Source organism: Salvia miltiorrhiza, chromosome 5 (assembly GCF_028751815.1).
Source record: "Salvia miltiorrhiza cultivar Shanhuang (shh) chromosome 5, IMPLAD_Smil_shh, whole genome shotgun sequence".
NCBI lineage: Eukaryota > Viridiplantae > Streptophyta > Magnoliopsida > Lamiales > Lamiaceae > Salvia > Salvia miltiorrhiza.
Window position 1 is genome coordinate 38,517,611 of NC_080391.1, and position 72,089 is coordinate 38,589,699.

The following is a 72,089-nucleotide window of genomic DNA, read 5'->3' on the forward strand; positions in this document are numbered from 1 at the left end:
ATCTAACTGATGCAGTTCTAATCCTAATTGATTAACTAAAGACAACAAAATCCTAATGGAACTATGTCTTACAACAGGAGAGTAAATCTCAGTAAAGTCTATACCTTCTTGTTGTGTAAATCCCCTAGCTACTAGTCTAGCTTTATACCTTACAGTTTCAGTGCTTCCAACTACCTCCACATTCCTTTTGTAAATCCATTTACAGCTAACACACTTCTGTGTTTTCACTCTTGGTACTAATTTCCAGGTCTTATTCTTCATTAAAGACTCAATCTTTTCCTCCATTGCCTTAATCCATTGTTTACTATCCTTACAACTGACTGCTTCCTTGTAATTCTTTGGTTCCTGGTAAGTAATCTTTTCAGCAATGTTGAGAGCATAAGAAACTTGTTCAGCATGAGCAAATCTAGCTGGTGGCCTGATCTCTCTTCTGACCCTATCTCTTGCTAAGTGATAGTCACTTAAACTATCCACAGAAGTGTCTTGATGTTCAGATTCTTCCTCTTTTATACCAACATCACCAGTAATCCCTTTTTGAGTATCAGAATCAGTCTGTCTGGTAGTGGACTCCACCTCAAGTTCAGCATTTGAAAACTCTTTCTTATATGGCATAACATCTTCCTTAAAGATGACATCTCTACTCACAAGAGCCTTTCCTTTTCCTGACTCTATACACCATAATTTGTAACCCTTCACACCAGTGGGGTATCCTATCATAATACACTTAAGAGCTCTAGGTTCTAGCTTGTTTTGTCTTATGTGAGCATAAGCAAGACAACCGAATGCTCTCAAATGTGAATACCCTCCTGACCTACCATTCCACATTTCTTATGGAGTTTTCAAATTAATAGCAGTAGATGGACACCTATTAACCAAATAGGCTGCTATAGTAACTGCTTCTCCCCAAAACCTTGCAGGCAATCCAGAGCTACTGAGCATACACCTTACTCTCTCAAGTAAGGTCCTATTCATCCTTTCTACTACCCCATTTTGTTGTAGATTCCCTGGTACAGTAAGATGCCTTTTGATCCCTTTAGTTTTGCAAAATTCACTAAACTTTTTAGATATGAACTCAAGACCATTGTCAGTTCTTAAGTGTTTAATCCTGCAATCTTTTTCATTCTCTACTTCACTGCACCATTGAACAAACTTGTCATATGCATCAGATTTATGTTTAAGAATGTACACCCATACCTTTCTGGAATAATCATCTATGAGAGAGATGAAATAACTTCCTCCACCTATAATGGTAGTCTTTGAAGGACCCCACAAATCACAGTGAATGTATTGTAATGGAGCAGTGGAAAGATGTTTACCAATAGGATACACTAACTTTTTACTTTTGCTTAAAATGCATGATTCACAGTTATTAATACTAACTTCATGTTTAGCATCAATAAACCCCTGTTTTTTAAGCTCTAATAAGCCTTTTTCACTGACATGACCTAACCTTGAGTGCCATAACAAAGATTCAGAAGTTGTAACATGCTCAGTTTCTCCTATTACAGTGGATCACAACAGATGATATAGGCTATTCTTCCTTACACCTTTCATAATGATTTTATCATTTTTAACTACATGCAAACTGAGGTTTTCAGATTTAAATTCATAACCTTTAGATTGTAGAGAGCCTAAAGAGATTAAGTTTCTCTTTAAACTAGGAATATACCTGACCTCAGTTAGTAGCCTTAGTGAACCATCATGGAGTTTCAGCTTGACTGATCCTATCCCTTTCACAGGGCAGACTTCATCATTTCCAAGAATTACTGAGCCAAACCCTTTTTCCTGCAAATCAACAAACCAAGATTTAGTTGGACAAATATGAAAAGAACAACCAGAATCTAGTATCCACTCAGTTTCATTTGAATTTGAAATTATATTCAAGGCTTCTGCTTCTTGATATTGCTCAGCAACATCAGCTGTATCTGGAGTGGATGATTTCTGGGCTTGCTTCTTCTTCCAACTGAAGCAATCTTTTCTGATGTGACCTGATTTTTGACAGTAGTGACACTTTCTGGTCTCTTTTGCATCTTCATCTTTGGACTTTGATTGAGGGCCTGACTTTGCTTTTTCTTTCCATGGTTTCTTGGCTTTTCCTTTCTGAGATTTGCCTTTGACATTCAGGCTTTCATTTGGTGCTTCTGACTTTGAATCTGCAGCTCTCTGAAGTTCTTTAGACTTCAAAGCATTGATCACTTCATCCAGAGTGATTGAAGCTTCTCTACCATACAACATGACATCTTTCAAATTGTCAAAGGACTTAGGCAAGGCATTCAGCAGTAAGATTGCCTTGTCTTCATCTTCCAACTTCACATCTATATCAGCTAAATCATCAAGAGTTTTATTAAACTCATCTAGCTGGTCAAAAATCCCTTTATCCTCTGTGATCTTGTATGAGTAGAGTCTCCTTTTCATGTACAGCCGATTTGCTAGAGATTTTGTCATGTACAAACTCTCCAATCTTTCCCAAACTCACCTCTCTCAATACCTTGTCTCCAAGACAAAGTATAATTGCACTGTGGGCTTTCTGCAACATTTCTTGGTGTTGTTCACTTTCTTCACCTTCCTTCTTGGGAGTTTTACTTGGCTTTAAAGCCCCAAGCAACCCCTGCTGAGTCAGAATGGCCTTCATCTTGAGTCGCCACAAAGCAAAATCATTTTTCCCAGTAAACTTTTCAGTTTCAAATTTTGCCATCGCCATTGATGGTAAATTTCACAAACTAATTTCAAGACTGCTTCGAGCTTCTTGATCTGAATTCTGAGATTGATTTTAGCCGATCCTCTTCGTCGTGAAGAACGGTTCCCAAAGACGGCGCCACTTGTTGCGGAAGAGCTTCCAAATCACACGAAACAAATTCGCAGCAATGGAACAGTTGAATCACCTCTCAAAACTCTCAAGCACAAAACTCACTCGATTTGTAAAACTATGGAAAAACAGAAATGTAAAGGAGACTCAGGAATTACGTGGTTCGATCTGTATAGATCTACGTCCACGGACACACAACCAAGAATTTCCACTATGAACAAGAAGAAGAAGAAATTACAAACTCCAAACTCAGCAACAAGATTAAGAAAAAATGCAGCCTAACAAACTAACTTCAAAGCTACTGCACATACACTTCCTAACTCTCTATTCAGCTGAGAAATCACTAAACTTATTCTCTTATCTTCAGAGAATATATATACAAGATTTGAGAGAAAACCAATAAGAAACTAGATCAGGAAGAGAATCTGAAGTTGGCTTGATTGAAAACCGAATTATGTTGTAACAGAATTTCTTTATTTCTTGCTTTCTTTTCAGTTAACTCTTTGCACTTATTATATTTACTCCCAAGTCCTCCATCTATGTAGTCATCAAATAACATTTTCTGGCCCCAATCTGCTGCTCAAGACAGCTTCTCACCGCATCCCGGGCCAACTGTTCAAAATCATTTCTGCACTCGAACAACTCGCCCTCGAAATCCTGCACGTCAGGAAATTCAGCGGAAATTGGAGGGCGGCGCCGCTGCCCACCTTCGATTCTCGGCGGCATCGCTACCCTCGGCCACCACTTTGCGGAGCTAAGGTTTTGAAGAGACAAAAGATAAATTGTGGCAGGTGTGAGAGATGAGTGAGAATTAGTTGGTGAAATAATTTGTTGAGCATTTATGAGTTTGTGTGTTTCATGGTTGTCCGGTGAAGGTGGCGATGGGGATGAGCCTGGACTGAGGGAAAGAGGGAGCAGCCCGGCGGCGGCTTCAGTTGTAGGTCGCCGGTCGAGGGAAGTAACGGGGGACAAGGGGCGACGCCGGCTGCTTAATTGGGCTGCCGCTACTCGTCGGTCAAGCAAAAGGGCTGGCGGCGACGGCGGTGGTACTGTAGAGTGCTGTCGCTCGACCAGGAGAGAGAGAGAGAGGGGAAGGCAGCGATGCTGCTGTGGTCATGGCGGCCCTTTGCCGTTGATTATTCAGCCGAGAGAAGGGGAAGGGGGCAGAGTTTTAGGGATTCAAAATTTTTTTTTTAATCTAAGCGGGTTCAGGATATAAGCACCTGGATAGGTATAATTTGGGTGTACCGTACGCCCGAATGCAGAAGAGATTTTGTGCATGAAAAAGGAGATTTTGTATACTCCCTCGGTTCATTGTATTCGAGATTCTTTTTATTTTGGGCGTTCCACTGTAAGTGAGACTCTTTCCTTTTTGGATAATTTTTTTTCCCTTTAAACACCTTTTTACTTTTTCACCAACACATAAAATACATATTTTTTAATTTCCGTGTTCAGAAAAAAAGGTCTCACTTATGGGACGGAGGGAGTATGAAAAATGAGATATTTAAGTGGCGTGAAAAGCAACAAAAGCCAAAAGGCGGTGAAACCATTGTAGCTTGAAGTGTGGAGTGAAATATGGAGTGATTTTGTATTGGGTTTGAGAAGCGGTTAATAGATGGGATCATGGGATGATTGGAGGAGTCGAACAAGGAGACGTTAACACGTCATGGATGCGGGAAATGCGTGTCCACCGTATCATCATCTCTCTTACAACATTTATCACTACCAGATATACATCACTTTACAATAAAATCCATCACATCTTCATATAAACTATGACAGGGAATGATATCATCCAAAAAGTTAAGGTACTTGTTATCTTTGCCCACCTTAATTATCGTATAATTTTTTTTTCGTTTATGTTGTTCTATTCATTCTTCTGATTTCCTCTGGGATTTGCATTACGTATTGTGTTATGGGCACTTTACAATTAGTATCTTCAGCAGATATGGCAAAACGGGGAGGCTCAACAAGAATACTATTTCCCATTCTAATTAAATCTAATTTGGATTCATCGATTTCGAATTAGAGTTTTTAATTAGGGCGAATGTGTATGATTTGAGCGTGCAAGTGTGTGTGGGGTAGTATTACTATTGTAATCATGTTTGCTCTATGCTCTATTAATTGTGATGCTTAGATATTTTGGGCTCATCTCTCTTCACTTGACAACAGAAAACACTATCTCATCGTAACAAAGGGATTGAGTTTAGTTTTGATTTGGAAACCATAATTGTGAACAATGTTGCTTGATTCATCAATGCAACTGAATGGCTTCCACAAACAGAGTTCATGTTTTAGTTAGATGGATGATATGTTACAATTAAATGGTAATTGTGCGTCGTAACGACAGTTGTTATCTTCAAGAAAATAAGGGATCAAAACTAGAAAGTGGAAATGTAATAGTAAAAAGTACTAGTTGATTCATATCCTTCACTTTTACAACTGTTTTTTGTCATTGTTTTCAGCCGACGTATGGGTTTGTTTTGGTGTGCAGGAAAAGGTAGGTATAAGTCCAGCAATAACATCTGATAGAGGAAAAGGGAAAAGTAAGATGTCAAAGCAAATTACACATGGATATCATTTGGTGGAGGGAAAATCAGGGCACGCCATGGAAGATTATGTTTTTGCTGAATTTAGACAAGTGGATGAAAATGAGCTTGGTCTGTTTGCTATATTTGATGGGCATTTGAGTCGAGAGATCCCTAACTATCTCAAATCTCATCTTTTTAACAACATTCTGAAAGAGGTGAAGACAAATTAAGCTGTATGAGAAATGATAAGTTGTGATTTCTAACTCGTGTTGCCTTGCCTTGCAGCCGGACTTTTGGAGTGCAAGTGATGCTGCTATCAGGAGAGCATATCGCATAACTGATAGCACGATACTGGAGAAAGCCAAGGATCTGGGAAAAGGGGGTTCCACAGCTGTGACAGCTATATTGATCAATTGTCAGAAGCTCGTGGTTGCCAATGTTGGAGACTCTCGTGCAGTGATTTGCAAGAATGGTGTGGCGAAGCAGTTATCAATTGATCATGAGCCTGAAAAGGAAAGGGACACTATTGAGAACAAGGGTGGCTTCGTATCAAAGTTTCCAGGTATCTTTCATTTGGTAGCAACTCAAATCCGTTAAGATTCTAGTGGAACCTCATCACTCGTGTGTACAAATCTGGATAGCTAAAAGAGTGATAAAATAAAACCAAATGCTTTCATATATGATTTGTTTTATCAGGTGATGTGCCGCGTGTTGATGGACAACTAGCAGTAGCAAGGGCATTTGGCGATAAAACTCTCAAGGATCATCTTAGTTCAGAACCAGATGTGATAGTAGAGATTATAGATGATGAAACTGAATTTATGATCTTGGCCAGTGATGGTGTTTGGAAGGTCAGTGCTTATTTTGTGTTCTCTGTCACTTTAAGAGCTCTGTTTACAATATGTTTTCTATCTCATTTATCCATTCAATACCATCTGATTGATATTTTTGGATATGAAATACCAGGTTATGTCGAATCAAGATGCAGTGAACTGCATCAGGCAAATCAAAGATGCCCGATCCGCAGCTAAACGACTAAATGAAGAAGCACTTGCTAGAAAAAGCACAGACGACATCTCCTCTATTGTTGTAAGGTTCGGCTAGGTTTTTTCTTTTATGTTTCTTGGACAAGGTATGATTTGGATAGTTGGCATAGCTTGTAGATCACAACCTTATTAGACCACTTTATATTTTGGTGTATCGTTTATAGATAACATGATTATCTCTGTCACTCTTCCCATTGTTTGTGTCGTTTAACTGCGAGAAAACCAGAAAGGTAGTCACCCAAACGCTGAACTGCTAATTAACAAAACAAGCAACACAACCCTTGTGTTTGTGTTTCCATCTGTTCCTTGAACACATTATGACCCTTTGAAGGTGAATATGCGCAGTGGCGGAGCCAGGATTTTTTTTGGGGGGGGCTGAACTGTAATGGGGGTTCGGGGGCGGTAGCCCCCAGAATTTTTTTTTTGGGGCCATTCAATACATTTTAGACATTTTTTACTAAAATACAAATATAATAATAATAATAACAACATTTTCATAGATAATATAGTTCAAAACATTTACTAAAATTTTTTTTGGGGGCATTCAATACATTTTAGACATTTTTTACTAAAATACAAATATAATAATAATAATAACAACATTTTCATAGATAATATAGTTCAAAACATTTACTAAAATTTTTTTTGGAGGCATTCAATACATTTTAGACATTTTTTACTAAAATACAAATATAATAATAATAATAATAATAACAACATTTTCATAGATAATATAGTTCAAAACATTTACTAAAAAATTTTTGGGGGGCATTCAATACATTTTAGACATTTTTTACTAAAATACAAATATAATAATAATAATAATAATAATAATAATAATAATAATAATAATAATAACAACATTTTCATAGATAATATAGTTCAAAACATTTGCTAAAAATTTTTTTGGGGGCATTCAATACATTTTAGACATTTTTTTATTAAAATACAAATATAATAATAATAATAACAACATTTTTAGACATATTATTAAAAAAAAAAAAAAAAATTTTTTTTTCAAAATTTGGGGGGGGGGGCTCTAGCCCCCCCGGGCACCCCCCTGGCTCCGCCCCTGAATATGCCGCGGCAGGTCCCAAAAGCAATAGCTCCTAAGGAAATTATCTCAGAGCATCCTTATCGGAGAGCCTCGTTCCCTTCACAATGGGGTTCTATAGATTTCGTTTTTATTTTATAAATAAATAAGTGTTAATAGGCAAAAATGTCCACTTCCTTAAGTTCTTTTTGTAAAAATACCCTAAGTTATCATACAAAGCATTTTATGCCCTAATTATGTGAAGTACCTATTTTACCCTTTGATGTTGATGAGTTTGCTTGGTTTTTTGTGAAAGTTTTAAACATTTGACCGATTTAACAGCTACCAGTCATAAAAGTCAACGATTTGACAGCTATCAGTTTAGAGTACATATGACCGGTGGGTGGCTAGATCATGTGTCCGCCCAGACGAACACATGATTTTACCGGGCGGACACATGATTTTATCGATCGGACACATGATCTAGCCACCCGTCGTTTATATGTATTCTTGACTGATAGCTGTCAAATCGTTGACTTTTATGACTGATAGCTGTTAAATCAGTCAAATGTGTAAGACTTTCAAAGAAAACTAAGCAAACCCATCAAATCAAATGGTATTTAAAGAATAGGGCATAGAATGTATATGTTTATAAAAGGGGACATTTTTTACTATAGAACTTAAGGAATATGGCATTTTAAATTTTTATTCAATAAATAATGTATTTTAAAGTTAAAATAAATATTAAATTTTAAAATTTTATTAAATTTAAGATCGAAGATTATAATAATTAATAGTATGTCGTTTTATGTGATGCACGAGCTGTAATATGTTTTACTTGAAATTTGTATGATGAAGTGGAATGCACAGGTAATGAGGGTATCAAAATTGAGTGGGAAAAAATTCACTGAAATTAATGTTTATTAAATGTGAATATAGTTAAATTATACAAGGTAGTTTCTAAAAAAGAAAAACATATAATTGTTGTGGACATATGAAAATAATACTTTCTACGTGTGTGGTATTTTTTAGGTAGTCAAAAGGAGGTTTTATTATTGTTTAAAATGATCAATGAAATTGAATTAAGTGTGACTTTCTTGTAAATAAGAAATATTTATAAGGATAAAATATAAGGAAAAAGATGTATAACCATGTTTTAAAAAGTAAAGTGTCATATTTTTGGTGAATGTTAACAATGACAAAAATGTCATAGTTTTCATGGACAGAAAAAATAATAAATATGTACTCTCTCCGTCCACGAAATAAGTACCTACTTGGTGTTCGGCACGGAGACTAAAAAAGCTGAAGAAGGTGTTATGAAAGACTAAAATGGTAGTATTAATGACTTTTACTAATTTTTCATTAGCACAAAGGCATTTAACATTAGTTCTATTCATTTACTTTTTAAAATTACAACTACCAATACAAGAGTCAATAAATACAAGTGGAAGTTGGGTGAACACATTAATTTCACCCAACTCCTTAAAATGGCAGAAAATAGACAATTTTCAAAGCTCACTAATGATGAAAGAAATCAAGTAGCACAGTGATTGTTGCAATGGAATTCCAATGGCAAACTTCAATACGGTGCAAAGAAGGAGGCTGCCACACTCTTCAAAGTCAGTTTGAAGACTATTTGGTGCATCTGGAAATCGGCAGCTGCCCAACAGACCCTCGAACTATCTATTCAATTGAAATCCATGAAAAAAGGATCAACGACACACAAGGATAAATGGCAAATTGATGCAGAAAAGGTAATGAATTTAAGTGTGTTACAAAGATCTTCCCTTAAAGTCATGGCATGTAATCTTGGGGTTAGTAAGTCACTTGTAGGTGTATGGGTGAAAGACAAGAAACTTAAAACACATACCAATGCTATCAAGCTATTTTTAACCCCTCCAAACAAGATATCAAGGCTGCGATGGAGCTTTAGGCGGCTTAGTGGTATAAATGAGGAGGGATTCATCAAGTTTCAAACCATGTTCAACACCATACGCATAGAAGAGAAGTGGTTTTACTTAACCAAAAGCAAGGATAGATATTATCTTATGCCGGGTGAGTCGGACCCGTTTAGGGCTTGCAAATCTAAGAGGTTCATACCTAAGATTATGTTTATGTATGCCATTGCATGACCTATCATAGATGCTCAAGGAAATGTGATTTTATATTATGTAAAAATATTATTTTTGAGATAGATTAATTGATAACTATGAAAATTATGTTAATATAAATATTAAAATTTGATTTATAATAATAATAATAAGAGTTAAGGTACAAATACCCCCCTAAACATGACCCCCTAGAACGTATACCCCCATTCTTCAACTTGGTACAAATTGCCCCCCAAACTCGACGAAAAGTATACAACTAACCCCAGCCCACAGACGAACGTTAGACGCCGTCCATAAAATAATTTTTTTTTTATTATTAAATGCGAGATCACGTCGACACCGTCAGCCACGGCGGCGTCGAACGCGGCGAGGATGTCGGAATCGTAGCAGTCGGCGTTCCAGCAGACTTTATACGCAGCGAGGTGCGCCTTCGGCGCCATCCCGGCAGCCACGCCACGGGCGTAGCCAAGAGTCGATGCCGGAAAAACGTACCTCTCGGCGGCGATTGAAGCCGTGTGTGTGTCGTGCCCGTCGGAATCTCTCGTAGATCGAAACTCCGTCGTTTCGTTCATTTTCCCGTTGCTCGCCTCATATCCGCTGCAAAAATATCTAGCTCCGATCAATTTCCGATTGCACAAACTCGCCAGAAATTTCTCGCCGGCAACGCACTGTCCCCTCCATTTCGCCGAAGCAGGACCTAAATCCCGATCGTTAAAGCTCTCTCTTTTCGGCCAGATCCCCGTATCGATAACTCCGATACGAGATCCGACCCGAAATCCGACTCCTCCAGCAATTTGGCGCTGTCTCCCGTCTTCAAACCTAAAAACTCCGGCGATCGAGTGGTGTGCATGAAGGATTATAGCCCCAACGAGATCGTTTCTTGGGTATCTTAATTCACCATACACCGATTAATTCCTAACATGCTCCTATGAATTTAAGTGCTGCATATAGGAGTTAGAATTGCTTACTTGAGAATTGTATGCAGGGGCTGTCGATGATTGAGTTGAAAGACTCCAGTTCTGACCTTCTGAACTGTATCCCGCTCAGCTTTTACCGTTGGATGGACAACGAGCTGTGAAAGTTCCTAAGAGAGAATCGGCCTTCTCAAGTTGGCGCCTCCCGTGCTGCTCTCTCAAAACCCTAAAAGCGTGTGTATTTTCCTGAGAGCAGACAGCTGTAATTAAAGATAAAATACAGTCCTTGGGGCGCTAGAATTGTGATGGGCGAATTCTCCAGCTAGGGCATAGGAGACTTTGGGCCAGTCCAGGGACCAGATACAAGGAATAAAGATGGGCCTCAAATGAATTAATTTCTATGATCAGCCCAGCTCATAATTAATTCATTCCACTAGAGAATCAATACTGACTTACCCCTTTATTGCCGGTGATGAGTCGGGGCTTGTATTTAGACTTATTAAATTCCCGTGTTTAAAATATTCAACATCCATTAATTAATTAGAGCTCTGACAGCTTAAATTAATTAATCTCTTTGTAATCCTTAAGCAGTACCACTCAAACTTTATTATTGCGTCTGAACTTAATCAACCTGCAGGGTTTAACGCAATAAACCTTATTGAGCTCCTTAAGGGGATGTCATTATCCTATACCGGATACGGGTACTAATACAGATAATCAAATATCATATATTGACCGCTATCACCCAAGATACAGAGTACTCAAGTTACTATATAACTCTCACCCATAGTAAGTCAAAGTGATATACGAATCAACATATATATTTGAAATCTTATTAGTATTAAGATTCTATTAAGTCACCGAGATCTTGATTCTTCACTTATGTCAGAGAGAAGAATACATCTCACTGTGATCCTATCAATACGTTATGACGTACCAGTATAGACAAGTAGTCAAGACAAACTCCTTCCATCTATACTGCATCCTAAACCAATGACTCGTCCTAGAGTCATCTCGGCTGTGATCATTTTATATCTCTTAAGGTTATTCCAATTATATGGTCTTCTGTGATCTACAACACACCATATAATCTACTTATATAGAGATAAAGAACATACATGTGCAATCATGAACACAATCAGATAGGAGATTAAATAGTGAACACATGAATCATTGTATACAAGCATAAAACGTTCTTGCTTTACAGTATACAAATCCAACAATCTCCCACTTATACTAAAGAAAACTTTTATTATACAATGTGTCTATTTACCAATCACCTAACACTTCTCCCACTTATACTTAAAGTTTCCTAAGTGGGTGGCATCAACCGCATTCCCATCTTTCAATGACCATTTGCGATAAGCCTTTTGTGTAAAGATTAGTAGGTTTCTTCAATCTGTGAGAATTTATTCTATGAGCACATAACCTCGATTTACGAATAATCGTATAATTTGGTACTTACTCTCCATGTGTTTGACCCCTTGTGGTTCATGGATTTCTTAGAGTTTGCAACTGCACTTGAGTTATCACGAAGGTGATCCTCTCACGCAAACTAGAAATCACTCTTAGATCCTGGAGGTAGTGGTCAAACCAAAAGGTTTTTCCTCCCAAGGAAAACACATAGTTCGAGGTAATTATTCTTAGTTTCGGTCAGCCTGGAAATCCGAAACCGTATAATCCAAAAAAGAACTAAGCTGTCTAACTGGTAAAGTATCCTTATTCTCTAGTCAGGGACTTGAGAATATAATTTACCACAGTTCAGTGTCCTTAACTAGGACTATACCGATATCTTACAACCATGCTAACTGCATAGCAAATATAAGATCTCGTACATAGCAATCCATACATGAAGCTATCTACTGCGGAAACGTAGAATACTGCCTTCATTTCCTCAACCTCAATAGGCATCTTAAGACATATGTCTTTAGATAAAGGAACGCCATAGCTCAACGGTTGCAATCCTTTCTTGGCGGTATGCATACTAAAACGAGTATTCTCAGTATCAATGTAAGACACTCGAGATAAGCCTAACATCTTATTCTAGTGATCCCTTATAACCTTGATCACAAAGATGTATACTATACCTCCTTAGTCTTTCATCTGAAACTGTTCGAATAACCACTACTTTATGTTTGATAAAGTGCAAGGAAAACCACATTACCATTGGCATCTAAACGGTACACGCAACTTTCGTTCTCCCAATGAATAAATCCATAGGATTTAATAACCTCGTTAAAATATTTGTTCCATGACCTCAAAGCTTGCTTAAGTCCATAAATGGACTTCTTTAGCTTCCACATAAGATGCTCTTCACCCTTCTTCACAAACTCTTCGGGTTGCTGCATACAGATATCCCTTCCTTCTTCAAGGAAACCGTTTAAGAAAGCGGTCTTGACATCCATTTGCCAAACCTCAAGGTTCATGTGGGCTGCTATGGCAAGGAGTATTCGGATGGACTTAAGCATGGCAACCAGCGGAAAAGTCTCATCATAATCTATACCCTGTTCTTGGGTATAACCTTTCGCCACCAGTCTAGCTTTAAAAGCTACGACTTCGCCATCCGAATCTCTCTCTCTTATATACCCACTTACTACCTATGGCCAAAAAGCCATCTAGTAATTCAGTTTTCTCGTATAACTCCATAGCAGTCATGGATTCTTTTTTAGAAATCATGGCATCATACCAAGAATTTGCATCTAAATCTTCCATCGCTTGTCTAAAGTTGTCAGGGTCGATATCCTTTTGTTCATTAACAGGGACAAGATCCGAAGATTCTCCCAAGAACATAAATCGATCGGGTTGGATGATAACCCTCCCACTACGATGAAGCGGTGGTAGTACGGCTGTGACAATGGTTTGTGCAGTGTCCTTTGGTGCATTCACTTGCACACTTGGCTTGGGTTATGGAATCGCCAATCTATTGCCTTCAATTTCTTGAAGCACAATATCTTACTTGGATGAATTATTATTCACATAGTCCACTTCTAAGAATCGCTTGTCATTGCTAATAACCACCTTCTGATTCTTTAGGACTAATTGCAAAGATGCATAACTCATCATCGAACATATTTTTCCAAGAGTGAACTATTTCTTCCCTCCACCACACCATCTTATATAGGGATTACATGGTGTAGTAAACTGGGTTGGAATCCCAAACACTGACAATGAATCAGAAAAGATAATTCCTAACACATTATTGGCCCTTTATCCCCTTTGCCATGAATGACCCGATCTCCATCTTTTCCTCTATACAGGATTCGCAGGTTCCAAATGGTACAACCTGGATTGAATCCAATGTACTATTTAGACACGAGCCTGTGGATCCTGTTAAGATAGATGTGACCTAATTTAGGGTATCAATATATGTGTAAGATCCTCAGGAGAGATTAGCCTTAACTTTTCTCTTTCTTTTGTTCGATGATGTAAATGCAATATAAAGGTATTTTGTGGACAAGTTATAGTATGAAGAGAGATGTTCAAAATACCAGAATAGACAACTTTGTCATTTCTTATGATAGAAACACCACTATCAAAAATGACATAAAATCGATCTATTCAAAATTTTGGAACATGATAAGGAACTCTCAAAAAATTAAACTATGTCTTTAGGACTTAAAGACAAGTCTCCAATTGCAACAACTGCGACTCTAGTCACGTTGCCTATGAAGACAATCATCTCATCACTTCTCAGCTTCTTTGTCAGCTTAAAAAGCCATGCAAGGTGTAGCAATTATTATCAGTTTCTCTCGTTATCTACTACTCACAATTGAGTAGAAAACGAGCTGACATGTCTCAGTAACTATAGCAAGTGAAGTACTTTAACGCCTTGCCTTGAGTATTAAAAGAAAAAAAATCTTCAATACTCAATCTTATCACACCACTACTCCCACTATTTCCCTTGTCTTTCTTGCCCCTTGGACCCTTCTTCTTCCCGTCTTTCGACGAAGAAGATGGCTCTTCTTTGGCAATAACAAGTGCTTGCACATCTCTTTCCCACAACTTTCTTAGCCGTAACTAGAGCATTCAACAACTCAAAAAGAGTATTATCCTTCTTGCTCATAACAACGTTGAGGCGAAAGTTCTTAATTAAAAGACTTGGGAAGATAGTTCAGGATAACATCGACTTTTGCCTCACCGTCGATACTCCCACTGATCAAGTCAAGTCCATCAAACAAGTTTGCCATGTGCATGACATGCTCGTGCACTGAGCTATGCTCGTTCATAACAAGATCAAATTTAAACGAGTAGCCCAGTCCGACTCTCCGAACGTTTTCTTGAGATTCAGCATGATGCTAAGAGCATCGTCCATGCCCTGATGTTAGAGTTGCAAGATTTGTGACATTATTCTCATAATGTAGCGTTTAGCCACATTATTCGTCACATGCCACCTTTTATGCAGTTCATTTTTCCCATCAGTTGTCTCATCGTTCGAATAAATAGAATGTGGAGTAGTAAGCAACAAAAAAAAATGTGCTAGTTTGTGATGAAGATAAAGTCCAAAATGCGTTTCCATATATATATATATATGGACCGGTTTAAAAACTTTGTGCAAGAATAAATAAACAATAGGAGACATAGACATATCTGAATGTAAAACAAAATAAACATGTAAGAACATGAAGCATATTATTCGTAACAATAATATTCTAACCTTTTGATAAAACAATATTAATAAAACCTCCAACTGCCCAAGGAATCTCACGAGTAAGCCACGATCGTGTGGACGTTTACACATGAACCCCGCAACCAGACTATTTACCTAGTCGTTTAATTTCCATCCATGTCAACTTAACCTTATGATAAAGGAAATTAATAGTTGGACCTTAACTAGACCATATCATATTCAAGAAGGGACTCCGATGGGGAGTTGTACATTGTACTTGAAATGATATCTAAGCAGCGACCACAATTTAACCTTGACAATCAAATTCTTGAAATTGGCATACTCACTAGGACCATACCGCTTTCAATTTAACCTCTTGGTTATCTTATTTGAAATCCATCCTCTAAAGTACTTATGAAAATCATACGAGTAAGCCACGATCGTGTGGACGTTTACCGCATAACTCCCACTACTTAAATGGATTTAAATATTTTTAATAGAAATCTCAACTTAACAAACTTGTGAAATCAAACATGAAGTAAGCCACGATCGTGTGGACGTTTACTCATATTCTCAATCACTTTTTCTTGAGACTGCATGTGGAGGTCTAAAATAATTTTTAAACATCATAAAAATTATTAAAACAACTTAGTCTTTTTCTTTTAAAAGGTTTGATCATGCTCAACACATAATCCTAAACATGATCTTCTAGAACGCAACACATAAAACATGCTCGCAGAATTCTAAAACATGCTTAAGAAAACGATAAACCTAGCATACTTGTCTAAGCGCAGTTAATAAACACACATTTTAACAAGCAAAGACAAAACAGCAGGCAAAGAACATAAAGGATTAACACCACGACATACAAAGAACAGAATAAAAGAAAAAAGTTCTTCGTGACCTATTCGTGGAATCCCAAATCTAATCTATTACATTTAAAACAGAAAAGAAAAACTAAAAAATATAAACATTGCCCGAAACAGCTCCATCAGGCCCGTCTTTGAAAGCTAGGGTTAGGGAACCCCTAGAGTTAGCTTCGAGATACGTGCACTACTTCCTCCGCAGCCTTGGCAAAAACAGAGCAACACCAGCTTCTGGCCAGAGCAGAGACCGCTCAAAGCCATAGCATAGCTCACTGGCAGAGCAGAGCTCGCAGCCAGAGCAGAGCTCACAGTCAGAGCAAAGCTCAAAGACAGAGCAGAGCTCAAAGGTAGAGCAGAGCTCACTGCCAGAGCAGAGCTCAAAGGCAGAGCAGAGCTCACTGCCAGAGTAGAATCCGATCAAAACAGAATGCATTGCAAACGGAAATCTGTTCATCAACTTCAAAACTTGTTCTTCGTTCAAGGTTTGATCGTTGTCATTTGCATCTCGTTCGACCCAGAATTACAGATTACATCCGAAAAATAATTACAACAATTGAAATTCTAATCTAACCACGGATTTGCTCGTGGTGGAAAAACGATTACAACGTCAAAACGACGTTCCCCACGAATCAACAGACCACAAAAAACATCCGCAGCAAAAACAAAAAAACAGCACATATTATTAATCGTACGCGAATTAACTGACAGAGCCAAGAACAACAATCCAGGCTCTGATACCAATTGAAGAATTATAGCCCCAACGAGATCGTTTCTTGGATATCTTAATTCACCATACAACGATTAATTCCTAACATGCTCCTATGAATTTAAGTGCTGCACATAGGAGTTAGAATTACTTACTTGAGAATTGTATGCAGAGGCTGTCGATGATTGAGTTGAAAGACTCCAGCTCTGACCTTCTGAACTGTATCCCGCTCAGCTTTCACCGTTGGATGGACAACGAGCTGTGAAAGTTCCAAAGAGAGAATCGGCCTTCTCAAGTTGACGCCTCCCGTGCCGCTCTCTCAAAACCCTAAAAGCGTGTGTATTTTCCTGAGAGCAGACAGCTGTATTTAAAGACAAAATACAGTCCTTGGGGCGCCAGAACTGTGATGGGCGAATTCTCCAGCTAGGGCATATGAGAGTTTGGGCCAGTCCAGGGACCAGATACAAGGAATAAAGATGAGCCTCAAATGAATTAATTTCTATGATCAGCCCAGCTCATAATTAATTCATAAGTATTAATTCATTCCACTAGAGAATCAATACTGACTTACCCCTTTATTGCCGGTGATGAGTCGGGGCTTGTATTTAGACTTATTAAATCCCCGTGTTTAAAATATCCAACATCCATTAATTAATTAGAGCTCTGACAGCTTAAATTAATTAATCTCTTTGTAATCCTTAAGCAGTACCACTCAAACTTTATTATTGCGTCTGAACTTAATCAACCTGCAGGGTTTAACGCAATAAACCTTATTGAGCTCCTTAAGGGGATGTCATTATCCTATACCGGATACGGGTACTAATACAGATAATCAAATATCATATATTGACCGTTATCACCCAAGATACAGAGTACTCAAGTTACTATATAACTCTCACCCATAGTAAGTCAAAGTGATATACGAATCAACATATATATTTGAAATTTTATTAGTATTAAGATTCTATTAAGTCACCGAGATCTTGATTCTTCACTTATGTCAGAGAGAAGAATACATCTCATTGTGATCCTATCATACGTTATGACGTACCAGTATAGACAAGTAGTCAAGACAAACTCCTTCCATCTATACTGCAGCCTAAACCAATGACTTGTCCTAGAGTCATTTCGGCTGTGATCATTTTATATCTCTTAAGGTTATTCCAATTACATGGTCTTCTGTGATCTACAACACACCATATAATCTACTTATATAGAGATAAAGAACATACATATGGAACCATGAACACAATCAGACAGGAGATTAAATAGTGAACACAGGAATCATTGTATACAAGCATAAAACGTTCTTGCTTTCAGTATACAAATACAACAATCTCACACTTATACTAAAGCAAACTTTTAGTATACAATGCGTCTATTTACCAATCACCTAACACTTCTCCCACTTATACTTAAAGTTTCCTAAGTGGGTGGCATCAATCGCATTCCCATCTTTCAATGACCATTTGCGATAAGCCTTTTGTGAAAAGATTAGTAGGTTTCTCTAATCTGTGAGAATTTATTCTATGAGCACATAACCTCGATTTACGAATAATCGAGGCGATGGATCTCAACGTAGCCGAACTGTGGGCCCCGTATTTAATAATAAAAAAAAATATTTTTTGGACGGCGTCTAACGTCCGTCTGTGGGCTGGGGTTAGTTGTATACTTTCCGTTGAGTTTGGGGGGCAATTGTACCAAGTTGGAGAATGGGGGGTATACGTTCTAGGGGGTCATGTTTATGGGGGTATCTGTACCTTAACCTAATAATAATAATAATAATAATAATAATAATAATAATAATAATAATAATAATAATAATAATAATAATAATAATAATAATAATAATAATAATAACAATTTAATGGGTATAAATATTAAATTTAATGAGTATTGATTAATAATAATTAGATACATACAATAATAATAAATAAATACTCCCTCCGTCCCATTATAAGTGAGACTCTTTCTATTTTGGGTGTTCCACCATAAGTGAGACTTTTTCCTTTTTGAGTAAAAGTTTTATCCTTTAAATAGCTTTTCACTTTTTCACCTACACACAAAATACACATTTCTTAATTCTCGTGCCCAAAAAAAGGGGTCTCACTAATAGTGGGACGGAGGGAGTATATAGATTGAAAAACAAAGATTTTAAGCCAATCTCATTTTGAGCAAATAATACTACACCATCAATATAATAAAATTAATGGCCATTATTTAATATAATAATTTTAGGTTTTTAAAATTTCAAGTTACATTATTATTAAAAATATATATTTAAAATTTTCAAAATTAATTAAAAATTCTAAAACATATACAAATAATATAAAAAATATAATTATTAATATATTTTGATAAATAAATAAATAGTATATGTTAGAGTCAATGTTGACTCCGACAATGTTGGGACCAATGTTGATAACATTCGTGTTTTCAATGTTCGGTGGAATGTTGATAACATTAATGGTGTCAACATTTCTGGGCTTCAACCAACATACCAGAGTCTGCCTTGACTCCATACTTTAACTTTCAATTGGTAATTGTATATATTTAATCTTTACCTTTCTTTTATGTGTTAATATTCTTTGGTTGTGAAATAAAGGTTTTATGCTTGTTGACCACGTTTTCAATAAGTGAAAAGACGGTTATTCATTGTCCAAAGTAGTGGGGTGTTAGTTCCTAGTTTTAAGGACCCAAGATCTTTCAACCAACATTCCAGACTGGTCGACTAGCAGTGTTTGAAGATGGATTGCAGCGGTTATAGGAACATTCTGGAAGTGGGAAAGTGGAGGAAACTAACCATGACATGAAGGCCTATAAAAGCAGCAAGAAGCTTCATTCATTCTTACGTTTTGGAAGTGCAAAATTAGCGACCTAACATTCACTCACAATCAACTCGTCATTTTCCTGCTGTAAATGTGACACCGGTTCTTCAAGGATTGCTTTCACGAATGAGACTTAGGCAACCATTCTGTAAACTCTATCTTTGTATCGACGGCAAGTCGAGAGCAATAATTGAAGTGCAAGGCCATTGGAGCGTAGCAGGTTGTTTGTTTTGTCTGATTAACTTTTGTTATTCGTCTGATTTGGTTCCTGTGTTGTATCAGCATTGTAGTTCAGAAAGTACATAGGTTGATTAATCTTAGGCAGAAAATCTATAAAGTTAGATCTCCAAGAGATCCAAATCTGTACTTTATTTTGTTGATTCAACATAGTGTTTTTAGCCTTGAGGCACTCACGGGTTATTTATATAATCCGTGAAAAAGTATTCCTGTATTTTATTTTTTTCCGCTGCGTGTTTGTTTCAATGTTATTAACATTATATTGATAACATTCTTCCCAAGATTACTCTTTTGTTTGCACAGTTATACTTTGTTGGTAATTTGGGGCACTAAACTCTTTCAATTGGCATCAAGAGCAGGTTCTTAATGTACTAAGAATCGATTCCTGTGTGCAAAATTACCACCAATGGATTTTTCTAGTGTGTCAGCTCGGCCTCCTAAACTAGGATGAAAATTTATATCAAATCCATTGATGAACGTGCCTAGGTTGCTGTGTTGGATGGATGGACTCCACCACGTACCACTGATGAGAATGGTGTAACATATCTCACACCCGAAAGTAGATGGTCTGCTGATGAAAGACTTATCCCTCATGATAATTCCAGAGCCTTGAATGCTATTTTTATCTCTGTTGATGTTTCTGCTTTTAGTATGATCTCTAATTGCACAGAAGCTCTAGATGCTTGGCTCATTTTGCAGGAACAATGTGAAGGTTCAGCAAGTGTTAGAGCAACAAAAATGCGAATGTTGACCACCAAGTTTGAGGTATTGAGAATGCGCGAAGATGAGTCTATCTCTGCATACTATGAGAAGCTGTGTGAAATCTCAAATGAAGCCGTTGGTCTTGGGGAACCTATTAGCAACGAAAGGCTGGTCAGTAAAATGCTGAGATCTCTCCCTGAAAGGTATAACATGAAAATTTCTTCCATTGAAGAAACTACAGATGTTGCTACCATGAGAGTTGGTGATCTGGTTAGCAAGTTGGTAACTTTTGAGATGAATCTTGAACAACAAAAAACTGATCATTTGTCTAAAAGTGTTGCTTTCCGTGTTGAAAAACCCTCTGTCAATCCTGATTTTACTAACATGTCTGAGTTTACAGATGTTGATCATGAGGAGAAAGATGATGCTAACATTGCCATGTTGGTTAAAATTTTTAACAACATGTTGAAATCTTTAAAGAAAGAAAAATTCAAAAGTGATAATAGAAAACCTTCTGGGATGTCTGTTGGATCTTCGTCCAACATCACCAGTGTTAAGAAGAATGTTGGATCAACGTCAGAGGTAAGAAGTGTTGATCACATTCAATGCATGGGCTGTCAAGGAATGGGTCACTATGCAAATAAGTGTCCCACAGTTGCAAGAAAAAGACATCCTAGTCTTACTGCAACTCTGAGTGATGACTCAGATTCTGAGGAAGAAATGGTTCTTCTTTTTGCTACGGTTGATGAAGATGAAATTCCTGAAGAAGGCATGATTGGAGCCCTTGAAGATCTTGATGATGAAATTAGTCTTTCGGATGAGTATGTTGAATCTGAAACTCTGAATGTTGATAACAATGGTTCCAGCATTGATAGTGATATCGATCTGTTTGTTGAGTCTGAAATCATGAATGATGTTGATGTTACTAACACTGATGTGAATATCTCTTCTGAAAATGCTCAGTCTGGTTTGCTTGTTGATAAAAATGTTGTTGACATGGATACTGACTTTCAGAAGATTGATGGGATGAAAATACCTATTAACACAACTAATTGGTATGAAATGACTATTCTCGATGATTACAATTCTATTGTACCAGATGTTTGTTGTGTTGCAGCTTTGGAAGAATAGGAGAGTGATCCACTAAAAGAGATGGAGAATTTTAAGGATCTCTATGAGATTGTTGATTCTCAATGTTAAGAGTTGAGAAATGACATCTGCATGTTGATTGACGAAAATCAGAATCTCAAAGGCTAGATTACAAGGCTTGAAAGGCTACTATCTCAACGTGATGTTGAACTTGGTACGCTTAGAGGTAAAGTTGTTGATTCTGAAAGGGTGTTTGAGCGTTTTAATAAAGGCACATCTTGCTTGAATGAAGTCCTTTCTCAAGGTCAACGTAGTAATTTTGGTTAGGGTTATATCCTGAGGAGCAAAGTAAGGAACATCGTAATACCACACTGTGTTTGTTAATGAGAGAAATGTTAGTGTGAATGTTGACAACATTAAGGATTCCCAAAAGAAAGCCAAAAAGAAAAGATCCTATGTGTGTCATTACTGTTTTGCTCCTGGTCATTTCAAACCTCATTGTGTTAAATACATTAGTGATTGTGCTATAAAATCTGCAACACATATATTTGATAGTTACCAGAAGAATGTTGGCAACACTGGCAGATTTGATTTTAGTAGATTGTTTGATGAAAGGAAAAAGAACGAAATCTGCAATGTTGTTGTCTACACCTCGTTAAATGCTAACATTACTGAAAATTGTTACTTTGACAGTGGTTGTTCTAGGCATATGACAGGAACAAAGTCTCTCTTTCTAACTTCGTTGCAATATGATCAGGAGGAAAAGTCACTTTCGGAGGAGGTGCAAAAGGAACAATCTTGGGGAAAGGAGTTCTCAATGTCACTGATTTTTCTAAATTGAAAGATATGTACCTTGTTGAAGGGCTTAAAGCTAACCTCATTAGTATTAGTCAGTTGTGTGATGCAGGAATGACTGTGGAGTTTGATAAACATCTCTATGAAGTGTTTGATGATACCAACAGTCGTGTGATGATGGGAAAGAGGTCGTTTGACAACTGCTACAAATCTCAAGAAGAAACCATCTGCAATGCTGCCAAACTTGATGATGTTGAGTTATGGCATCAACGGCTTGGACATATTAACTTCAAGAACCTTCAGAAGCTGCTCACACATGATGTTATTCTTGGTCTTCCTAAACTGGATATCAAGAAAGATGTTGTCTGTCAACCATGCCAGAAGGGGAAACAACACAAGACAGCTATGTGTGCTGATGATTTTTCTAGATATACTTGGGTTTAAGAAACCTTTTCTCTCTTCAAGAAACTTTATAAAGGTTCAGAGTTCAATATTGGTCAGAATGTTGGCAGAATTAGGACTGATCATGGCAAGGAGTTTGAGAACTCTTTAATTGATGATTTTTGCACTAACAATGGGATTTTCCACGAGTTTTCAGCACCCAAAAGCCCTCAACAAAATGGTGTTGCAGAAAGGAATAATAGAACCATACAAGAAATGGTGAGAGCAATGTTGCAAGAAAAGAGTTTTTCCAAACGATTGCGGGCTGAGGCAGTAAGTACAACATGTCATATCATCAATAGGGTGTACATGAGACAAGGTACAATGTTGACACCTTATGAGATTCTCAAAGGTAAGAGGCCTAACTCAAGTACTTTCACATTTTTTGATGTGATTGCTACATTTTGAATGATCGTGATCAACTTAGCAAGTTTGATTCCAAAAGTGATAAGGGACTTTTTCTTGGGTATTCTGTGAATAGTCATGCTTATCGTGTTTATAACTTAAGAACAAAGACCATTCAAGAAACTGTTAATGTTGTGTTTGATAATGCTCTAAATCTTGTTGATAGAGCAGAGGATGAAGATATTGCTGAGTTACTTGAGGAGTCAAATGTTACAAGTCAAGCATCTGACCAACAGAAAAGTGCCAGTGTTGATACAACATCTGTGCCCACGTCTGATGTTACTTTTGCTAAGTCAACATCAGAAGGAGAAACTAGTGAATATGTGTCAGACTCCAAAGAAGAACAGGGAGCCCGATTTCTTCATGATCTCATCAGACGTGATCCTCCAGGTCATGTTAGGAGAAATCATCCAAACTCTCTAATCATTGGAGATGCTGCTAAGAATGTTGTCACTCGACAGAAGAAGGATGTTAATTACAAAGAAATGGTAAGGATTGTTTGCATGACTTCTGATACGATCCTTGCCGGACCGTTTAAACGAACACGCAAGCAGAAGACTTGATAACGAACTAACAAACGATAGATGATGGAAGATCCCAAAACCTCTTAATTTAACCCACGGAATTATATAGGCAATTGAATCCCTATACCCCAACGTGACGTTGACGTAGCGACTCGAGGACGATGAATGACACCTGACGAGGGTTGGTTGACTCGTCGTTACACCGATAGATGAATTCTCTTGGAATATTCAAGATGAATTTGAAACTCTCAAGAGAGAAATGAAACTCACAGTTTTTGATAAAAATAATGTTCAATTTTCGACCAACACCTATAAGCCATATATATTGGCAAAAACTAAACCTAGTCTATGTAGGAATATTAAACTTAATTAATACTCAATTTGCCCGAGAATCGTTTCTTGGATTATCTTAATTCACCATACATTGATTAAACCTAGCATGCTCCTATTAATTTAAATAATGCACCAAGGAGTTCAGAAATACCTAAAGAATTCATAACAAATCATTAATTCGTCATAAGAAATCAATATTGACTTACGCCTTTATTGTCAATGATGAGTCGGGGCTCGTATTTAGACTTATCGAACCCCTGTATTTAAGATATCCAACATCCATTGATTAATTAAAGCTTCTGACAGCTTATATTAATTAATTTCTTATTAATACAACTCAACCTTATTATTGCACCTGAACTTAATCAACCTGCAGGGTTTAGTGCAATAAATATTTTGAGCTCCTTACGGGGATGTTATCATCCTATACTGGATATGGTCACCTAATACAGATTACCAAATATCATATATAAATTGCTATCACCCAAGATACATAGTACTCAAGTTAATATGTAACTCTCACCTATAGTAAGTCAAAGTGATACACAAATTCATATATACACCTGAAATCTTATTAGGATTTAGGTCTCATTAAGTCACCGAGATCTTGATACTTCACTTAGGTCGGACAGAAGAATACATCTCACTGTGATCCTATCAATACGTTTACACGCACCAGTATAGACAAGTAGCCAAGACAAACTACTTCCATCTATACTGCAGCCTAAACCAACAACTCGTTCTAGAGTCGTCTCGGCTGTGATCAATTTTATGATCAATTTTATATATCATAAGATTATTCCAATTATATGGTCTTCTGTGATCTACAACACACCATATAATCTACTTATATAGAGACAATTGGACATACATATGCAATTATGAACAATTCAGATAGGAGATTAGATAGTGAACTCAGGAATCATTGTATACAAGCATAAAAGTTCTTGCTTTCAATATACAAATCCAACAATCTCCCACTTATACTAAAGAAGACTTTTAGTATACAATGTGTCTATTTACCAATTTCCTAACACTTCTCTCACTTATACTTAAAGTTTCCTAAGTGGGTGGCATCAATCGCATTCCCATCATTAAATGACCATTTGCGATAAGCCTTTTGTGAAAAGATTAGTAAATTTCTCCAATATATGTTATTTCATTCTATGAGCACATAACCTCAATTTACGAATAATCGTATAACTTGGTACTTACTCTCAAAGTGTTTGACCCCTTGTGGTTCATGGATTCCTTAGAGTTTGCAACTGCACTTGAGTTATCATGAATGTAATCCTCTCACGCAAACTAGAAATCACTCTTAGATCCTGGAGGTAGTGGTCAAACCAAATGATTTTTACCTTAGCTCCCAAGGAAAACACATAGCTCGAGGTAATTATTCTTTGTTTCGGTCAGCCTGGAAATTCGAAACCATATAATCCAAAAGGAACTAAACTGTCTAACTGGTAAAATATCCTTATTCTCTAGTCAGGGACCTGAGAATATAATTTACCATAGTTCAATGTCTTTAACTAGGACTATACTGATATCTTACAACCATGTTAACTATATAGCAAATATCAGATCTCGTACATAGCAATCCATACATGAGGCTTTCTACTGCGGAAACTGATAAACATGCATTTTTACCTCTTGGTGTGTCATTTTTGATGCTTAATTGTGAGGATTTTGTGTGTTTGATGGTCTATTTGAGCTTATATTCGTTTATGGTCAAGAACTTGTTACTTGCTTGTGTTTGAACGAATTTTTAGAAATAATGAAGCAGAATTTGGAAGAATTGGCTGAAATACAAGTTGTAGTTTGTCTCGAGAGGAGTTCGTGAGCGCAAACGGATCATATATCGGAGTTTGGACGAGAGAGAACGAGCCAAAACAAAATCATTGCGCAAAGTTGTCAGGAGTTCTGTTTCGTCACGCGGTCCAGCCATGCGGCCGCGCGACGTGGCCGCGCGAGTCGCCGTATTTCTGCCCAAAATTCGTTTTTTTTAGCGATTTTGGGTATTTTTGAGAGCTACAAGACCTAGGGCATATAAATACTCCCCAAGAACTTATTCTCTGGACCTTTTATCATGTTTTATCATATTTTACTTTTCCTGAGAGCTGTGAGAGACGGAGAACGGAGCGAGAGCAAGAACTGAAGATTCTCAATTCTACTACGGTTTTTCTTGTGGATGTTTATTTGTTTTATTGAGAATTTTATTCTAGTTCATATGTCTATGTGTGGCTAGAATCCCTTTTTTCCCAGGGTTTAGGGAGTAAACATGGTTTGAATTTCTGACTGTTTGATTCAATTAATTGGATTGTTATTCCTTTCTATGTTCTTGTTTTAATTGTTTGCTTTATTGATTGGCCACCAATTTAGCATAATCATAGGTTTTAATTTGATATCGGGAGATGATAATTATTACCTGAACTAAGAACATAGAACACATATATTTAATTCTAAAGGGAATTGATATTTGTGAGGGCGTTAATCCTATGAGCTTTTAGGAGTTGCATGTTAGAAGTGCGATCCGGGGACGGTAGCCTTGCATGTAATCAACGGTTTGTATGCCACGGGAGTGGGTATAGACTAGTTTTGAGATTGCCTTAGGAATCGTCTTATTAATTGAATTGAACATGTTAGTTAGGAGAATCTGTTGAAACCTTTGCCTTGAAAAATCTTCTCTTATCTGTTTCTCTGTTTCACAGCTTGATTTGTTTTCTTTCCTGCTGTTTTATTTATTTAGTTTTAAAAACAAAACTCTTAATTTTGTTTGTCCAGATAGAGTAGAATAATTTAGGATAGGAACTGGTTAATTCAGTCTCTGTGGAATACGACCTTGCTTGCTACTGTACACAATTGCACCCGTACACTTGCGGCGTGTTAAATAAAATAGCGAACAGAAACGTAGAATACTGCCTTCATTTCCTTAACCTCAATAGGAATCTTAAGACATATGTCTTTATGTTAGGTCCAGAGGGTCTCGAATAGGTGTATGGGGGGGGGGGAAAATACACCTATGGGCTATTTTTCAAATCCTCAATCAGAGGGATCTCAGTCAGAGATCAAAACAAAACTTTGCATGCAAACACAGACTCCTGTTTTACTGAAAATAGTTTTGACCAAACAGGGTTGACGACTGATACTGAAAGCTCTTCAGTGAAGAGTTATCAGTTAAGTTGTTGGAACTTAACTGATGCACGTAAGGGCTTCAGTCGTGTTTGCTAAGACAGAGATGATAACACTCTTCCTGACTATCAAAAGATAGATCAGTCAGACTGATATCATACGCAGCGGAAATTAAACTTAGTTTCGCAATAGCCTTGGTGGAGCACGTTGTTGGTTGTTAGGTTACTCTTTGCAGTTAATCAGTGTTCAGTTTATCAAATGAAATAACACAAGTAAGAATGTAAAACTGAAAGCTGTAAACAATACAGAGACTTTTACGTGGTTCAGAAAAACCCTTTCCTACATCCACGGTCGGTTGATCAGACCAACAATCCACTCCGCAAGTGCTTAACAGGTGCACTGTAAACCAAACCGTGTGTTTGCCGGGTGCACACAACCGTAGCACTGAAGGAAACCCTTCTTCAGGACCCACGCTTCACTCGCGTCGGATTTCTCTGCTCAGCACAACCCGTGCTAAGACTTTTCACTCAGAGTCAGAGTACCTTCCTGAACTCCGAATCACTCAAACACTCTTTTGGGAGGGAGGTTTGAACGAGTGCCAACTTCACTACAAAGAACAAGTTCTTTGAAGCAAGTTTGACCTTTGGCTTCTGGGTAAACAGAGGTTTGCCTAAGGTCTAAGATAATATGTGTAATCAGCAGTGACTGATTTTGGCTCTGAAATTCTCTTCTTCGATTCAAGCTTTGGGAAGATTAAGCTTTAGGCTGAGTAGCAATTTCGGCAGAGCTTCAGCTTATGTCGTTGAATCGGTGAAGGTTGAAGTGATCCTCGAGCGCTATTTGTAGGAGAACTCTTGAATAGATCCGTTGGCGTAGAACGTCATCAAGATTTCTTCCGTTGGAGAGCAATTCGAATTTGGGCTGAGGCTTCAATCTTCGAGGTTCCTTGTCTGGGTGGAAACGGCTCTCTTGATGGACAGGAGATGTGACGTCTCTGAAAAGTAACCACCAGATAGGAATGACCTCTGCAGAGATAAGAATATCCTGAGATCTCTGCATTTAATGCGGCTGTACTTGGTAAGTGCGTGGCTTCCTCTGAACGTTGAAAGATCAGTCCTAGGAGGAATGTTCAACTTATACTTGACTTTAGTATCAGTCCATTGCGCGCATTAAGTAATCAGTCTTCAACTGATTCTTCAACTGATACTTCAGTTGGTATCTGCAGTCTTCAGTCTTTAGTTTTCGACACCGCAAGCTAAACTAGAACCGAACTCTAACATTTGAGTTCAAAGCAATTCCAGTCTATTACAATTAAGTCCTATGAATTTTGGTATCATCAAAACAAGGGTTAGGATATTCCGCAAGGTTCCCAACAATTTTCCCCTTTTTGATGATGCCAAAACCACACAGCAGTTCTAGACAACAAAAAGACTGAACTCACAGTACAAGTTCTAAACCTGGGGTGAAAACAGTTCCCCCTTAACAATAGAACCTAAAAATTTGTACTTAGAGTTAAGAACGAAACAGTTCTAAAAACAGAACAAGGAGAAGACAAAAAAACATAATCAGAGCCTGGACAAAGAGTCATTGTCTTCAGGTTGAGTTCAAAAAGAAGTTCTTTTCATTAATAAAAGACTGATAACCCATCAGTTTAGGTACAGAGCAAGACTTACATTGGAGTAAAAAGAAAAACAAAAACAATATGGGAAACCCATGGACTCCAGCAGTCTGCTTGGCTGCGCCTTGAACTTCTTGATCTTCATCTTCTGTCTTCGTGTCTTCATGTTCCTAAGCTTGTTCCACTCTCACTTGTTTTCCGTTGATTTGAGGTCTTTACTGGAACGTCGTCCTTACAACTTCTGGTGATCCTTGCTATCTCATTCACAGTCAAGAAAGAAAGGACAGGAGCAACCTTAGGGAAGGTTTCTCTCTGACTTCTGACTTTCCCCCTTTTTGGCAACATAAAAAAGAGAGCTGATGATGGAAGCTATGATCGGATGGGACTTCAACTTCGATTCTCAAGCATTCGTGGGAGAGCTTGGAAATGGAGAAGAGATCCCGAGATGCAGAAGGAAGAGGACGCCAGTGGAGAGGTGGAGAGATGAGAAGAGAGACGGAGAAGCGATGGAGACGGAGAGATGGAGAAGAGCAGGGTGAAGGAAAGGAAAGTATGCATAGCATGTTAGAGATAAACATGAGATGCAGCTATACATACAGTCCGGAGGGCGAATAGATAAACGGGAAGAGAAGAATTATAGGAGTGCGAGAAGTGGGGAGAAGAAGCGAAAGAAATGCATGGCGAGGCTTTGATGAAAGAAGTATACCAAAACGCGCCTCGTCATACATGGAGTAAGGAAGAGGTGAAGATGAAAAATCGAATCAGTGGTAGTCGTGAGGACTAGCACTGTCGATATTGCGCTGGATGGAAGTGAGCTTCTGCTCATTGCTGTTGCACCACATCGAAGCTTCACCAAAAGGCGAGAGGCTTTCCTGAGAACCAGGTGAAGTCTGTCTTCTTCAGACAGGTACTTCAAGGCGATGTGCCGGGCATGAGGATGGAAGACACTCGCTTCGCTGGATACAAGTGAGTGTAGAGCAAACTTTGACGTCGGAGAGACGTTGAGATCCAGTGGAAGGGTCCGGTGAAGACCAGGTATGTGAGTGTCATTCTTCTACTCCATGACTTTTCAATCATAGATTTTTCTCTGCAACTTTTGGAAAGATTGAAAGTTTTTCTCACAGTGAAGGCTGAGGAGAGTTGTTAGTTGATGCAGAAAAATAGTGAAGACAACATGGTATAAATAGACAAGATGTGTACCACGTAAGAAGATGAAAAGTTTTTCAAAAACTATGTCTAAAATGTATTTGAAGAATAAATTCACGTCCGCCGTCACTATAGGGGACTGAGACTTCAAAAAGTTGAGAGTTATCATTGCATTCTGTCATGTCAATGAGCTTCTCAAGAAATTTTATCACAGAGGCAAAGGGTTGGAAAGATTTTTGGCAAAAGATCAGGACAAGTTCAATCAAAACAGATTTTCCCTTTTAAAATACTTGTCCTTCTCGGATATTCCATTTTCCAACAATCAGTTAAAGTTTTTGAAAGAAACTGATCAGTTAGAGAAAGATTTTGAACTGAAACTCAAAACTCTGAACTGAAATAACTGATTTTAAAAGTAAGCTTTTTAAATACTTACTGATCGACTGAACATTGTAGTCAGTCGATACCACTTGATCCTGGTTGAATCATCAGGATAACATCTTCTTCAGATGAGCGTTCTGACTTCATTGCTTTCCACGTCGGCGATCGTAGAATCAACAGTTGGTTGACCACCAGTCAGCATGACTGTTTGAGAAAGTCTTCAAACACAGCATCACTCTTCAGGGTTGATGAGACCGATCTTTCCATACAGATCGTTGAATCTCTCTTCTGGAAGAGCCTTGGTCAGCAGGTCCGCTCTCTGAACAGCAGTGGGAATCCATTCCACAGAGATATTATTCTTTTCGACATGATCACGGATGAAGTGATGTCGAATAGCAATATGCTTAACTCTGGTGTGATGAACTGGATTCTGAGAGATTGCAATAGCACTGGAGCTGTCGCAATAGATTGGGACTTCCTTTTCGTCGATCCCATAGTCCTTCAACTGATGGACTAACCACAGGATTTGTGAGCAGCAGCTTCCGGCAGCAATATATTCAGGTTCAGTTGTGGAGGTGGCGACTAAAGTCTGCTTCTTTGAAAACCATGAGATGAGCTTGTTGCCTAGGAATTGACATGTTCCGGAGGTTGATTTACGATCAAGCTTGCATCCACCGAAGTCTGAGTCTGAATATCCGGTGAGCTTGATATCGTCATTTGCTGGATACCACAATCCTAAATTGGGTGTGCCTTTGAGATATCTTAGTATACGCTTTGCTGCATCCAAATGAGCTTCCTTTGGATCTGATTGATATCTTGCACATACCCCGACTGCAAATGCGATGTCTGGTCTGCTCGCAGTCAAATACAGCAAAGATCCAATGATTTCTCTGTACTTCGTCGAAGAGACAGATTTTCCTTCTGAACCTGGATCTACTTTCCAGTTTGTGTTCATTGGGATCTTGACTGATTTCATGTGCTGAATACCGAACTTGGCTATCAGTTCCTTGGCATACTTGGACTGACTGATCAGTATTCCTTCTTCAGTCTGCTTGACTTGCAATTTGAGAAAGAAATTCATTTCTCTCATCATGGACATTTGGAACTTATTGGTCATGATGTCAGCAAACTTCTTGCACATGCGTTCGGATTTGGATCCGAAAATTATGTCATCGACATAAATCTGAACAAGCAAGAGATCTTCTCCTTCTTTGAGAGTGAACAGAGTTCTGTCCACAGATCCTTTCTTGAAACCTTGTTCAACAAGATACTCCGAGAGAGTATCATACCACGCTCTTGGTGCTTGCTTCAATCCATAGAGCGCTTTCTTCAGCTTGTACACCTTTTCTGGTCCAGCAACCTCAAACCCTGGAGGTTGTTCCACATAGACTTCATCTGTGAGCACTCCATTGAGAAATGCACACTTGACATCCATTTGGTGTACCTTGAAACCTTTGTGAGCTGCGAAGGCTAAGAAGAGTCTGACTGCTTACAATCTGGCAACTGGAGCGAACGTCTCGTCGTAGTCGATTCCTTCTTCTTGACTGTATCCTTTTGCTACAAGCCTTGCTTTGTTTCTCACAACGTTTCCTTCTTCGTCTTTCTTGTTCTTGAAAATCCATTTCAAGCTAATCACTTTTGCATCGTCTGGTCGATCCACAAGCTCCCAAACTGAATTCCGGTTGAATTCATTGAGTTCTTCTAGCATTGCGATGACCCACTGACTAGACTTCAGAGCTTCTTCAACGTCCTTGGGCTCTGTAGATGATAAAAAACAACTGAAAATCTTATCTTCGTTGATACAGTTCTGATTGATGTCGAAGACGAGGTTGCACATTGATCTCCGAGTCTTGACGCCATCTAATGGTTCTCCAATGATGTTCTCCTTTGAGTGGAGTTCAAACCATCTTCGATACTTCTTGATCTCTTCTGGAGATGGTGGGGCTTCTTCGGTCAGAATGGTTCTAAAGTGTTGAGCACTTTCTGGAGTAGGGGAGAGTTGAGTTGGAGCTGCTTCTGCACGTTCAACTCGATCTTCAGCAACTGGAGTTCCCCCTTGACTGATGCCATCTACATTGGCTCCAGTCTGAACTTCTGACCTTTGACTGATCTTTTGATACTGAAGGATCTCAGTATCTTCATCTTTGCCTGGTCCCCACACCAAGACAGTAGAGGGCTCGATGTTGTGGATTTCAGCTTTGGAACCTTTAGTGTTCTGGACATACTTTTCAGCTTCTTGTTCCCTGAAATCATCGGTAGACTCATCAAAGATCACATGAGGTGTTTCTTCAACACAAAGAGTTTGAGAATTAAACACTCGATAGGCTTTGCTTGAACGTTCTGTTCTAGAGTATCCAAGGAAGACACCTGGATCAGCTTTGCTATCGAAAGTGCTTAACCTCTTCTTTTCATTGTTGTGGATGAAACACTTAGAACTGAAAGCATGAAAGTAGGCAATCGAAGGCTTTCTGTTCTTCCATAGCTCGTATGGAGTTTTTCCATGTGTTTGAGTGAGGAAAGAGCGATTCTGCATGTAGCATGCGTTGTTGACTGCTTCGGCCCAAAACTTCAAGGGGAGTTTTGATTCGGCTAGCATCGTCCTTGCTGCTTCCTTCAAAGACCGGTTTCTTCTTTCTGCAACTCCGTTCTGCTGTGGAGTTCTTACTGCAGAAGTTTGATGACTGATTCCTTGTTCATCACAATACTCACGAATGACAGTATTGAGGAACCCAGTCCCACGATCTGATCTGATGCTGATGATGTTGACTTCCTTTTAAACGCTCAGTCTTCTCAGCAGCTTTGGCAGTTCCTCCAGCGTCTCTTTCTTCTTGAAGAGAAAGATGACCCAAGTATATCGTGAATAGTCATCCACAACTACTAAGGTGTACTTCCTACCGTTGTAGCTTCTTGGAGTGATAGGGCCAAACAGATCCATGTGAAGTAGATGCAGAATTCTTTCAGAGGAGTGTCCTGACTTTGACTTGAATGACATTCGCGTTTGCTTTCCTCTTTGGCATGCTTCACATTCTTGCTTCTTCTGAAACACAATAGAAGGGAGACCTTCTACCAGTTGATGTTTAGCAAGTTTGTTGATCGTCTTGAAGTTTAGATGGTTGAGTCTCTTGTGCCACAGCCAGTTGAGCTCCGAGCTGCTTTTACCGATGTGGCATGTTTCTGGTGGGCTGTCATCCCATGAAACGACGTAGAGACTCCCTTGTCTGAATCCTTTCAGAACCACCATCTTTTGATTGTTTCTAACAGTGAATTCATCCTTCTTGATCTTCACTGTGAAACCGCTGTCACAAAATTGACTCACAGACAACAGATTATGTTTAAGACCAGAAACAAAGCTAACATTACTGATACTGGCGTTACCCATGTTGAGCACACCGTAGCCTTTTGTTTCTCCGATTGAGTTGTCTCCGAATGCAACTTGGATCCAGCTTTCTCAACATACTGAGATAGATATTCTTTGTAGCCCGTCATGTGCTTCGAGCAGCCACTATCCAGATACCATGTTCTGATTGAAGCTTTAACCTCTTCCTTCCTTCTGTGTTTCCTGACATTGACCTGCAAGGAAGAGTCGCTCTGAGACATTCATTCCATTGTCGTAGCTGTTGTCAGCCACACTTTCTGATTCATTGGCCATCAGGGCTCGGCTCTCATCGTCTGAGCTGGAACTGTCGAAGTCGGATGATTCTGATGTGTCTTTGGAAGAATCAGCATCGTCAGCAACCATCGCTTTCTTCTTCGAAAAGCTGCGATCTTTCTTAGCTTTCAGCTCTCTGCGCTCAGCTTGAGTCAGATCAGGGCATTCATTTCGAAAGTGCCCTTTCTTTCTACATCCAAAGCATTCCATGTCTTTGATGTCGTAAGCGCCTGACTTCCTTTCTCCGCTTCGATCTGTGGAATGTCTGGAGTTGCTTTCTCTTTCCTTTCCTTTGTAGTGCTACTTGTGGAACCTTCTGTACTTTCGGAACTTGGACTCCATCTTGTTGAATCTTTCAGTCAACAAAGCATATTGACTGAAGAAGTCTTCAGGGTTGAGTTCCGTTGGTTCCTTGATCTGCTTCTTGCCTTCTCTTGTTGAGGCTTTTAGTGCTACTCCTCTAGAGGTTGATGGACCATCTTCGTCTGATCCTCCAGCCTTCTTGTTTCCAAGATTTCTCAGAAAGTCGAACTCATTTGCCATGAGATCGGAGAAAAGCTTGTTTGTCGGGAGCTGACTAAATCCGGGCTTATGCTGATGAGCGACTAAGTAGATCTGCCATTCTCCTCGTGGCAGTGGTCGAAGAATCTTCAGGTTGATTTCTCGTTGAGTGTATTTGTCTTTGGAAATGGATTGAACTTCATTCAAGATTTGGTTGAATCTAAGTTCCATTTCCTCGACAGATTCATTCTTGAGCATGAGGAATGAGTCGAACTTCTGGCAAGCTATGGATAGCTTATTCTCCTTGATTTCCTCGGAACCTACGCATATTCTTTCCAGAATGTCCCATATCTCCTTTGCTGTTCTGCACTTGATGATCTTCATGACATGCTTGTCGGGAACGGTGCCGGAGATGATGCTTTTGGCGAGGTTGTCTAGCTCATCTTACTTTCTTTCTTCTGTGGTGAAGCCTGCCTTTGGCTTGGGCTGGACCTCATCATAACGATCTTGTTGTGGATCAACAGGAACCTTCTTGACGGTTTCGGTGATGGTGATTGGTCCGCTGGTGATGACTTCCCACATTCGGCAATGTTGGGCGGTGAGGAAGCTTTCAAGCCGAAACTTCCATATGTCGTATTTTTCAATACTAAACATAGGTAGAGAAGATAATCTGCTGTGGTTAGTCTCCATCAAAAAAGAGAGAACAGATAACAATAAATATAACAGATAGCAGGCACAAAAAGAAAGAGAACTTTTTCGAGACCTTTAAGAAAAAAGATCTAGTTCAATTAGAACCTAATCAGATACAGATAGTTCTTGCGAACAACCTGCTCTGATACCAATTGTTAGGTCCAGAGGGTCTCGAATAGGTGTATGGGGGGGGGAGAATACATATATGGGCTATTTTTCAAATCCTCAATCAGAGGGATCTCAGTCAGAGATCAAAACGAAACTTTGCATGCAAACACAGACTCCTGTTTTACTGAAAACAGTTTTGACCAAATAGGGTTGACGACTGATACTGAAAGCTCTTCAGTAAAGAGTTATCAGTTAAGTTGTTGGAACTTAACTGATGCACGTAAGGGCTTCAGTCGTGTTTGCTAAGACAGAGATGATAACACTCTTCCTGACTATCAAAAGATAGATCAGTCAGACTGATATCATACGCAGCGGAAATTAAACTTAGTTTCGCAATAGCCTTGGTGGAGCACGTTGTTGGTTGTTAGGTTTCTCTTTGCAGTTAATCAGTGTTCAGTTTATCAAATGAAATAACACAAGTAAGAATGTAAAACTGAAAGCTGTAAACAACACAGAGACTTTTACGTGGTTTGGAAAAACCCTTTCCTACATCCACGGTCGGTTGATCAGACCAACAATCCACTCCGAAAGTGCTTAACAGGTGCACTGCAAACCAAACCGTGTGCTTGCCGGGTGCACACAACCGTACCACTGAAGGAAACCCTTCTTCAGGACCCACGCTTCACTCGCGTCGGATTTCTCTGCTCAGCACAACCCGTGCTAAGACTTCTCACTCAGAGTCAGAGTACCTTCCTGAACTCCGAATCACTCAAACACTCTTTTGGGAGGGAGGTTTGAACGAGTGCCAACTTCACTACAAAGAACAAGTTCTTTGAAGCAAGTTTGACCTTTGGCTTCTGGGTAAACAGTGGTTTGCCTAAGGTCTAAGAGAATATGTGTAATCAGCAGTGACTGATTTTGGCTCTGGAATTCTCTTCTTCGATTCAAGCTTTGGGGAGATTAAGCTTTAGGCTGAGTAGTAATTTCGGTAGAGCTTCAGCTTATGTCGTTGAATCGGTGAAGGTTGAAGTGATCCTCGAGCGCTATTTGTAGGAGAACTCTTGAATAGATCCGTTGGCGTAGAACGTCATCAAGATTTCTTCCGTTGGAGAGCAATTCGAATTTGGGCTGAGGCTTCAATCTTCGAGGATCCTTGTCTGGGTGGAAACGGCTCTCTTGATGGACAAGAGATGTGACGTCTCTGAAAAGTAACCACCAGATAGGAATGACCTCTGCAGAGATAAGGATATCCTGAGATCTCTGCATTTAATGCGGCTGTACTTGGTGAGTACGTGGCTTTCTTTGAACGTTGGAAGATCAGTCCTAGGAGGAATGTTCAACTGATACTTGACTTTAGTATCAGTCCATTGCGCGCATTAAGTAATCAGTCTTCAACTGATTCTTCAACTGATACTTCAGTTGGTATCTGCAGTCTTCAGTCTTCAGTCCTTCGTTCTTCAGTCTTCAGTTTTCGACACCGCAAGCTAAACTAGAACCGAACTCTAACATTTGAGTTCAAAGCAATTCTAGTCTATTACAATTAAGTCCTATGAATTTTGGTATCATCAAAACAAGGGTTAGGATATTCCACAAGGTTCCCAACACTTTAGATAAAGGAACGCCATAGCTCAAAGGTTGCAATCCTTTCTTGGCGGTACGCATACTAAAACGAGCATTCACAGTATCAATGTAAGACACTCGAGATAAGCCTAACATCTTTTCTAGTGATCTCTTATAACCTTGATCACAAAGATGTATACTATACCTCCTTAGTCTTTCATCTGAAACTGTTCGGATAATCACTACTTTATGTCTGATAATAACTCCATATTGTCGTCAATTAGGAGGGTACTATCTACATAAAATGCAAGGTAAACCACATCACCGATGACACGAGATGCTTCTCTTCCTCCCCCACGTAACCTTAAGGCTGCTGCACATAGATATCCTTACCTTCTCCGAAGTAACAGTTTTAGAAAAAAAATTGACATCCATTTGTCAGACCTTGATGGTTTAAGTGAGCTGCTATGGGTAAAATGGTCCGAATTCCTGAGCATAGAAACTGGCAAAAGAACATCATCATAATCTATACCCTCATACTGGGTATAACCTTTCGCCACCAGTCTAGTTTTAAAAGCTATGACCTTGCTTATTCGAACTTATCATTCTCTTGTATACTCACTTGCAACCTATGGCTTTACGGCATTCTGGTAGCAAGATTTTTCTAGTATACAACCCATAGTATTAATGGATTGCTACATTGAGGTGTGCCAATAATCTACATTCTCGTCTCCCACTAATTCCAAGTAGATATCTGGATCGATTTTCTTACATTCACTATCAGGGACCAAATCTAAAGATTCTCCCAAGAACATAAATCGATCGGGTTGTCCCACAACCCTCCCACAACAATGGAGTTGTGGTGGCACGTATATATCAATAGTGTGTGCAGTGTCTTGTGGTACAAACTCTTGCACACTTGGCTTGGGTTATGGAAATGCCTGTCTATTGCCTTCAATTTCTTGAAGCATAATATCGGACTTGGATGAATGATAATTCACATAGCCCACTTCTAAGAATAGTATGTCATTGCTAATAACCATCTTCTGATTCTTTAGGACTAATTGCAAAGATGCATAACTCATCATCGAACATATTTTTCCAAGAGTGACCTATTTCTTCTCTCCACCACACCATCGTATATAGGGATTACACGGAGTAGTAAACTGGGTTGGAATCCCAAACACTGACAATGAATCAGAAAAGATCATTCCTAACACATTATTGGCCCTTTATCCCCTTTGCCATGAACGACCCGGTCTCCATCTTTTTCTCTATACAGGATTCACAGGTTCCCAATGGTACAACCTGGATTGAATCCAATGTACTATTTAGACACGAGTCTTTGGATCATGTTAAGATAGATGTGACCTAATCTAGGGTATCAATATATGTGTAAGATCCTCATGAGAGATTAGCCTTAACTTTTCTCTTTCTTTTGTTCGATGATGTACATGCAATATAAATGTGTTATGTAGACAAGTTATAATATAAAGAGAGATGTTCAAAATACCATAATAGACAACTTTGTCATTTCCTATGATAGAGACACCACTATCAAAAATGACATAATATCCATCTATTCAAACTTTTGGAATATGATAAGGAACTCTCAAAAACTAAACTATGTCTTTAGAACATAAAGACAAGTCTCCAATTGCAACAACTGCGACTCTTGTCGCGTTGCCTATGAAGACAATCATCTCACCACTTTTCAGCTTCCTTGTCAACTTAAAAACCCATGCAAGGTGCAACAATCATGATCAGTTTATCTCGTTATCCACTACTCACAACTGAGTAGAAAACGAGTTGACTTAGTTACTACAGCAAGTGCAGTACCTTAACCCTTTGCCTTGAGTATTAAAAGAAAATTCTTCAATACTCAATCTTTATCACACCACTACTTCCACTATTTTCATTGTCTTTCTTGCCCCTTGGACCCTTCTTTTTCCCGTCTTTCGACGAAGAAGATGACCCTCCTTTGGCAATAACAAGTGTTTGCACATCTCTTTCCCACAACGAATTCCTTAGTCGTAACTAGAGCATTCAACAACTCGAAAAAAGTATTATCATTCTTGCTCATAACAGCTATGAGGCGGAACTTCTTAATTAAAAGACTCGGGAATATGATTTTGGATAATATCGACTTTTGCCTCACCGTCGATATTCCCACTAAGCAAGTCAAGTCTATCATAAACAAGTTTGCCAAATGCATGACATGCTCGTACACTGAGCCCTGCTCGCTCATAAAAATAACAAGATTACTCTCATCAAATTTAAACGAGCAGCTCGGTCCGACTTTCTGAACGCTTTCTTAATTTATTAGTGTGAGATTCAAACTTCACTCCTCCACCACACATTTTTAAACACTACTCAATAATAATACCTTTATTGTGGGATCCAAACATCACTCACAATACACTCTAACTTTTCTTAAAACTCACGTCAAGAAAAGTGAGGAACGTTGATCTTGGATGGAGCTCGCTGTCCAAGATCAATGTTCCCCTATTTTTTCGGTGCAGATTTTAAGAAAAATTAGTGTATTAATGTGAGTAACCCACAATTAGTGTTTAAAAATGTGTGGTGGATAAGTGAAGTTTGGGTCCCACATTAATAAGTTACTTCCTCCATTCCGTTAGACTTGTCCCATTTCTTTTTGGCACGTTATTAAGGAGATTATAATTCGTGTAATAAAAGTGTGTCAAGGTGTGGGGCCATATTATTTATAGTGTAAAATCATTATCAAATATAGAAATATGACAAGATCAATGAGACAACTCAAAGAGGAAAATAAGATAAGATCAATGGGACGAAGGGAATATGTCGTTAGTGAAGTTTGAGTCTCACATTAAAAATGTTATTATGGAGTAGTTTTTAAAAATGTTTGGTGGAAAAATGAAGTTTGAATTTCACGTTAATGAATTATATTGTGAGATAGTATTTAAAAATAAAAAATAAATATTTTTTATAGACATGCTTTAAAATGGCAAAAATATTGATCGTGAACTGAGGGAGGATTAGTATATCCAATTAATTCGTTTATTTCTTCTCTTCACTCTTTCATCAATTCACGCAACACTAACTATACCCTGAAAATCGGTGAAAGGCTACCTTTCAAGTAATGTATGTATACAAATATAAATAATTAATTACGTTTATGTGGCAATTTCATTACCATTGAATCGGCAACAACCTCCATAACAAAACTAACTAAGATAGAAAATTACATCACCAACCCACCGAACCCCACCCACAATTCAATATTTGATCAATTTAGAATTAGGAATTAACTATCAAAGTTTTGATAAAGTGCAACAAACCTTCCTCAAACGCATGTTCCTTCACACCTCAATCCGGCTATGGATCTTTTTCATCTAAAGGGCCCCATGATTTGTTGGACCAATTTTTTTTGGAAAATGTCATTTTTTCAACTGTGACATCAAAATCAGATGATAGAATATGGTTTTAGAATTTGGTCATCGTCCCATCCTTGTAAAATTGGGAGTTGATTTTCCTTTAATTATACGTCTCTGGATTCTTGTTCTATGCATGTAAAATATCTTTTCAATCTTTCTATGATCCAATAATTCCTATTACGTTATAATTAATTTTAACATGAATTGTATTCGTATTTTTTTTTTTTTTGGTATGCTCGTTCGATGATAAAATATGATTCTATGTATTTATACATATAAATGGTCAAATTTTTTTATTCAGAAATCAAGAATGCACGGTTCAATATGAACAAAATATTTCTAAAGTATTATTTCATCTAAGTTGATCACATATCCTTGATTGATGGATGGATCATCTAATTTCGAATTTTAAATTAGAGAATTTTAATTTGTCCCAATACATCATCAAGACTTGTAAGAGCTGTCTGAATTGGACATGAAGAAATGAGGTGTACATAAAGATGCTTGATTTATTCCTTTGATGATACGCTCCTCTAAAGACTTCACAACAACGTATGTTCCCATTGAATAAGTCAAAACCTCTAATAATTCTTTTCAGTTTCTTCTCTATAGTAATTAATAGAAATATATATAAAAAATTGCAATTATATATGTAATGAATGCATGCTAAATAAAGACACCTAATTAAACCCAACTAATGGTGATGGTGGGCCCAAAAAGTCCATATATAACTAAATATCAAATTTGTTTTATTTCATTAGAGACAAGTGGAAACTAGAAACACAAGCTGGTGGATAATGTGTAACATCCATCAACAACGGATTTACTCTTAAAAATTTAAACTAAGCACTAATTAAACTTCTTATATAATTAATTAGGAATCTACAATTAATGTTGGCCGACTATGACAGAGATAATATATATATATATATATATATATATATATATATATATATATATGAGTTATACTAAGAATGTTATATTTCGTGAGAAATGAGAATGATTGAATAAGTTAGTATATAGTGTTGCATAAGCTGCTTGTAATTATTGAATAACATTTTTATCTGGGTTTGAATCCTCGAGGGAGCGAAAATGCTATCTAATTAATTGAATTTCATTATTCAATCATTACAAGCAGCTTATGCAACACTATATGCTGGATTATTCAATCATTCTCATTTATCACAAAAGATAGTATTCTTAGTATAACTTTTTCCTAATATATATATATATTCATTTTACAAGCACGAATATATAGTACAAATTTCCGAAACAAAAAAAAAAGTAAAAATGAAAGTTGAAAGTATCTAGCGTAAACAAATGGAAATCGACAACAACTATCATTATTAAATGCAAAGAAATAAGAGAAAATCATAAGGATTATATCAAGTATTGAAACATCGATGATCACAGAACTTTAACGAAAATTTCCTAGGAATATTTTTTACCTCCCGAGAAAATAAAATATTTCTTCCAGTAGCCTGAATCTTTCTACCGCTGCAATTTTTAATCAGAAAGCTAACTGCCCTAAAACGGCGGTGATAAAGAATGGCGTCAACCCGGATGAGAAGCTCCGATCCGATCCTGAGTCGTAGTACGGGTCAACCGGGTACAAGTTCCCGGGCGGCCCGTTTATGTATATGTTCGGCGGGTTCGGTGGGTACTGGCCGCCGCTAGGAGGAGGCGGGCAGTAGTTGCTCGGCGGTGGAGGCTGCTTCTTCGGAGGAGGTGGCGACGGTGGTGGTAGCGCTGGTGGAGGAGGAGACGGCGGCGGGATGCAAGGGTTGTTGCAGGGGCAGCCGCCGCATTTGTTCTCTAAATCAGGAGGGGTTTCATCAAGAAGCATTCTTGAATTCATTACTTGTTGGGATTCAGCCAAAGTAGAGATCGTAACAAGAAAAATGGTGAAGTGCAAGATTTTGAGCCTAGCCATCATGATTTGAAGGATCAAGAATTTGTGATGAAAATGTGTATATTTGTAGAAGAATGGTGTTGGAAAGGGTTGAAGTTAATTTGTTTAGGTGCATGGAAGTATTGGAAAAAGTGGAGAGGGAAATTTTGGAGAAATAATAGGGGGAATTTAGTTGGGAAATGGAAGTGAGTGTTACATGAGGGGTTTGGCTTAATCTATAAGGCAAACTCACTATTTGCATGTGGATGGTCCACTTTATAGGCCCCACAAATTAGGCCCTATATTTATTGTTTTGTGTACCTTTTTAATAAGTGTATATATGCATGTATTCTATAGGTCTAATTGCATGTATCTAGCTACTTTCAAAATAATTGTACAGCTTTTCTTACTCCCTCCGTCCCGTTAAAGTTGGCCACATTCTTTTCGGCACGGAGATTAAGAAAGGGATAGTTAGTGTTTAATTAAATGTGGTCCAAATTAATTAAAATTTCCTTGAACCTAACTTTATCTTCTTCAACCTAACTTCACTCCATCTGGTGATGGCAACGGCGCCGGCGCCGGCGCCGGTGGTTGCCGCTCGCCCCTCACCCAAACCAGACTTCACCTTCACAGGTGAATCAACGACAGGCGAGCTTCGGCGCCCATCAAAGCTAGCCTTCGATTTTCAGCCAAAGCCCAAAAAAGGCTTGAATCAAAAATTAATCCAGGGTTCGCATCACCTTCCTCACCCAAACCAAGCTTCAATTTTCAGCTAAAAACCAAAAAAAGAAAAGAGATAACCCAATCGACACTCCATCGCTCACCCCCAAATCGGCGGACCCAGGCTTCGATTTTCAGCCGCTCGCCCAAATCGCAGTGAAATCCCCTCGCCCCTCGCCGGAAATCGAAGTTGAGACGGTGATTTTAGATCTAGGGTTTGTGAGAGAAGGGCGGCGCCGTGGCTGGGGAAACGAGCGGCGGTGGTCGTCGGTGTTGTTTATGTTATGACCGAAGTAGAGGAGGGAGAGAGATGAGACACAGTGGCGGCCTTGTTGCTGCCATTCGCCGGAAAATTCAGGGAAAAGGGGCGGCGGCGCATATCTGTGTTCTGGGGAGGAAGAGGACGAGGGAGAAGGGAATCAGAGGGCGGGGCGGCGGCCGACGGCCGGCGTTGTTGCCGGAGAAGAAGAGAGAAGGGGGGGAGAGGCTGTGTTGGGGTTGGGGTTGCCGGGCCGGGGAGGGGGGGAGATCACGAGATCTGTAACGAGAGAAAGAGGGATAGAGCAGAGGTGAGTGAGAGGGTTTTCAGGAGCCGGGGCGGCGGTCGGCGCTGCCGTTGTCCGCCGGAGAAGAAGAGAGAAGGGGAGGCGGCAAACCATGTTTGTGTGTGTCTGTGTCTGTAACGAGAGAGAAAGAGATGGGGAGAGAGCAGTCAGTAGAGGCGTGTGTTAAATGAGTGTAGAAGATAGGTTTAATTAGGTGTAGATTAGTTGATTAATTATAGAGTTTAATTTGGTGTAATTTTTACCCAAAAAGGAAAGTAGCCAACTTTAGTGGGACGCCCAAAAAGGAAATGTGGCCAACTTTAATGGGACGGAGGGAGTATAATACAATTGCTGTTCCACTATTCATGAGATAATAATATATACGGTGGTTGGTTCTATTTAGAGGATATAAATATAAACCGCAAACACATTTGGATTTATTTCGGTGACAAATAAATTAAACTTTAAGAGATGAGGCGAAATTTAAAGTGCCCTTTCTCTTATGAATAATTTGAAAAATGCCCTCTCTTACTATGTAAAGCACTATATGCCCTAAATAAGTGAAGAACCGAAAATACCCTTTGAATGTGATGGATGTGCATTGTTTTCCGCAAAAGTTCTTACACATCTATGACAAAAGTTGTTAAAGTGTAAGAAAAACATCAATTCATCAATTTAAAGATTGAAATCGGTCAAATAAGTGTTGGAACATGTGAAAGACTGACAGAAAAAATAATATTTATTTATTTTTGAATTAAAATCGAAGGTTTTACAAGTAAATCGTAGGCTAATTAATCAATGGAATATAAATACTAAAAATTAACACAATCGATATTAGCACTCAAAACACACATTAGAAAAAAATAAAACTATCCGACCGGAAAAACAAAGTGTCCGACCGTAAATAAGGTTTCATCGGTCGGACGCATATATGTTCCGGTCAGATAGATGTGTTTTTGGTTCCGATGTGTGTTTTGAGTGCTAATATGGATTGTGTTAATTTTTTGTATTTATATTCCATCGATTAATTAGCCTTCAATTAAGGGACATAATTTTTTTTTAAAATTGATGATAAACGACAAATATGATGTGAAATAGCCTTGTCAGTAAAGTATTCATGTCAAACACTCTAATTTCATTGAAATTCACGTGAAATGAAGGAATCTTTGTTTATATATGAGTAAATTCTCTCATCCTCTCATCCGAGCACTCAAAGTGAAAAAACACTCAAACTCATTAGAAATTCTAAATCTTAAATAACTGATTACCTGTCCCTCGAATAGATCGCGCAGACCGTGAAGCCGGGGCTTACCCCTGAAAGTCCATCTCAAACACCGAGGGTGCGCTGTCGGATTACCGCTAGATGCTGCGACCATGTGTCCGAAACCCGGGACGCGCTCCAATGCCCAGACATATAAAGTCCACGAAGGACCGTAGAAGTGATACTTCTCGCTGGTTCCTATCTCATGCATATAATGGCATAACATTTTATACGAATACGCGCCCCAGGGGAATCTATCAAATGTAGCCAGATCATCCACCAAAACCCAAAGCCACGGCTGTACCCGTGCATCCAACCCAAGAACAAGGGTGTGAGCCACACACACGAGGACAGCACGAAGGTACAGGCTCCCATCCCCATCATCCACTCGACGATCCAAATCGCACACGCGTTTGATGAGCGACTGTATGGTCATGCTTCGCGTACCGCAGAATCGTCGGTATGCCTCCACGCGACTGCAGTCGTGCTGTAATGTCGCATCGAACCTCGATCCCCCGAAATTGAGCCCAGTCACTAATGCGTAGTCCGCAGGGGAAAATCTGACTCGTGCTCCGCACAGAAAGAAGCACATCTCATCGTCTTCTGACACAATCTGCCTCGAGACAATCTGGTGTAATGCTTTATTGCTCTTCGGGCCGGGCCTCCAATCAGTGAAATGCCCAAAACATGATGCTCTAAATCTTCCCAATAAATCTGAATTGCACTGTTCGCCGACCACATTTAAAGTTTCAACCAGCTCCGGAAAATGTGAATCCCTATAGTAGGTGCTGATAGCAACCTCCGTCTGGTCTATAGTGTCGCGACGAAGATATGGGACATTCACCTATTCATTTACAAAATGAAAACATATTAAATTCAGTAAAATATTAAAAAATAATACAAATAGGCATAATTAAAAAAGAGGCGAAATTAATTAATACCAAGCAATTTAATTAAATAATATTAAAATTCAGTAATTCAGTAAAATAGTAAAATTCAGTAAAATATTAAAACATTTCCTCTGAGTAATATTAAAATATTAAAATTCAGTAAAATTCAGTAATATTAAACTGCAATTAAATTCAGTAAAATTCAGCAATTTAATATTAAATTCAGTAAAATTCGAGTAATTCAGCAATTTAATATTAAATTCAGTAAAAATTCAGTAAATTATTAAACTGCAATTAATACCAAGCAATTTAATTAAATTCAGTAAAATATTAAAAAACTGCAATTTAATATTTTACCAAGCAATAACAGTTTCAATAATTAATAATTAAACAATTATAATTAAAATAAATTCAGTAAAATAGTAATAATTAACGTAAACATACAGATATATTTAATAAAGTATTTTATGCCTAAAGAGCAACTATCCGTCCGGTGAAGTGTCCGGTAAAATGTATCCGGCCGGGTACATTTCAGATTGAAACTGTTCCGGTCGGACGCATTATTCCGGGCATAGTACCGGACGGATAGTTGCTCTATAGGCTTAAAATACTTTATTTTATTAAATTGCACAAAAACCACATAAACAATGCAATGCAATGTAATACCCAAAAACCACATAAACAATGCAATGTAATACCCAAAACTCGCAATAATAATTCAATAATGATTACTTAAACAAATATAATTAAATTAAATTCAGTAAATTACTAATAATTAATATAAACATACAACTAATTAAAATGGAATAATTTATGCTAAAACACGATCGGTCCGGCTGGTGAAGTGGCCGGATAAATCGATCCGGCCGTATGTTTCATTTAAATAATGTTCTCGGCCGAATCGATTTATCCGGCCACTTCACCGGCCGGATCGATCGTGTTTTAGCATACATTATTCTATTCTATTCAATTTCATGAAAATTAAAAATAAATACCTGTGAAGAAGATGCCATGGATGAGTCCGAGGGTGCTTCAATATTTTGAACTCTCTCTCTCGGTGGGTAAAAGTGAAGAGGCCGATAGAGGTGTGTGGTGAAGTAAAAAACCCTAGTATTTTAAAGTAAATATAGTGTTAAATAGAGAAGTGAATGGACCGATTGTATCGGCTTTATGTCTATCAAAAGGGAATCAAATTTTTTAGAAAGATATTTTTTACCTTTATGTATCGGTAGCATGCATGATTTTTTTGGGTAACAAGCATGCATTTATTTGGGACGGATTTTGAGATATATATATATATATATATATATATATATTAAATTAAAGATATCAATTGATTTACACGATATATATAGTGTTATATAGTACTATATATCAACATTCAAGAATAACACAATATATATATATATATATATATACAAATAATTTCAAAGAATATATGTATTGAAATTAAGATATTAAAGGGAAAAAAATAAAAAATTTAAGATAGATACGCATGGATATATATTATTAGCGTCTTGATTTTTTTTTTTTTATGAAATTGAATAAAATAGAATATTTTATGCCTAAATAATATCTATCCGGCCGGTAATTGTCAAGGAAAAATGTATCCGGCCGGGTCATTTTTAACTTGAAATGTACCCGGTCGGATACATTTCTCTGGCCATTTTACCGGCCGGATCGATGATATATCGACATAAAAGTTTGTATTCTATCTATTTGTATCTTTATATTAATTTTTACTATTTTGCTGAATTTAATTTAATATATTGTTTAAGTGTTAATTAGTGTCCGGTCGATATATTTACAATTTAAAGATATGAACACTATATATATATATATATATATACAGTGTAAAAACAATTATTGCATGCACTCAATGTAATCATTTCGGTCATTATTGTGCAAAAATGCATTGAAACTAAAAAATGTGTAAGATTGTGTAAGAAGACCGAAATGATTACATTTGATGTTAACCCACTTAAGGGTTAATTAGTAATTTAGGGCATGGATAGCTTTGCATGATAAAGGTGGGCATTTTTCAAAATATGAATAAGGAATGAGGCACTTTTGCCTATTAACACTTAAGAGATCATGTCCGTAAATTAGTCGGTGGCGCCACTTTATTGTAAGCATAAAATAAACTGTACTTTTTAACTATGCATGCAATAAATTGTGCACTACACTATGTTTAGGATTAACTTATGATTTTAATATTAGAAAGAACTGTACCAATGGGAGAAATTGGGAAATTGATGGATTTAAAAAGTGAAGCGGGGGACATGTTATTGTTAGGCATGCCTTTCCCTCGGCCACAATCAAGGTTGCATGCATCACAGTGAGGAATATGTGGCGAAGGTATATATCTATTATTGGAATAATATTAAAAAGCAAGTTATACAGGGAATCATGCAAAGACGAATGATGAATTCAATATTGTTTTCAGTAAACAAATTTAGACAACTCATCTTAGTTGTAAGCTTTTCTTGAGAAGACACCGAATTTCTTAAATTTTATTAAAATATTTGAATTTTGAATTATTCGAAATCGTGTTTACCTTTATCCTTTTCTTTTCTCTTAGAATCTAGATTTTTGATTTATGTATAGTTAAGTCCTCTAACTTATATATATAGTTAGATTTTAGTGAAAATGTTACTATTATTTTTTGGTGGAAAATAAGAATTAATGACTAAGTCACTATTCAGTTAATTGATAAATTTTTGCTTTCTCTAGGATTTGAATATATGTAAAAAAAATTCCCCTACAGATAAATATCAGTCATATAATTTGAAAATCACAAAATTTTCTGTACACCCGGGTCGTACCCGACTCGGATCCTACCCAATTGAACTATTATTACCCAAATGTCAAGTGTTAATGTCATTTCAGTGTTAGTGTCATTTTAATATAGTGTTAGTATCATTTGTAAAACAAAATAGTGTTAGTGTTATTTTCGAAATAGTTTCATTTGTGAAACAAAATAGTGTTAGTGTCATTCCAAAATTGTGTTAGTGTTAGTGTCATTTCAAGAAAAAATGGGTTAGGATAATCCAACTGTGTCAGGATCCAGGTCGGGTACAACCTGGGTGTACCGTACACCCGGGTGTATTGGAGATCACCTCTTTGAAAATTTAGCATTCTAGATTCATTATCATTTCTCACCACATTTGTCAATTCACATTGGATACATTTATTAAACTAGTGTGTAACCCGTCGAAATTCGACGGAAAATTATTTTAAATTATTGTTTAAATTATATGATATTATTTTTTATATAAACAATTATTTATGTATAAGTTATTTTTAAATTTATTTAATTTTAGGTAATATAGATGAAATTATATTAATCAGAATCATATTCCTCAATTAAATATTAACCTTTTGTTAGAATAATAAATATTCTTTTTATATAAAATTTTATTTAATAATATTTTGGAAAAGGTTGATATAAAAGATTTTATCTCATTTGAACATCATCTCGATATTGAAGATTTTATCAGTCGAGTCAAGAAGGGGCTTAGGGGCATAAGAGGTTCCTCCCATCTCTCATTCTCTCAAGTGTTTATGGGACGTGTTTACGCTCTGGACATCTTGCTAGGTTTGGCCATAGGCATGCCAATCTATTCATGTCTCCTCCTTTAGTTACAACACTAGATGCATCTCATTAGGTCTTTAAGGGTTGTAACATGGCTTTAGGCATAAGGTAGGATTGTTTTAGCTCGAGGCTAGGGTCATCCCACTACGCCAAATTCGCTCATACATAACGGATAATATCTGTTATCTATGTGGTAAAACTGGCGTAAAATATAATGGTGTTATGTATGTGGCGCTAATACATAACAGAGAAAATCTGTTATCTATTGTATTTTACATAACAGTGTGATCCAAATACATAACACAGTTTTTTAAGTTATCTATCTTGTTTTACATAACGGTGACTGTTATAAAATACAATTTTTATACGTTATCTTTACACTTATACAGAATGATTCTTTACCGTTATGTATGTTGTCTTAGATTTCAACATATTTCTTATTTTTCACAATTTTACTTATGATGAGGACTGGAATACTCATCAGCACTATGCTTAGTAATCCAAGCCTATTTTACCTTGTTATGATTATTGTTATTATTATATAAACTAACCAGCGCAGGTTTAACTAAAAAGACTTGCTAATAAATGAATATGAAGAGTCAATCAGCCTTGACCAAAGTGCAGAGATGCTGCCTTGCTAAAGTGCAACACCACCAGCGCAGACCAGAGCAGCGCAGCAGAGCTGCGCAGCCAGACCAGAGCAGCGCGGTAGAGCTGTGCAGCACAACAGCGTAGAGCAGCAGCGCAGCGAGAGCAGCGCAGAGCATTAGCGCAGCAGCGCAGCTAGAGCGCAGAGCTGGTCTTGCTAGAGCCGGAGTTACCCGCTTCACCAACGAAGGACAGCGTAGAGGGGTCAAATCAAGATCATTAAAGGGCTTAAATCCAACTATTAGAGTTCATGGGCCTAAGGCCTTTAGGGTTCATTCTCACAACTATAAGTAGTAGGTTTAGCATTAGCATAAGGAGGGGGGGATCAATTCATTTTGGAGCAACACACTTGTAATATGTAACTCTCTAAAAATATAGTGAAACCAACGAAGAACCTCCCGTGGATGTAGGTCTTAATGGCTGAACCACGTAAATCCGTGTGTCGTTTATTGCTTTCTAGTTTCTAGTTTAGGTGTTGGTGATTCCGTGCTTCATCAACTGGCGCCGTTTGTGGGAAAGGATCGGAGCTATGTCGTGAGTTCCGACGAGCTTACAAAAAATTGGGAGAGTTACTGTTCATCACCGATTACTGTTCATCGAAAATTTTTGGAAAATTGGGGATTCGGTTACTGTTCATCCGGAAAAAAAATTGGGGCAAGCTTTCTCACTTTTCTGGGCAAGAAATCTCCGGCGAGATTTCTCATTTTCCTTCCGGCAATTTTCTTCGATTTTGGCAACAATGGGGGGCTTATGTTCAGGTCCAGATTGGGATTTAGGTTCATATTCTTTGATGATCCAGATGGTGAATCAACCAAAACTGGCTTTGGGTCTTATTCATCCTCATCCAGATTGGGATTTGGACTCGTCGATTCAATCGAATCAGTCGCCGGATTCTCGACCGAAGAGCCTTCTGCCGCTGTCACCAAGCTCAGCGCAGGTTTCGATCGAAGCCACCGCCCTTCTTCCATGACTGTAACCTCCGATCGAAGACCCCAATCGCAGCAGAAACCAGTCACCACTGCCGCGCCGAGCTCTCATCCTCTGAGCCAAACATTAGCTCGCCGACTATTGGCATAGGGGAAAACCCCCAATTTTCTGATTCATGAATCTTTTAGCAATTTCGAACTAATTATGGCGAATCATGATGATTATTTATGTTTTCCTCATTTTTGTAGTGTTTCCCAGCAAATCACTGGTAGAGATTCATTTTGCGGAGATCATTACCCGCCTCATCGGCGTTTGAAGGCTGCAAGACCTACGCCTTTTGAGAATTAGGGGAATCGCAGAAATCCGGTGCTCTGTTGCCGTTTCAGAAGAACCACAATCCAGTTCCAGAAATGGCGGATTCAGCTACAATCAAGGAATTTTCAGAAAGTTTCTGAGGAATTTGGGCTAAGACCAAATCACCAGTAAATTTTGGCAATCAAACTCCGGCAAGCGCCGCCACCTCCTTATCTAAACTCCGGTGAAGCCGGCACCTCGTCCGGTCGGCGATGTTTTTGCCTGACTCGCCTCTCTCTTCAACACCACAGAACATTCTCCCGCATAGATTCAAGCCACCTCGCCGCCTTATCCGGTGAAAATCGGTGCCGCGGTGAATTACCGCCCTCTGGAACAGATTCACTCGAGCCCAACAAAGACAGGAATAGAGCCCTAGGTTCCACTATCAGAATCGCTGCCTCCGCTGCCACCGAGGGCTGGCGTGGTTCGCCGCTCCGCTGCATGCTCGACTGAATTATCTATTTTCACTATACTAAGTCTTGATGAGTCAATTACTTGCTACTACTGTGATAGTTGATTGTTGGGTCAATTGACTGAGATAGGGCAGAACATAGTGCAAAATGCATTTGTGTTTACGCTCTGGACATCTTGCTAGGTTTGGCCATAGGCATGCCTATCTATTCATGTCTCCTCCTTTAGTTACAACACTAGATGCATCTCATTAGGTCTTTAAGGGTTGTAACGTGGCTTTAGGCATAAGGTAGGATTGTTTTAGCTCGAGGCTAGGGTCATCCCACTACGCCAAATCGCTCATACATAACGGATAATATCTGTTATCTATGTGGTAAAACTGGCGTAAAATATAATGGTGTTATGTATGTGGCGCTCATACATAACAGAGAAAATCTGTTATCTATTGTATTTTACATAACAGTGTGATCCAAATACATGACACAGTTATTTAAGTTATCTATCTTGTTTTACATAACGGTGACTGTTATAAAATACAATTTTTATACGTTATCTTTACACTTATACAGAATGATTCTTTACCGTTATGTATGCTGTCTTAGATTTCAACATATTTCTTATTTTTCACAATTTTACTTATTTTCTGTTTCAATAAATAGAAATGATTCTAAAACAAAATAATCAAAATTCATATATTATTATCATAAAAAAGAATTCATACACCATTTGAATATAGTCAAAATTCAACAACTGCTCTAGCTAATACTATCATGCCTTACAAAAATACTAATGAAACACATTAAATATGCAACTAGCTAGCCATCTGGTACAACTTTTCTTCTGAATCCACCACAAACCTGCCACAAAATCATACAAAGAGCCAACCAAGAATCACAATGTACCAAGCTTCATCTAGCAATGAAATTATTCCTCCTAGTTTTCTGCAAGAACATAGAGCAATAGGCAGAACTAAAACCTATACAAAATTGATGAGGAGTAAAATATGCGTAAGGGAAACCTGACAGCACATGAGTCGTCAGCGCTGGGAACAAAGGTAGGGAAAAGAGCCTGAATAGTGTTTTCGGAGGAAAACATGAGAGGCAGGAACTTCAGGGCCATTTCGAGAGGATTTGAATGCCATAGGCGTCAGGGCTGATATAACCCGAGAAGAGGGAAGCAAGTTAGAGGGTCAGATCTGGAATGAAGTGCGGAAAGGGCAACACCAAGACTCGGGCAGGGCTGAAATAGTCATGAAGAAAGCTTCAGAGCTGGCGGACGCCCGCAACGCTGGGAAAGACTGAAGGCACAACTGATTGACAACGACCTAGAAGATTCTTCCTAACTGCCAGAGTCATTATCAGCTGTGTAATTAGTAGTTTACCCCTGTCGTAGGCGTCTATAAATAGAAGATATGTTGGTCATTGTAAACACATGCTATTCAAACACTAATACGATAATTTCTCTCTCGCTTTAGCTGCTCTCGTCTTTCTCTCTCGATTCACTAACACACTACAGGTGAATCATTCTCCTCATAATTAAAGGGTGAAATTATCGAACTCATCAAAAATATGATAAAAAATAAAAATAAAAAGGAAAGCTCACCCTTCAACATTTACTAAGGCCAAGTTATTAATTGTAGCAAATCCTTTTACCGGAGACTCCACTCGCTTATTATCTTCACTTTCAAGATCAGCGCCCCAGCAGATTGTTGTCCCAGGCGCATCAAGGTTGAAAATATTTCTTATAACAATTGGAATGTCATATGTCATATGTCATGACTGGAATGATTATTCGTGGGTGTAAAACATTTTCCCCAAAGTATGACTGCAAAATTAGAAAGGAATAGTTGATTAGCTGATTAGCTGATTAGCTCATTGAATTACGATGCATCAGAAAAAACACTACCATTTCCCATGCTTCCTGGTAAGACAATTTCTTCAATATCACAACTTTACTAACTACCAAACAATTGAAACCAACAATGATACTATTAAAATGGTATGTAGAGACCAGTCCTTGTCCAAATGCTGCTGAACTGAACTATGTCTAAAGCAGTGATAGAAGAAATATTTTATTACTTAAAAGTGACAGAGAACCCATAAGATTGAAACGAACCTTTTCTAGGGTTTGCACTATACACACCATCAACATCAGTCCAAATAGTGACCTGACGAGCCTTGAACAAAGCACCCATAATTGCAGCTTTCTTGATCTGTGGTTTAGCATGTAAACTCATGTAATGTCTCAGCTTAATTAAAATTTCAGTTTGCATCATCGACATTTTAACATTTCAGTTTGCATCAAACATATCCAAACCTAGTTTTCATCCTAAGGGTTGCATATCGATACAAACAAGCAATCAAAACCAACTAATTAATAACCCACAATCATAAAGAAATGTTTTATTGCTTAAAAGTGATTGAGAACCCATAAGATTGAAACGAACCTTTTCTAGGGTTTGCACTATACACACCATCAACATCAGTCCAAATAGGGACCTGATAAGCCCTGAACAAAGCACCCATAATTGCAACTTTCTTGATCTGTTGTTTAGCATGTAAACTAATGTAATGTCTCAGCTTAATTAAAATTTCAGTTTGCATCATTGACATTTTAACATTTCAGTTTGCATCAAACACATCTAAACCTAGGTTTCTGATGTAGCCCAAGGTGCGTCGTTGAAGAAGCAAGAGTTGAAGAAGAAGTCATTTGGAGATGGTGGAGTTGGTGCGTTGGATGGCACGTTGGATAGCCCACGTTTATGTTTGATTTTGATTTATTTGAATTTGAGCCGAAGTTGGAAGATTTTATTTATTTTATTTTCAGCTTTGTTATTTAGAGCCCAATAGTTTAGCTTATTGGGTTATTTTCGAAATTAGGGAATAAGGGCCTTGTTTGGCTGATTAGGGTTTATTTTAAGTTGTTTCCTTATTATACTAGATTTAGTTTTTGCCTATATATATGGCTGCCATGTGGCCACGAAAATTGAACCTATTTTTTAATCAAAACTGTGAGTTTTATTTCTCTCTTGAGAGTTTTCAAATTCCTCTTGAATATTCCAAGAGAATTCATCTATCGGCGTAACGACGAGTCAACCAACCTTCGTGGGGTGTCATTCATCGTCCCTGAGTTGCTGCATCAACGTCACGTTGGGGTATAGGGATTCCAGCGCCCATATCATTCCGTGGGTTAGATTCAGAGGTTTTGGGATCTCCCATCATCTATGGTTAGTTAGTTCGTTATCAAGTCTTCCGCTTGTGTGTTCGATTGATTGATCGGCAAGGATCATATCATTTGGCACCAGAGCCGCGTTTCGTATCCAGGTTTTGTTTTCTGTCTTCGTGTCAAGGGTAGACATTTTCTAGGGTTTTATGCATTTTTCGTTCTATCCTACATATATAATCTGCTATTTCCGTGTTTTAGGGTTAAACATTTAGAGTTTCAGTCCTTATTTTTTCCGTGTTTCCATATATATATCTGTCGTGTTTTCATTTTGTCATATATCCCATATAATGTCTGTGTTTTCCATATTATTCGAATTAGGGTTTCTGCATTTTCTGTGATTAGGGTTTCCATATTCTGCTATATCTCTGTTCGAATTCATTTTAGGGCAGTCCATAGGGTTTCCGTGTTTTGCCATATATCATAATACTTATCTTACACGTCTATACACATCCATACTTCATATTTTCGTTTGGTTCTTGATATTTACATAATATACAGCCCGTGATTAGAAAAAAAATATAGAAACTTCAAAAATTCATCTTGTCGAGTTTTGTTCCTATAGTTTCCTTAGGTCGTGTGTGAAGGGTTGTATACTGAAAGCAAGACTTTATGCTTGTATACATTGATTCCTTAGTTCACTGTGATTCTTCTATCTGAAATATTATTATTGCATAATCCTATTATAGTCCAATTTATCTCATACTATAGATTATATGGTGTGTTGTAGATCACAGAAGATCATATAATTGGAAAAAGTTGAGATACTCCCTCCGTCCCGTTAATCAAGTCCCCTTTCTTTTGGGCACGGGTATTTAGGAGAGTTAAAGTAGATGTAAAAATAGTAGGGACCACATAATTAGTGCATTAATTAATGGTATTTTATTTCTTAATTAAATCAGAAGCTTCCACCGGCCGTCACCTTCTTCCCCAAATTCCACCGGCTTCTTCAAATCTGAAAAATCCTTCGTCTCATCTCAGAGCCGCCGCCGGAGCCACCACCCTTCGTCTCATCTTTGCACTGCCGGCAAGGCCACTATTTTCCCCCAAATCTGCAAATTCCACCGCACCACCGCGCCACCCAAAATCAAGCTCAGAAATCCACCGCACCAAATCTGCAACCAAAATCTCTAACCAAATCTGCAACCCAAATCTACAACCAAAATCCACCATCTTTGCTCTGCCGGCAAGGCCATCATTTCTCCCCAAATCTGGAACAGAGCTGGGAATAAACCTCCCTAATCTGCAACCCTACCACCTCTATACTGCCGTCGTGCCGCAGCTGCTGTCCGTCGAAGCCAGAGAGGGGAGGGAGAACAGAGGGCAATCTTGAGGGTGAAATCGGCGGCTGGCGGCGGTGGTTCGTTGCTGTCGACGACGGTGGCATCCGCTTGCTGCAGTCGCCGGAAATGGTGAGAGAGCAGTGGAGGTGGCCTTCGTTTTTGCTCACCGGAATTTGAAGGGAGAGGGAACAGCGGAGGATTTAGAGGGAGAATCGGAGGGGGTGGTGGCGAGGACGGCGGCGCTGAGGTCGCCAGGGTGACTGCCCACCGCGAGCAGGAGGAGAGAGAGATGGAGAGAGGGGATGGGCCGTGAGGAGGCGCGGCTGCCGTCGATTCCGCCGGACTTGGAGCGGCGGCGGCAGAAGCCGATGGCCGTCCGGCCAAGAGAGAGAAGGGCGGTGGTTTTGAGGGAGAAAGAGAGAGATAGAGAGGGAGAGGGGGATAGCCGTTTGAGAGGAGAGAGAGACACTTAAATCTATTAATTGTATCTTAATTAATGCCAAAAAAGGAAAGGGGACTTGAATATTGGGACGGCCCAAAAAGGAATAGGGGACTTGAATATTGGGACGGAGGGAGTATAAATTGAGTTCACAATCGAGGCAATTATGGACGAGTTGTTGGTTTAGATTGTAGCATAAATGGATAAATAGTTTGTCTTGGCTATTTATTTATGCTAGTACCTTCGTGTATTGAACAGGATCACAGTGAGATGAATTCTTATATTCTGACTAATTAAGAATCAAGATCTCGGCGACTTAAATAGTCTTAACCTTAGTTGGATTAATCGGTGTGAATAATAGATTGACTATTGCTTTGATTTATCATGGGTGAGAGTTCTCTTGAAGCTCAATATACTCGATACTTTTGGTGATAGCAATTATTATTTGACATGCGATTATATTGCAATAAGGATCCGTGTCCTGCTAATAACAGGATGATAATATCCTCTCGAGGAACTTAATAAGTTTATCGTATTAAACCCTGCAGGTGGAATTAGTTCCGATACGATAATAAGTTTAAGTGGTAGCACTCGAGATGTCGTTTATAATTAAACGACTAATTGATTAATTAATTGATCGTCAGAGGAATTAATTAATTAATGGATATTGGATATCTTAAACACGGGGATTAATTAAGTCTAATACTAGCCCCGACTCACCTAAAGAATAAAGAGGTAATTCAGTATTAATTTTCTAGTGGAATAAATTAATACTTGTGTCTCGATTTTATTCTGGGCTGAATAGGAAAATCGAGCACTGGGAGGCCAAACTTTATTCAAGCTAGTAGATCCCTGCTTGGCCCAATAAAGTCTTAACTCCATATGGGGCGTCCGTCCATCTATTTCTCACTTAAGCCTTTGGGCTTTGTTTTTAGTTTAATTAGATGATGGGCTTATTATTTAAGGTTTTAATGCCCAGTATAAATAATAGGTACAACCCTAATTCTAATTACTTGTGACATTACGTGAGATAATAGAGAGAAATCTGTGAGAACACAGAAAGTGAGGCGGCGCGTTTCCCTAGGAAAAGGAGAGGACTTGAAGATCGTTGCCATCCAACATCAAGTCTTGCCGTGGGAACAAGTTGGAAGATCAACACTGGAGTCGATCAATGCCGGATTTGCAAGTAACATTCCATCCTCTTGCTATAGGCACATGGTTTTTGTATGTATTTGTTTGATATCCGAAATGGGTCACGGGCACGTGAATCATATATCAAAATATGGTTCCTACAATTGGTATCAGAGCCGTGGTTCCAGAATTTCGGCTCTGTCGGATAAATGAATAGTAAAACCATTAAGTTTTTTTTTTCGTTTTTCCTGCTGCTATTCTTCGTGGTTTGTTGATTCGTGGGATACGTCGGTTTGACGTTGTAATTGTTTTTTCACCACGAGAAAATCCGTGGTTAGATTAGTTTTTTGAATTCTGTATTTTGTTTTTGAATGTAATCTGTTACTGCGAAGAACGAGTCGGAGAACAAGAGTTTTTAGGATCGGATGCCGATTCAGACTTTCCGGGCTCCCGCTGGTCGCCCAACACCGGTTTTTGGTGGGCGCCGCCGTGCCTGGTCTGGTTATCCACTAGTTATCCACTAGCTTACTTTTCATGGCTGCTCTCTGTCCGATTTGCGGCTGATACTGTGGCCGCTATGGCTCTTGGCGTGAGCAGTTGGGGACGTTCCGACGCCCTTTACCAGCTTACCTGCCGAAGGCTTGTGCCGCGGTATTGATTATCGCCGCTCTGAATCGACATGGAGGTCCGAGTCGCGAAGGCAGAAAGTAGTTCGATGGAAAGAAGTTGTCCAGAGGCTGTGCGACCAGAAGGCTCGCGTCCTCATCTGCCGGCGGCGTCCTTCCATCGGTGGAGGTTCATCGAAGAAGAGAGAGGTCGTGGCTGAAGGCGGCGTTGGGCGGCGGCTGAGGGTTGACCGATTGGACGAGGAGGAGAGGTGGCGCCGCTGTGGCGCTGTGGTTTTTTTAAAAACCCTAACAGCGGCGTGTCTCAGGATGGGCCAGAGATGGGTTCACGAATTTGGGCCTGCAGTTTTGGGCCACGCACAACAGTTACTGGGCCGCACTTCATCTGTTGCTTTGGGCCGTGCCAGATTCGGGCTTGGGTGGTTTTTTCAGCCGGTTTTGGTTCCTAATCCACGCCTCACTTCAGCTTGGGTGTCCTTTGCTCAGTCTTGGGCGCTTTATGTTAATTTATTTCTTTTCTATTATTCAGTGTAATAGATTAGAAATGGGATTCCACGAATGAGCCGCGGAGAATTTTTTTTATTGTTCTTAGCATGCCATGGATTTTATCACCGTTAAGGTGTTTTGAGCATGATTTTATTTGCATTATGTGAATGTAAATGCGCATAGAATATCATGCTAGGTTCTATCACGTTTTTCACTAAGCACGTTTTAATTTCAAGCGAGCATGTTTTATTACATGTGTTCTAGAAATGCGTGCTTAGGTTTTCCGTGTCAACGTGATTTAACCTGTAAACCTTTTGAAATAAAAGACTAAGCGGATAATTTAATTTTTTAAATAAAATTGATATAGACCTCCACAGTTGGTTTAAGACAAAGTAAATTAATAATTGGTGTAAACGGCCACACGAACGTGGCTTGCACTCGTTATTAATTTACAGCTTTTGTCGGTTAAACTTCTAAATTAAAAATATTTTAATCTTGTGAATAAGTGGGAGTTTTGCATGTAAACGTTCACACTATCGTGACTTGCATGTATTAATTTTTGCGTGTTATTCTGGAAAGGATTAAAATTAATTATTTTAACCTTGAGAATAGTGGGAGCTTCTCGTGTAAACGTCCACACGAACGTGACTTGCACGGGTTAGTTTTTCATGGATTATTCTAGGAATGGTTAAAATAAAAGATAGTCATAAAGTTGACTAAACTGTGGTCATAGCGTAGACGTTTATTTCAAGTACAACTCCCCAACGGAGTCCCTTCTTGAAATTGCGTGGTCTAGTCAAGGTCCGTTTATTGGTCTCATTTTGTCATAAGGATAAGTTGGCAATGGAATGAGACCAAAGACTGGGTGTCTGGTCAAACGAAGAGCGCGTAAACGTCCACACGAACATGGCTTGAGTGTAATTCGATTGGGCTAACGAAGGTTTCAATAATATTGTTTTATCAAAAGGTTACAATATTATTGTTACGAATCTTTATGCAATAACATGTTTTTCTAATGTGCGCTTGTTTGTTTATATTTCAGATATGACTGTTACCCCGCTTCTGAATGTTTTATCTGCTAAGCCGCTTACTGGTCCGAATTTTTCGGAATGGAAGCGCAATATGGGATTTATCCTAGACGCGGAGGAGTATAAGTTTGTGCTTACTACTCCCGCTCCCGCGAACCTTCATACTCGGTCTTCCGAAGAGCAAAGGGAGGCCCATAAGCGGTGGCATAGGGCGAATAATATGGCGAAAGCTTATATTATGACCACTATGTCTTCTGCGTTGCAGCTGCAACATCAGTCGTTGGAGACTGCGGCTGCAATTATGAGGAACCTGGAGGAGCTCTTTGGGGAATCGGACCGATCAGTCCGTTTTGAACTCATAAGGAAACTTACGTCTTCAAAGATGACGGAAGGTTCGTCTGTGCACGAGCACGTGCTTGGAATGATTAATCATTTCAATGAGCTGGACGTACTCGGTGGAGGAATCGAGGATGCTACTAAGGTAGACATGGTTCTCCACACTCTGCCCAAATCCTACGAAAACTTCCGACTCAATGCCGTAATGGGCAAGAAAAAGTTCACTCTAAATGAACTGCTTAATGAGTTGGTAGCGGCCGAGGGGGTCATGGGAAAGAGTCCACAGGCTTTGGCCACTGCCACATGGCCTAGTTTTCCATCGAAAGGTAGGAAGAAGAAAGGGTCCCATGGCATGAAAGGCCAAGCAAAAGGTGGGAGCAAGAAGAAGCTAGGCCCGACCGGAGGCGTTCGCAAGCCAAAGGGGAAAGGGAAATGCTTCAAGTGTCAACAAGTAGGACATTGGAAGTCTGACTGTCCCATGATGAAGAAAGCTCAAGGTATTTCTAATGCTCTTGTAACGAAAACATATTCAGTTTCGAGATCTTCCCATCAATGGGTTGTTGACTCGGGTGCAACTGACCATGTTTGTTACACCTTGCAGGGGTTCCTGCGGACAAGGGAGCTTAGTGGAGGCGAGCTAGCACTCTCCATGGGAAATGAAGCAAGCTTACCTGTTGTTTCAATTGGAGATGTGAATTTATTGATTGATGGACATGTTTTGGTTTTGAGAGATGTACTCTATGTTCTGAGTTTTCGGAAAAACTTGATTTCTACCATTCAATTACGCAAGTATGGATATTCTGTTCTTTTAGAAGACAGTGCAGTATTCATTAAAGATGGTCAAGTTTTATTTAGAAGTGCAGCTGATTCTCTTTATACTTTTTCAGGTTCATTCGATTATTCTTCATCTGCTTATACTTTGACTACAAACCAAAAGAAGAGAAAGGCTTCTTATCTGGAGAACCAAACTCTTCTTTGGCACCTAAGATTGGGTCACATCAATCTTGGAGTCTCTCCATGTAGAACCAATCCAGTCTGCGAATCCTGCAAAGAGGGAAAGATGACGTTTTGGTCTTTCAAGGCAAAGGGGTATAGGGCCAAAGAAGTGTTGGAACTGGCTCATTCTGACTTGTGCGGACCTATGTCCACTCAAGCTCGTGGAGGGTACGAGTATTTTGTCACTTTCATTGACGATTACTCAAGGTACGGATACATTTACTTGTTGCGCTACAAGTCTGAATGTTTTGACAAGTTTCAAACATTCAAGGCGGAAGTAGAGAAGCGACATGGTAAAAGTATCAAGTCACTGCGATCTGACCGCAGTGGCGAATACCTCAGTAACGAGTTTAGAGCATACTTGTTAGAATCTGGGATTACATCTCAGTTGACTACACCGGGTACACCCCAACAGAATGGTGTAGCAGAGAGAAGAAATAGGACTCTTCTAGAAATGGTTCGTTCGATGATGAGTTTCGCTGCTTTACCTATTTCGTTCTAGGGATATGCCTTAGAAACAGCTGGTTACATTCTAAATTTAGTGCCCTCTAAGTCGGTTGCAAAGACCCCGTCCGAGCTGTGGTCAGGGCTCAAGCCTTCTCTTAACCACATCCGAGTTTGGGGCAGTCCAACACACGTGCTGAACAAGGATGCCGATAAAGTTGAGCCCTAGAACTGAAGTAAAGCTATTTATAGGATATCCTAGAGGAACGAAAGGTGGTTATTTTTATTGTCCTAAGGATCAGAAAGTCGTTATTAGCACTAACGCAAGATTCTTGGAAGAGGACTATGTAAATAACCACAAAAGTAGGAGCGAAATCATCCTCGGTGAGGTCAAAGACATTGGCACGACAAGTCAACCAACTCAGCCAATTGTGCAAGATGTAGTACCCCAAGTCTCATCAGAAAACGCACAAGCTGTCTATACTGAATCTGCAATAGTGCTACGTCGTAGTGAGAGGGAATCAAAGGGCAAACCGCCCAATCGATATGCGTTTGTCAATGAATCTACTGATTCAGTTGATGATGGGCTTGTCGAAGAAGATCCCTGGACTTACTCAGAAGCACTAGCAGATCCAGATGCTCTTGAATGGGAAGCATGTATGGTTTTTGAATATGAATCCATAACTGCCATGGATGTATACGAGAAATGTTTGCTTTCTGTTGGTCGTGAGGCCATTGGCTGCAAATAGGTATACAAATGTAAGAGAGGACCAGACGGGAAGGTTACGGCCTTCAAAGCGAGACTAGTGGCGAAGGATTATACTCAACGACCTGGTATCGATTATGAGGAAACTTTTTCGCCAGTAGCCATGCTTAAGTCTATTCGAGCTCTTTTGGCCATGGCTGCCCATATGAACCTAGAGGTGTGGCAAATGGATGTCAAGACCGCATTCTTGAATGGGTATCTTGAGGAAGATAGAGACATCTATATGCTACAACCAGAGGGGTTCATCAAGGAAGGTGAGGAGCATCTAGTGTGGAAGCTCAAGAAGTCCATTTATGGACTTAAGCAAGCTTCACGATCCTGGAACAAACGTTTCGATGACGTGGTCAAAACTTATGGTTTTGAGCAGTATGTCAACGATAGTTGCGTTTATAGGGTCTGTATCGATGGGAGTCTGGTATTCCTTATACTCTATGTGGACGACATACTTCTCATTAGCGATAATGTGAATGTATTGTCTGGCATTAAGGAGTGGTTATCCCAATAGTTTCAAATGAAGGATCTGGGAGAGGCAGCATATATTCTCAGGATAAAGATTGGTCGTGACCGATCTAAGAGAATGTTGAGTTTGTCTCAAACATCCTACATTGATACTGTTTTGGCGCGATTCAGCATGCAGAATGCCAAGAAAGGTTTTCTACCTTTCAGACATGGTGTTCCGCTATCTAAGGCAATGTGCCCCACAATGCCTGAGGAGATAGCGAGCATGAAGATAATTCCCTATGCCTCGGCTGTGGGAAGTCTCATGTATGCAATGCAGTGTACCAGGCCCGATATTTGTTTTGTCGTTGGCATTGCAGAAAGATATCAGGCGAATCCAGGTCAAGCTCATTGGACTGCTGTAAAGTACATACTCAAGTACCTTAAATGGACTAAGGAGTATGCGCTAGTTTACCAGTCTGATGATCTGACACCGGTAGGGTATGTGGACGCCGATTATCAAGGTGATAAGGATAAGAGGCGGTTTACTACTGGCTATGTGTTTAAGTTTGGGGGTGGAGCCATTGTGTGGAGAAGTGTAAAGCAGAAATGCAATTCAATTCACTATCCACCATGGAAGCCGAGTATGTAGCTGCTTGTGAAGCTGCTAAAGAGGCTGTATGGCTCAGGAACTTCCTAACTGAGATTGATGTGATTCCTAGTTTGCCGAAGTGCATCACAATTTATTGTGATAACGAGGCTGCTATTGCGAATAGCAAGGATTCAAGATGTCATCAATCCATGAAACACATTGATGGCAAGTATCATTACATTCAGTCTGTGGTCAAGCATGGTGATGTAGCTTTGATGCATATTGCGGGAGTTGATAATCTGACTGATCACTTCACGAAGAGTCTTCCTGGTGCGGTGTTCAACAAGCATGTTGAAGGCCTTGGAGTTCGTGGCCTCCCTATACTAAATTAAAATTTACTATAAGTGGGAGATTTTGTAATAGCTAGAGGATATTATTAGTTTTTCAGTCACATTGTATACTAAAAGTTTGCTTTAGTATAAATGGGAGAATTGAATGGTTGTATACTGAAAGCAAGACTTTATGCTTGTATACATTGATTCCTTAGTTCACTGTGATTCTTCTATCTGAAATATTGTTATTGCATAATCCTATTATAGTCCAATTTATCTCATATTATAGATTATATGGTGTGTTGTAGATAACAGAAGATCATATAATTGGAAAAAGTTGAGATATAAATTGAGTTCACAATCGAGGCAACTATGGACGAGTTGTTGGTTTAGATTGTAGCATAAATGGATAAATAGTTTGTCTTGGCTATTTATTTATGCTAGTACCTTCGTGTATTGAACAGGATCACAGTGAGATGAATTCTTATATTCTGACTAATTAAGAATCAAGATCTCGGCGACTTAAATAGTCTTAACTTTAGTTGGATTAATCGGTGTGAATAATAGATTGACTATTGCTTTGATTTATCATGGGTGAGAGTTCTCTTGAAGCTCAATATACTCGAAACTTTGGGTGATAGCAATTATTATTTGACATGCGATTATATTGCAATAAGGATCCGTGTCCTGCTAATAACAGGATGATAATATCCTTTCGAGGAACTTAATAAGTTTATCGTATTAAACCCTGCAGGTGGAATTAGTTCCGATACGATAATAAGTTTAAGTGGTAGCACTCGAGATGTCGTTTATAATTAAACGACTAATTGATTAATTAATTGATCGTCAGAGGAATTAGTTAATTAATGGATATTGGATATCTTAAACACGGGGATTAATTAAGTCTAATACTAGCCCCGACTCACCTAAAGAATAAAGAGATAATTCAGTATTAATTTTCTAGTGGAATAAATTAATACTTGTGTCTCGATTTTATTCTGGGCTGAATAGGAAAATCGAGCACTGGGAGGCCAAAGTTTATTCAAGCTAGTAGATCCCCGCTTGGCCCAATAAAGGCTTAACTCCATATGGGGCGTCCGTCCATCTATTTCTCACTTAAGCCTTTGGGCTTTGTTTTTAGTTTAATTAGATGATGGGCTTATTATTTAGGGTTTTTAATGCCCAGTATAAATAATAGGTACAACCCAAATTCTAATTACTTGTGACATTACGTGAGATAAAATAGAGAGAAATCTGTGAGAACACAGAAAGTGAGGCGGCGCGTTTCCTTAGGAAAAGGAGAGGACTTGAAGATCGTTGCCATCCAACGTCAAGTCTTGCCGTGGGAACAAGTTGGAAGATCAACACTGGAGTCGATCATTGCCGGATTTGCAAGTAAGATTCCGTTCTCTTGCTATAGGCACATGGTTTTTGTATGTATTTGTTTGATATCCGAAATGGGTCACGGGCACGTGAATCATATATCAAAATATGGTTCCTACAGTGTGGAGCCTTTTGGGGCAGTTTCCGCATGCACTTTTTCCGAATTTTGATTAAATCTCGTTGTGTTTTATGTGTTCCTTGGGTAGTTTAGAGTGTGTTGAAATAGTTTCTGTGCAACATGTTTTTGAGTTTTTAGTTTTCGTTTCTTTGTGTCTTTCGTCTTCGTTGGGTAGTATAGAGCCTTTAGAGTCAATTTTGTTGCTGTGGTGATCTTGTGGGACATATCTTTTGGTGGTTCGTTTGTTATTGTTGGTGTTGAGTTCAGCTGGTAGTTTGAGGGAGTTTGTTTACTTGAGGGAGAAATTGAGTGAAAAAAGGCAAGAGTGCTGAGACTATTAGAGTGAAAATGGCAATTGATTTGAGTGATACATGAGTGCTGAGTGATTAATTATTGAGTGATACACGAGTGCTTGTGAGGTAGTCAGTAATATGAACCTCGCCGGCACCTTGACGGAATGATAGGAACTCGGCCAGACCGTTCAACAACACGCTATGCGGAAGACTTGATAGATAAAATTAAAGGAATGATAAAAGATAGAATATCCCAAAACCTCTGAATCTAATCCACGAAATAATCTAGGCGAATGAATCCTTAAACCCCAATGTGTGATTGACGCAGCAACTCGGGGATGCTGAATGACACCCGACGAGGGTTGGTTGAACTCGCCGTTACGTCGATAAATTGAATTCGCCTTTGGCAAAATCAAGAAGAACTCGAAGTTCTCAAGAGAGAATAAACTCACAAATTTTCATATATCAAAAGTTAATTCCAATTGTTCAACATGCAGCAGCCTTATATATAGGTAAAACTAAACCCTAATCTAATGAAGGAAACAACGTAAAAACAAGGAAACTTGAAAACAAGGAAACTTCAAGAAAACTTGTTCCGCAAGTTTTGACAACTCTGGAAATACAACTCTGGAAATATAGTCTGCTCTGGACTTCATTCAGCTCTGGAACGCCAGCTCTGGAACGCCAGCTCTGGAACATAATCTGTGCTGGGCTTCAGTCAGCTCTGGAACTTAGCTCTGCTCTGGAAGCTTGTTCTGCTCTGCTCTGGAAGTCCGCTCTGCTCTGGACCGTTTGCACTGCTCTGGCATTCTTCTCTGCTCTGCTCTGGTATTCCATTCTGCTCTGCTTTGTACGTAATAAGATTCATCACGCTTGAACTCTGCTCGCTAACTCCACTATCTCCGATCGGCTTTCTCAACTCTTGTTTCCAGATCTCTTCAACCAAGATCATTAAGCTTTCCTTGAATTTCTTGGCTTTAGCTCTTGTCACCGGACCAACGGGAACATGCACCGGATCTCTACTCTGGGCTGCATCATTCCCCTCCTCTTGAAGAGGATTTGTCCTCAAATCCAAAGCATCGCCTACATCAAAAGGACTCAAATCAGACACATTAAAAGTAGCACTCACATTATACTCACCTAGTAAGTCCAACTTGTAGGCATTATCATTGATGTGCTCCAAAACTTGAAATGGCCCGTCGCCTCTAGGAAGTAATTTTGATCGCCGCTGCTCTGGAAACCTTTCCTTGTGCATGTGCAACTAGACCCAATCACTGGGCTCGAACACCACCTTGCGACGTCTTTTGTTAGCTTGCTCTGCGTATTGTTTTGTGCGGCGTTCAATGTTCAGTCTGGCCTTCTCATGGATCTGCCTTACAAACTCAGCCCGCTGCTTGCCATCAAGATTAGTATGCTCGCGCTCGGGTAAAGGAGATAAATCCAACGGATTCAAAGGGTTAAATCTATACACAAGCTCAAAAGGCGAAAACTTAGTAGTAGAATGAACAGAACGATTATATGCAAACTCGACATAAGGTAGACACTCTTCCCAAGACTTAATGTTCTTCTTGATAATAGCTCTAAGCAAAGTAGATAAAGTCCTATTCACCACCTCGGTTTCACCATCAGTTTGTGGATGACAAGTAGTAGAAAACAAAAGTTTCGTACCTAACTTACACCACAAAGTCTTCCAAAAGTAGCTCAAGAATTTCACATCCTTATCAGAAACAATAGTCCTGGGCATGCCATGCAATCTAACAACCTCTCTAAAGAACAAATCCGCTACATGAGATGCATCATCAGATTTATAACATGGAATGAAATGTGTCATCTTAGAGAAACGATCAACCACAACAAAAATGGAATCTCGACCATGCTTAGTTCTAGGCAGACCTAACATGAAATCCATAGAGAGATCAATCCAAGGTGTAGTAGGGATAGGTAAAGGCGTGTACAATCCATGGGAACTCACCCTAGACTTTGCTTGCTTACATGTAACACATCGACCACATATTCGTTCAACATCCATTTCATGTGAGGCCAAAAGAAATGCTCATGTAAAACAGCTAAAGTCTTAGCAATGCCAAAATGGCCCATCAACCCCCCACCATGAGACTCAAGCAATAACAAATCACGTAGAGAGCACTTAGGAACACACAACTTATTCTTCCTAAAAAGATAGTCATCATGTCTAAAGTACTCGCCACTAGCAGATCTCTCACATGCTCGATAAATCTCACCAAAATCATCATCATACTCATATAAACTCTTAATACACTCAAAACCAAGCAACTTAGCTTCTAAAGTAGAGATCAAGGCATACCTCCGAGAGAGTGCATCGGCCACCACATTCTCCTTACCTTGCTTGTATTTAATGACGTAGGGAAACATCTCTACGAACTCCATCCACCTTGCAAGCCTCTTGTTCAACTTGTGCTGCCCCTTCAAGTGCTTCAACGACTCATGATCGGTGTGAATGATGAACTCATTGGGCCACAAGTAGTGCTGCCATGTTTGTAATGCTCTCACCAACGCATATAGCTCCTTATCGTACGTAGGATAGCTCAACGTCGCTCCGTTTAGCTTCACACTGAAGTAAGCAATGGTCATCTCTCTTGCATTAAAACTGCACCAATCCCAACACCAGAAGCATCACATTCAATCTCAAAAGTTTTCGAAAAGTTAGGAAGGGATAATACCGGGGCGTGAGTCAATTTGTACTTCAACAACGCAAATGCCTCCTCTTGCGCCTTTTCCCACTTGAACTCCACGTTCTTCTTGATTACTTCGGTTAGCGATGCTGCCACACTGCTAAAATAAGGTACGAACCGCCGATAAAAACTAGCAAGTCCGTGAAAACTTTGAACCTCACCAATGCTCTTGGGCGTCGGCCACTCTTGAATAGCTCGTATCTTCTCCTCATCAACCTGTACACCCTGCGCACTAACAACAAAACCAAGAAACACAAGCTTGTCCGTACAGAACGTGCACTTCTTAAGGTTAGCAAACAGCTTCTCTTTCCTAAGTACGTCCATAACAGACCTCAAGTGTTCTACGTGGTCATCATGATGCTTTCTATAAATGAGGATATCATCAAAGTAGACAATGACAAATCTGCCAATAAAAGCACGCAAAACATGATTCATAAGACGCATAAACGTGCTAGGAGCATTAGTTAAACCAAAGGGCATAACTAACCACTCATACAAATCAAGTTTTGTCTTAAAAGCAGTTTTCCATTCATCGTCTTCCTTAATCCTAATTTGATGGTACCCACTACGCAAATCAATCTTAGAGAACACGCAAGCACCATGCAACTCATCAAGCATATCATCTAAACGAGGGATGGGATGGCGATACTTTACCGTGATGTTATTGATGGTCTACAATCGCAACACATCCTCATGGTCGAATCCTCCTTGGGTACGAGTAGAACAGGTACTGCACAAGGACTCAAACTCTCCCTCACATGCCCCTTAGCCAATAACTCGCCGATTTGCCTCTCCAACTACTTTGTCTCCTTCGGATTGGTGCGGTAGGCCGATCGATTCGGCAGAGTAGCTCCGGGCACAAAATCAATTTGATGTTCAATCCCTCGACATGGTGGTAAACCATGCGGTGTTTCATCGGGAAAGACATCAACAAATTCCTGCAAAACCGACTGAATAGAAGGGGGTAGAGAAGATAGATTGTTAGTAATAACCAAATTCTCCCAATATCGCAACAAGATGATCGGCCTCGCCTCCTTCACGCACCACTTCAAATCACACGATCTAGCAAGGAAGGACTTATGTGTCACTCCAATCGCCTTCGACCCCACCGGCTGCTCCTTACTTTTAACCTTATCCGCCTCTTTTTGTAATTACACTTGATCCTCATAAACTTGTTTAGGGCTAAGAGGGACAAGTGACACTTTCTTGTGCTTGTACTCAAAGGAGTACCTGTTAGTAAATCCATTATGAGTAACTCGTCTATCAAGTTGCCACGGTCGACCCAATAAGATGTGGCACACCTGCATGGGAATAACGTCACACAACACCTCATCCTCATACCTTCCAAGGCGAATTGGCACGTTTACCTGCTTGGTAACCTTAACGACGCCGGTCTCATTCAGCCATTGCAAACGATACGGTTTGGGGTGTTTCACCTCGGCCAGCCCCAATTTTTCCACCATGGACTTACTTGCCACATTCGTGCAACTCCCTCTGTCGATGATCTCACTGCACAACTTGTCTTGGACAAGACACCTCGTGTGAAAGAGGTTCTCCCGCTGTTCTCTCTCATCCGGTTGAGTTTGCACAGTCAAAGCTCTCCGGGCTATTAAAAAGTGTCCATTTAGTGCACCAATCTCCTCAAACTCCTCCTCGCCGGGGTCCTCTAATTCGGGCATCTCTGGATCTGTCTCTTCCCCATCCGTCACGACATCACCGTCATCTCATATGATCATGATTCTCCTGTTTGGACACTCGCTCATGATATGTCCAAATCCTTGACACTTGAAACACTTCTTGTCTCTGTTTCGACCATCAGGAACGACGGTGGTACTCTGAGTGCTCTGACTCTCCCTCGGATTGCCGCCAGAGCTGGAATTGCGCTGACTCTGTCTCTGCTCACCGCCAGAGCTGGATGTGTTCTGATTCTATCTCTAGTAACCGCCAGAGCTGGAAGTACTCAGACTCTGTCTCTGGTTGCCGCCAGAGCTGTAAGGGCTTCTGACACTGCCTCTGTGTGCCGCCAGCGCTGTAATTATTCTGGCTCTGTCTCTGGTTGCCGCCAGAGCTGTAATTACTCTGGGTCTGTCACTGGTTGCCAGAGCTGAAATTACTCTGACTCTATCTCTGGTTGCTGCCAGAGCTGCCCCTCCTCCTGAGTTGATTCTCGATTTTTATTGCCATGTGGACCATATCCTCCAACTCAACATAATGCTGTAACTCCACCTTATCACGAATATCCCAATGTAATCCTGCTAAGAATCGATCCATGGTCGCCTCCCTGTCCTCCACGACATTGGCTCGAATCATGGCAACCTCCATCTCTTTGTAATAGTCATCCACGCTCCGACTGCCTTGTTTCAAATTCTGTAATTTGTTGAATTGCTCCCGGTAGTAATGACTAGGCAAAAAATGCTTTCTCATCACTGCCTTCATCTCTTGCCAAGTCTGAATGGATGGCTCTCTGTTTCTCCTTCTACTCGTAATCAGTTGATCCCACCAAACAAGTGCGTAATCTGCGAACTCAATCGCAGCCAACTTCACCTTCTTGAGCTCGGAATAGTTGTGACAATCAAATATCAACTCGACCTTTCTCTCCCACTCAAGATATAGTTCTGGCTCGTTCTTCCCTTGGAATGAAGGAATGGACATCTTGATGTTGCTGATGTTGTCATCTTAATAACTCTGACCACCCTCTGTACGCCAACGCCCCTCAGCTTCTTTGTCATACTCTGACTCCTCGACATGCTTCTCGCGATGATGAATATGTCGAATTGGCATGCGCAATCCTCCACTACCACATCCTTCGATATCTCCTCGTCCTCTTCAACCACCTCGGCCGCCTCGACTCGAAGTGGAATGATATTGCTCAAACAGGTCCATTCTCTCAGTCAGTCCCTCGAGTTTGGAATCCATAATCTTTCCAATTGCCGATTGCAAAGCCTCCATTGTGAAGTTCGTGCTTGGATCTATGGCAGATGGATCCTCCCCATGCGAACCCTGTTCAACTTTCTTTGACATGGAGACACAGGAACAAGAAAAAGTTAGTAAAACAAAAAAGAAGGAAACCTCACCACCTCACAACACCGTGTATAGCATACAAAAAATGAATCACTCAACACTCGTGTATCACACAAATCACGGCTTTTTCCCTCTAATAATCTCACCACTCTTGCATTTTTCCTCTCAAGTTCTCTCTCAAGAAAAAATCAAACTCCCTCAATCTACCACTTGAATTCAAAGTACCAACTGCACAAACGAGATCACCAAGCGCACTCAACGAGAGCACTCAATGAAACGCCCCACAAGGTACCACACCAACACACGGATTGTATACGACTCAACAAGGACGAAAGACTCATGAGACGCTGACTGGAACACCCAAATAGTGTTGCGTAGAAAATAAGTTCCCAACGCTCTATACTACCCCAAAGAAGCAAAGGAACAAATTTGTAGAAAGGAAAAAAAATTCAAAAAATTTCGATACTGTATTTTTCTTCTTCGTTGCTTTTCTCTTACTTTTTTTGCTTTTTTGTTTTGTTTTTTTTTTAACTTATGTGATACGTAAATTCTGATGAACTCAAGAACGGGTATGATAAACGGATGGAATTATAGAGTATGGAATGGTGGAATAAGTGTGCATGAGTATGGAATGATATAATGATGGAATAGGTGTGAATTATGGAATTATGGAGTATGGAATAGGTGTATATGGAAAACAAAAACCCTAGCAAACGTCTACCCTTGAACGAAGACGGAAACGAAACCTGGATGATGATACCAAATGATATGAACCTCGCTGGCACCTTGACGGAATGATAGGAACTCGGTCGGACCGTTCAACAACACGCTATGCGGAAGACTTGGTAGATAAAATTAAAGGAACGATAAAAGATGGAATATCCCAAAACCTCTGAATCTAATCCACAAAATGATCTAGGCGAATGAATCCCTAAGCCCCAACGTGTGATTGACGCAGCAACTCGGGGACGCTGAATGACACCCGACGAGGGTTGGTTGAACTCGTCGTTACGTCGATAAATTGAATTCGCCTT

The 72,089-nt window shown here is 39.2% G+C and overlaps 4 protein-coding genes across 5 annotated transcripts; 2 read left to right on the forward strand and 2 right to left on the reverse strand.

The window, feature by feature from the left end:
* Window positions 1–4,279: 4,279 nt before the first annotated feature.
* Window positions 4,280–6,568, forward strand: LOC131024348 (probable protein phosphatase 2C 39). Of its 2 annotated transcripts, none has more exons than XM_057953857.1 (5): window positions 4,280–4,614; window positions 5,301–5,552; window positions 5,623–5,899; window positions 6,034–6,188; window positions 6,304–6,568. In XM_057953857.1, the coding sequence occupies exons 1-5, from the start codon at window positions 4,582–4,584 to the stop codon at window positions 6,439–6,441; spliced, it is 855 nt and encodes a 284-aa protein (XP_057809840.1). In that variant the 5' UTR covers window positions 4,280–4,581; the 3' UTR covers window positions 6,442–6,568. The 2 variants fall into 2 exon arrangements, with proteins under 2 accessions (XP_057809840.1, XP_057809839.1); XM_057953856.1 differs by lacking the exon at window positions 4,280–4,614 and adding an exon at window positions 4,666–5,202.
* Window positions 6,569–9,847: 3,279 nt separating this feature from the next.
* Window positions 9,848–23,679, forward strand: LOC131025894 (uncharacterized). The gene is made up of 6 exons (XM_057955674.1): window positions 9,848–9,949; window positions 20,171–21,441; window positions 22,031–22,170; window positions 22,233–22,633; window positions 22,736–22,984; window positions 23,143–23,679. The coding sequence occupies exons 1-6, from the start codon at window positions 9,848–9,850 to the stop codon at window positions 23,677–23,679; spliced, it is 2,700 nt and encodes an 899-aa protein (XP_057811657.1).
* Window positions 23,680–41,678: 17,999 nt separating this feature from the next.
* On the reverse strand, window positions 41,679–42,026 carry LOC131025895 (leucine-rich repeat extensin-like protein 6). The gene has a single exon (XM_057955675.1). The coding sequence runs from the start codon at window positions 42,024–42,026 to the stop codon at window positions 41,679–41,681; it is 348 nt and encodes a 115-aa protein (XP_057811658.1).
* A 660-nt stretch (window positions 42,027–42,686) lies between these two features.
* On the reverse strand, window positions 42,687–46,745 carry LOC131025896 (uncharacterized). Its single transcript, XM_057955676.1, has 3 exons — window positions 46,471–46,745; window positions 44,593–45,429; window positions 42,687–42,818 (listed from the first exon to the last, which is right to left on the reverse strand). Exons 1-3 carry the CDS (start codon window positions 46,486–46,488, stop codon window positions 42,687–42,689), a joined length of 987 nt encoding a protein of 328 aa, XP_057811659.1. The 5' UTR covers window positions 46,489–46,745.
* Window positions 46,746–72,089: the final 25,344 nt, after the last annotated feature.

Excerpts from the sequence above, each read along its gene's own strand:
- LOC131025895 (XM_057955675.1), bottom strand. The coding sequence starts at position 42,026 with ATGAATTCAAGAATGCTTCTTGATGAAACCCCTCCTGATTTAGAGAAC.
- LOC131025896 (XM_057955676.1), bottom strand. Across the intron at positions 42,819-44,592 it reads GCGATCTATTCGAGGGACAG|CTTGGTTTGGGTGAGGAAGG; the intron begins GTAATCAGTTAT and ends TGAAAATTGAAG.
- LOC131024348 (XM_057953856.1), top strand. The coding sequence starts at position 5,131 with ATGGTAATTGTGCGTCGTAACGACAGTTGTTATCTTCAAGAAAATAAG. Across the intron at positions 5,203-5,300 it reads CAAAACTAGAAAGTGGAAAT|GAAAAGGTAGGTATAAGTCC; the intron begins GTAATAGTAAAA and ends TTTGGTGTGCAG. Across the intron at positions 5,900-6,033 it reads CTTCGTATCAAAGTTTCCAG|GTGATGTGCCGCGTGTTGAT; the intron begins GTATCTTTCATT and ends TTGTTTTATCAG.
- LOC131025894 (XM_057955674.1), top strand. The coding sequence starts at position 9,848 with ATGCGAGATCACGTCGACACCGTCAGCCACGGCGGCGTCGAACGCGGC. Across the intron at positions 22,171-22,232 it reads AAATTGTTACTTTGACAGTG|GAGGAAAAGTCACTTTCGGA; the intron begins GTTGTTCTAGGC and ends CAATATGATCAG. Across the intron at positions 22,985-23,142 it reads AACGATTGCGGGCTGAGGCA|TTTGATTCCAAAAGTGATAA; the intron begins GTAAGTACAACA and ends CAACTTAGCAAG.